Below are 72,089 nucleotides of genomic sequence, written 5' to 3'. Positions count from 1 at the left end.
AAAATTAAAATGTTGCATATGCTCTGAGTGCAAAAAAATTGTAGACAGTGAATGTAAGAAGCCTTCCTGAGAAGCACTAGCCTATGCTGGTGGTCTCCCTGTCTCAAGGCTGGATTTCTGGCTCTCACTCCCTATTTCTCAAAAACATTAATAATCATAATCCATATAAAACTGTCATATTGGTTCAACATGTACGTCACCAAAGCCCTGACTAATTTGTCAAAGATTTAGTGTTCAGTTGAACAAAGTCTCATTTTTGTAAGCAGATGCAGTTTGTTGGATTGTCTTGTCATCACCCACAAATTTCCATTGGAAAGATGCATAATATCAGCAAGTTCTGAAAGTGAAAAAATTGTCGATTTAGTAGTATAGTAAACAATTATTGCTTGTTCTATGTCACTTATTAATTAAATAAAGTGAGCTTGGGAAATAACTTTGTGTGCGTGTATATATGCTGGCATGGACATTCATCCAAGTACAGACAGCCTGGGTCTATAAGACTGCTTCATAGCTGGATCTTTTAGATTTCCAAGGACTGGAGAGTGTTTGAAGGAACTGTATTATATTAACCATGTTCTCAGAGACAATGGATTCTTCTCCCATGACCTGAACTCATTGTATAGTGTGATGTCCCTTCAGGTGTTAACAGCCTTGTTCATCTCTCTTGATCTAATCAACCCAACCAACTTACTACCTCACTTAGCAGCATCCCCTCCCCCTGTCCCTTTTATCATCTATATAAAGTTTTTCCATCATACTTTCTTCCATTCTATCCACAGCATCTGACAAAGCAAGTTGACAGTATCTGATGAGGTGAGCTTCAGCTCACAAAAGCTTGTGCTATAAATATATATCTACTTGGTTAGTCTATAAAATGCAAATCTACCCTGCCTTCAAAGTTGTTGCCAGCAAGTGCTTATAACTGTTTGAACCAGTCAGTCTCTAACATACTACTCTTTCCTACCTTCTGCCTTCATTCAAGGGACATGTTTAGGGAAGATTAAGAGGGAGGGGCAACAGGAAATTGGGTCCCATGAGTACCAAAACTGAGGCTGCATTGTCAATTGATAAGCCAATATGAGATGAGGTAAATCAGTGAGGGACAGACACCAAACACAGAGCCTTGTTGGCTGTGGCAAGGCACAGGCTGATAAGTGGCAGAGGGAAATTAATTCACAAAAGATGATTTGTTTGCACTGCAGTAGCAGTACGTCCCAGCACTGAGCAGCTCTGCCCATATCCTACTAACACCTGCAGACACTTTTCAAACCCAGAAATGTGCTAGTGCAGCTATTCCATGTTCATCCTACTGTGCCCACTCTCAAGCCTATGGTCTCCAGTGGACTTAGGAATGAATGCCTGCTGGGAACAAGCCCATCAGAAAACTTTTAAGTTTGGAGAATCTCATTGTATGTGAGTAGGCATAGTGCGATCCAGTCTTGCAGTTCCAGGACTCACTGATACCATAGTATGTACAAACTGCAAGGATCGTAGCACAGTCAGGCATCAATTACAGCAGAAGGGTCAAGAGGGTTAAATAGGGCAAGGGACCTGAGCCTGAGTATCAGTATACAAGGAAAGTGCTTTTCAAGTTATGGATAGAGTAAAGCCTGACATGAAAGGACCCAGGATATTGTTGATGAACAGGTCCCTTGGAGGTCAGGAAGAGCAACAATGGTGTTTGGAGAGGTGACAGAAAGGAGAGAGAAAAGATGAAACCTGAACCAGAGATAATCACTGACTGCAAAGTTGGTAATAGAATGCTCATTTGTGCCAATGCTCAGGCTCTGGGGGAAGCCATGTTTGTGGGTGAGGAGTGTAAGGGCTGAGGCAATATGGGTGTCCAGGATGGAAACTGAAAGTACTCCTCAGGCTCTCACTGAAGTAAGTGGAAGGGGATAAGTATTAGGACGGTGTGAAATTTTGCCGAGTGTTTCATTTTGAAGCTGTTTCGATGTGTTCCAAGCTCAAAACAGCAAAATCAAAATGAAACAAAAGACTTCAAAACAGCTTCAAACTAAAACAAGGGAACCTGAAACATTTGAAAAGTTTCTAAACGTTTTGAGTTTCAAAGCCAGGCTTACTGGAGTTAGCACTGGCCCCAGCCGGCAGCACCTGCCTCCTGTCATCCAGCAGGCAGATTGGGGGGTCACCAGCAGGGCTGCGGGAGCTATGCCAGACTCCTCCCAGGGGTGCACGTCCCCAATCTGCCTGCCAGATGACAGACCAGCACTGGGCACAGCCTACACCCAGCACTGGGAACATCGGTGCTGCTGCTGGCCTCAGGTGGCAGCACCTGCCTCCTCTCATTTGGCAGGCAGATAGGGGGCCTGAAAACCTGGGAGGACTCTGGCACAGCTCCCGAAGCCCTCCTGGGGGTGCCAACAGGCCCTTGATCTGCCTGATAGATGAAAGGAGGCTGGTTCTGTTGCCTGGGGCCACTGGAAGCCAGGGCCATCCCTAGGGAGGGGTGAATTTGGGCAACCCCCCCAGCCTCTGCACTTTGGGGGGCCCCGCAGAGCCAGGCGGAGTGGCCGTGGCGACTCTGTGCTGCCACCACCACCCCCCCACCCACCACCACCACCAATGGCTGCTGCCAGAGGTAATCCAAGGAGGGTTTGGGGCCTGGGGCAGATCAGTTTGTGTGCGGATCTGCCCTCGCCCCAATCCCATGTGCCTTGGATGTGAAGAAGCCACCGCCACTGCCACCATCAGCAGGAGTGGTGGCAGGGGGAGGGTAGCAAGTGGCTGGACACAAAGCCAGAGCAGAGTCACCATGGCCACTCTGCCAAGGTCCATGGGGGCCCCCCAAAGCGTGGGGCCCAGGGCGGTTGCCCCGATTTGCCCCCCCCCGGATGGCCCTGGCTGCTGCTGGCCCCAAGCAGTAGCACCCACCTCCTCTCATCTGGCAGGCAGATTTCGGGCCCACTGGCACCCCTGGGAGGGCTGTGGGGGCTGAACTGAAGTCCTCCTGGGGAGTTCTCTCAGGGCTGCAGGCCCCTGATCTGCCTGCCAAATGAGAGGAGGTGGGTCCTGTCATTGGCCCCAGGTGGCAGCACCCACCTCCTGTACCCTGCACACAGATTGGGGGCCTGCCCACACCCCAAGGAGGGCTGTGGGGGCTGTGCTGGAGTCCTCCTGGGGGTCAGGCCTCCAATCTGCCTGCTGGATGACAGGTGGCAGATGCTGCCTCCTGGGGCCAGTGGGAGCACTGATCTTCCCAGCACTGGGTCCAGGCTGCACCCAGCACTGGTCTGTTATCTGGCAAGCAGATTGGGGCCTGCACCTCCAGGAGGAGTCCAGCACAGCTCCCGCAGTCCTCCTTGGGGTGCGGGTGAGCCCCCAATCTCCCTGCCTGCCGCATTTTATGATTTCCCATTATAACCTATGAGTGAAATGGTGAAACAGCATTGAAACATCAAAACAGTTTTGACAAAATGAAATGGAACAGTGGTTTCGAAATGAAACAAAATGAAACACTGTCCCAACAAAAAGTCAAAATGGAAATAGAAGCAAAACGGTGCTGTTTTGTACAGCCCTAATAAGTATTACATTCTAATACTGTAGGGGAGATGCTGGGTGAAAGTGTGAGATAAATGCAGACAGGTTAGAATTATAAGTCTGCTGCATTACTGGGAATTTCAGATTTATCAGGAGCGGGCAGTGTTTGAAGGAAGCAATTGAATGGGGGATGCATGAGGTAGGGTTGAGAAATAATGTGGAGAGGGGAGCAATGCCACGTTTTAACAGAAGGGTTGAGTGAATAGGGAAAATGGTTGGACAGAAGTCACAGGCTTGCCTAGGTGGGCCATTTCAGCAGGTGGTAGCTTTCCTCAAGGGTTGCAGTTCTGGATGAACTTGTCTATTGGGGTAACTATAGGCAGATCGAGGACAGGAGTAAGGGGGTGTAGACACCCCATGTGCAATGAGCTGTGGGCTTCCACTGGGTCAGTGCAGGCTCCTACCAGAGCCCTGCTAGTGCAGGGAGATTGCCGAGCCTGGTTGGTGCAGGCTTTTGCTGGAGCCACTGCTTTCACATGGCTCCAAAGCCTGAAGGGTGAGAGCTGCTGCCATTCATACACCCCTTTTCTCCTGCCTTCAAATTTGGCATGAGGCAGGGGATGGGGGTTTGAACAGTGGAGGCTCTCACTCCCTGGGCCTTGAAGCCACATGAAAACAGTGGCCTTAGCAAGAGCCTACGCTGAGCAGCTGAGGAACTCAGATTGCTCCCTGATGCGGCAGACCTCTAGTAGGAGCCCAAATTGACCAGCCAGTTCAGGGAGCTCATTGCACTTGTGGAGCACAGGAAAAGGCAGGCTGCAATGACACCACCACACCCCCAGCCCTGGATTCACCCATGGAGACAGCTTTTGCTCAGAGCAGAAACACTTGTCCTAACGTCTCTACTACATTGTGAGTGGGAAAAGATTTCTGAAGCATTTTAATTGTTTGTGTGTAAAAGATGATTGAGGTGGGCAGAGTGGATGGTAGAAGTAGGTGGTAAGAATGGGCAGGGATGGGTGAAGAGGGGAAAAAGGCATTGCCACATGGGGTAGTGGTACAGGTCTGAGGAGGACCTGGCATGCATGATATGGAAGAGACTGAGTCATTTACAGGGAATAATTCTTACTTCCTTATACAGTAAATTGGGGGGGGGGGGGGTTGCATTAAATCAGCTTTTATCACTGAATCAATCTTACACATTTCTATTCTTGTTCTCCACAAATGACCTTTTTTAGCTTTCCTCAGCTCTTTCCTGATGGGACTTATTAAGAACTGCTGCTGATTCTTGCAGGCATTCACTTTCACTTACCATCTTGGGATTTTTTGGACAACGTTTTGTTGAAATGTCCTTGCAGCTTTTTGCTGCTGTGCTTAATATCAGCTCTGCCTCCAGATTCATATGCCTTCATCAAACAAAGACATCTTATGTGAACATAATTCTTCCCATCCCAGGCTCAGGAATGAGGGATGAATCTCAAAAGGTTTAGAGCTTCAGTTCAGAGGAGCACCCACAAAATCAGATGCATATTGAAGCCTTGTCTGAACTATCTGAATCTCTGGAAGAGTTGGTCTCGGTGCCTCCTAAAAGCAGGCTCTCTCTAGTCCTATCTGAATACTGAACATGAGGATTATAACATAAACAAAATAAGCACATCAAAACCACAGATTAACTAGACCAGGTCAAACTTTTCATCAGGGATAATATATTATCTGTCAATGTCAAGGAATAGTTCCTGCATGAGCATTTTATGGCTGACACACTGGTTGCAATTTCTGTTTTGTATTCATAGTTCTGTATTTATGCCATGCAATTGGAAGCCAACTGTATGTCACCAGGGGCTGTTTCTGTTATCTGGTTGGCTTGAATAACCTCAGCTTTACCAAGAGGAAAAGTTCACAGATTTCTTCCTTGTGCCTACCTCATGAATTAATCATTTGTGTGGATACTTTCACCTAAGTATTTAGAGAGCTCTTTTTTCACAAATATTTCTTGGTTATGGGTAAAAATCCACCCAGACAAATAATAATGGATATAGGTACAGCAGACATTATGGTGTTCACCAATCCCTTGTGTCCATACACTTATTTCCCTTCAAGCTTACATAGCTGAATACCTGCAGGTTTTGGTGCTTAGTCACAGTTGAGATTCAGGAAAACTACATTTGCCCTGCATGGGACTTATGCTTAGTAAGCTACACTCTGGCTATGTAACTGCCTGGGAGAATAAAATTGCCAAGGCATATATGAAATGTCAGAGAAGTCCAGAAACTTTAGCTGCTACAAACCAGTGACTAGCAGGTGTTAGATGCTAGATGAGGAACCTCCTGTGTTTTAGCCCAATAGCCTCATGGTTAGGGCACTTGTCTGAGGAGCAGAAGATCTGCATTCTAGGTCCTTCTCACAAGTTTGAACCATGTCTCCTGTTTTACAGAAAAATGTTCCAGTCACCAGACCACAAGCCAGGTTTTACCCAGAATATTCTCCTGCTGACGCTGGCCTACATCTTCCCTACAAGATAGGAAGACATGTGGGGACAGGAAAAGATTAAGCTGGAGGGAGGGTGGCTTTGTTACCTGGATGCTGCCCTTGAAAGGAGGGGACCCTAAGTTCTAGTCTGCTTTCAACCAGGCAGAAACTATCCTAAAGCTATTTAGCCTTTTTATCCAATAAATATTAAATGCATGGCCTACTGGCTTGAGTACTTTAGTAGGAAGCAGGTGACACATATTCAGACTCCTTTCCCCAGAATCCAGGTCTTCCACTCCCTGAACATGTGCCCTAAGTATTGGACTGAGGGGTAGAAGGACTTCTTCTTCCATTTTACTTATATCAAGTGGATGCACAAGCTGATCCTATTTCTTGACAGAGATTTCTATACAATCTCAAGCTATGCATAAGTGCCAAAAATTGCAGTTACATCGCTACCACATGAGCTTCACAATGCACTGCCCTCAAAGGTATTGTCATCAATACTACTGATATAAAAAAAGCCATGAACATGTTTTATTTATAAGAATGTTGATAAACTTTTGATTAGCAGTACTATATTTGTCCAGTTCTGAGGCTGACCAGGTTTCTTTGCACCTCGTGGAAGTAGTAGTGTGGGTTTGCTTTGAAGTACTATGAAAGCTTTAGCTCAGTTTGCTTTTTGTCTCACAGCTCTCTAGGACTTAGTCTGACTTTGCTGTAGAGCTTTTTTCTGGTGACCCCTTAACCTGCATGGATTAATTGGTTGATGCGGAAAAGACTTACCTCAGTCAGATGAGGAGAGAAGCTGGCAGGACATCGCACCAGAAATGGAGCGCAGTGAAAGTGAAACCATGGTGGACAGGAATGCTGCAGCGAAGAAAGAAAAAAAAACAACTGCTGAGTCAGAAGGATCCAGGACTAGCTTCCACATTGGTGTCAGCACGCTTTATAGCATCATGCCCGGGCTGATTCGCTGCCTGGAACCCTGAAGCTGGGATAAAAAGCCCAGCAGGCAATCAGCAGGGAGGACCAGAAGTGAGGTCCCCAACTGGCCTGGAGGGGCCAGATCCTGAACATAGCCCCAGCTCATGGACATGGTGGCTGCCCCAGGAAGGGGTTTGTTTGAATAGTCAGAGCCAGAGACGGCTCCATAACTTACCGGAAGAGACTCCATGGACATTGGATCTCAGCTGGACCAGATGGGGAAAGGACCAATGAACAACTGACCCATGGCAGGTATAAAACTTGAGTCAGGAGAGGGACGCCGAGGGACAGGACAGTCTGGGATCAACAAGACACATAAATAAGGCAAGGAGTGGTAGGGAATAATTGGGTCAAATAACATCCCAGTCCCACCGTCATAAATCCAAAGGGTCAAGATGCCAAAGTGCATGTAATACCAACTCTGGTGGCTCAGGCAACAACATCTTTGGTTGGAGTTTGGTGGGGTGTAGGGGAAGTGGAGCCCCGAGCAGGAAGCACTACCGAAAGGACTGAAGGAAGATACAAGGAGGGACAGGACAGACCATCTTCCTTCCCATTAAATTAATTTTCCAGCAAAGACTCCCCTGGGATATTGACCAAGGTCCGATTCATTAGCAAGACTGTTTCTTCCTTAAAGCAATGGCAAAACACCACAGACTCCACAGAAAACACCACACGGACTCAATGCACAGGTGTAAGGCGTGGGAAAGTACAGTTGACATAATATTTATTGCTGAACCTAAGCAGGATAAATAGAACAGAAGGGCCAAATATGATACTCAGTGGCCGTAAATTCACCAATACAACAGTGAAATACCAGGCATGTATTTGGCCTGAAAGTCTCTAATGGGTGGGGAATGAATGGAACAAATGTCTGTTATCTCATTATATTGCAAATATAATTTTTCATTTTCCCAGTGATATCTCAGGCAATTTAGGAATTGTTTGTTTCCATTTATTTCCAGAGCTTGCTTTGGAATATTGGCCTTCAGGAGCTTTATATTTCAAAGTCAAACAACAACCAACCATTCAAGCATGGTGATGAATGGTGTGATCAAACAAGAGCCTTCAGAGCAGAAAAGTGCAGCAAATGGGAACAAAGAAGGAGACACACAAGGACACTGCTGCCGATGAAGCAAGAAGCAAAACCATACAAATCAGCCTCCAGTTACATCTGTTTGTAGAGAGGAAGAATGGTGAGTTCCTTTTCCTGTCCAACTTAAAAAAAGGAGAACTGCTGGAGCACAGAGCAGTATGTGAGAGCTTACAAATGAGCTAGAACAGAGGCAGGATTGAGGTAATAGGCACTATAATATTTTCATATCATCTGTACATTGAAAGATGTTATTGAACATAAAGCTAAATTCTATCCACTTCTTATTTGATAGGCAAGGGTTTCTTGGGTGATATGAAGCTGGTTAAATAGGTATCACCCTAGGAAATCCTTGACTCTTGCATAATTCTTGGACAACCACCTCTACAACTTCACTCTAATGCTACCATTCGTATCTAAGGTATCTAAGTATACTTAGGCACTTAAGTAAGATTTTATTCTACCCTGTTCAAGTCCTGAAAATCCAACACTGCATGTACTTTTGTAGCACACCGTCATCACTGCAACTGATGAAGCTATCTATCTATCTACACACACACACACACACACACACACACACACACACACACAGAGACTGTGGTTAGTCCATAAGGTCTGAATCTACCCTGCCTTCTATTTAGACTGAGCCACTAAAGAAGGAGGAGGACCCACTATCTTGTTTCATTAACTGTTTTGCAGAGATTTTAGCAGGGTGGATTACACTTGTATTTAGGCACAAAAGTCTACTTACATACCTATGAAGTGCCATAGGACAGAATTCTGCTTCACTTTGCATCCTAATGAAAACTTTCTAGCTGAGTAAGTGGCATTTTGGCATTTATGCACAGGTTATGATTCTATTTCCCTGTACCATGGAGACATAAATATGTACACATAGACTAAGCATGAACAGTTGGTTACACACAGGCTGGGAAACTATGCAGCTAAATACATGTGCCCATTCTAGCTGTGTAAGTCATAAAATTATGGCCAACCAGAATCCCATGATTTCTATGGGTGTCTATACATGTGCTCTGGGGTGGAGAGGGGGTGGTTTAATTAGAGTGGCTTTCAGTCACTCTAATTAAAGCGCCTGCAGAATCACATGCATTCAGAGTCTCATGCTTCAAAATGGTGGCAGGGCATGCTTTAAGTAAAGCTCATTCTACAAGCTTTAGTTAAAGCAACCCTGTTGCCATTTTAAAATTGGGGTGGGGGGGCACTGAATACATGTGACACAGAGAGTGCTGGAGTGCACTAATTAGCATGCTCCAGCAAACTCTCAGCAGACTCAGTTAATTAAGTATGCTCTGTGTGCTGATTAGCATGCATCAGAGCAGAGCTCTGTCGTGTGTATAGTGCCCTATGATTTCTATGATTAACAGGTGTTAGACAACCAGAAGAGGCTTGAGCCTGTGTTTCTCTGCCTCCCTAGCATAGCAGCCCGCCCACCATACCACAGATAAAACATTAGCTCAGGCTTCTCCAGTGCTTTTTTTTTAAGTTGGCCTTCTACGCAGCCAAGAGAGGAAGATCTGTGGAGTGAAGAGAAAGCAAACCAGATAGAGTATGTTTTGCTCAGTGGGCATGTCTACACATTCATTAATGTGCCATAGTTACTGCACATTAAGTTTAGTACTTGGTTAACCAAGCACTAATTCAATGCACATTAACTCATGCTACCGAGCTGTAGCACCAGCACATGGTTTTTTTTAGTGATACTCACTGTGCAGTAGCCTAATAACACTGTGCAGTAGTATATTAATTTTGTGTGCTGGTCAAAAACCAAGCTAATATGCTACTGCACACTGTTATTAGGCTACCGCATAGTAAGTGCCTTGTGTCGACATACCCAATGAGATGACTATTGTTTTGCAAAGGAACAGGCATGGACCTTTGCTCCTAAAGGAATAGGGGTTTCTACACTGTTCTCTATCCATTTTATCCAGTGACTATTACATTCAAGGAGCAGTGGCTCAGGCTCCGAAGGAGTGCTGGAGAGGAGTCTTCATAATGCTTAAACTAGGTGTGGAGGTTAAAAAAACAAAGTCGGACGGCTGCTCCTTCAAGCCCTCCCTGGCTAAAACCATGGAAGGGTCCTCCTTTCCCTGGACTTGTGCTCAGATATGTGCCTGGTCAGTTCATAGCTGACTGACCTTGTTCACAATTATGTGTCCACAACATAGAGACCAAAACAAAAACACTTTGGTATGTGACTAGAAAGCTGTCATTTCGAAGCATGAAGGGAAACAGAATTCTGCCAGGAGGGTTTTAAAATAGTGCAAGTAAACAGTAGGATGGAAATTGTTCCTAAATTCAGTGCTTCTTTCTTCATGTTAAATCCTACCATCAGGCTTGAGGCTGCTGACATATTTGTAGGAATCCAAACATTTGGTCCACTTAAATCCAAAATTTGACATTCATACTGAAGTGTACATAGATTTTGGGGTCCTGGTCATGATTATGGAATTTCCTGGGGAGTTAAAATACCAATTCTATCCTTGGAGAGAGATGGGAGGAATTTTATGACTGTAAATACATTATAGATCAATACTACTTTCATTTATACAAATGTAAAATGAGTATAATTCTGTTGACTTCAGCAGAGGTACTTCAGATTAATTCCAATATAACTGAGAGCTGAATTTGGTCTTGGACACTGCAGGAATTGTACAGTGTGCATGCCAATACATTTGTAAATCACAACACACACAAAACACTTGTAATCAAGAGTGTTTTTACACGAGGGGTGCTTTTATTAGAGCATCTCTGAGAGAACTCTAAAATGCTGTCAGTGTCTCGTGTATCAGCATCCCTGAACTTCACAGTGATGGCAGATGTGCTTTAACTAAAGTTCATAGAACAAGCTTTAGCTAATGTGCTCCCACTGCCATTTTAAAGCACAGGAATGCTGATACACGAGACGTGAAGGCTGCTGGAGTGCACTAATTAACATGCTCCAGCAGACTCCATGAATCAAGTCTGCTCCAAAGTGGTGTAATTACAGTGCACTGAAGCAACCACCCCACACATATACAGGTACCCCAAAGAACATAGGTCAGATTTTCACTCATTTCACTGACCTTGGCATAAACCAGGTGTAACACCACAGAACTGAATGGAGTTACATCAGTGGAAAACTACTGCAGTGAGAAAAGAATAAGACCCAATCCAAGCAATGACTGCTGGGTTACACCAGTACAGGCTGGGGATTCACTGGCTGGGACTGCTGGATTGACAGGTCTGCAGAAAAGGACTTGGGGGTTACAGTGGACAGTAAGTTGAATATGAGTCAACAGCGTGTCCTTGTTGAGAAGAAGGCTAACATCATACTGGGCTGCATGAGTAAGAGCGTTGCCAGCAGATCAAGGGAAGTGATTCTCCCCCTCCATTCAGAACTGGTGAGGCCACATCTGGAGTACTGTGTCCAGTTATAGGCCCCCCACTACAAAAAGGATTTGGGTAAATTGGAGAGAGTCCCTCAGACGGCACTGAAAATGGTTAGGAGCCAGAAGCACATGACTTCTGAAGAGAGACTGAGGGAACGGGGCTTATTTATTCTGGAGAGAAGTATACTGATGGGGGATTTAATAGCAGCCTTCAAGTACCTGAAGAGTGGTTCTATAGAGGATGGAGCTAGACTGTTCTCGGTGGTGGCAGATGACAGAACAAGGAGCAATGTTCTGTAGTTGCAGCAAGGGAAGCTTAGGTTATATATGAGGAAAAAGTCTCTCAGTAGGAAAGTAGTAAAACAATGGACCCAGGGAGGTTATGAAATCTCAATCCTTGGACATTTTCAAGATCCAGGTAGACAGAGCCTTGGCTGGGATGATCTAGTTGGGAGTGGTCCCACTTTGAGTAGGTGGTTGGACTAGATGACCTCCTGAGGTACCTTCCAACCTCTGACAGGGGCAAGCTTTCACATTGGATGCAAGCAGCAGCCTGCCTCCTGTCTATGGACCAGCCACACACCTCACTTTTCTGCCACACCTTGATGTAATGGTATTGAGGTGTTAATTAGGTGGGAGGCTGCCCATCTTGAACCCTGATATTTAGGGGGTTATCTGCCGCTCCATTCCACCCCTACACTGCAGCCCAAGCCTCGCAGATGGTATCCCAGGCTGCTAAACTCAGCCATTCCCTTCGCCCATTAGCTGTGGTCCCCTTTCTGGGACCTTTGGCTCCCCCTTTAGCCCTGGCCTCATCTCAGGCCAGTCAGGACCCTGAGTTTCTTTTCTCTGTGGGCATCCCTCGTGGTGGGCCCCTGGCCCTTCTGACACCTCTCTGGGCCCTGGCACAAGCAGGGGCTAGCCAGTTACTTCAGGTCAGGTCTAAGCTGCATGCCTGTGTACAGAGTTCAGGGTTCCCCCACTCCCAGTGCAGGTGCTTTGCAAAGCATGCCTGGTCCCATGGGATAACTCACCCTAGCAGGCTAAAGTGCTTTAAGAAGCTTACCTGGCCTTCCCTGCATTATATAACCTACCTGAAGGTGGGGACTAAGGTTAAGGTACCCTGACCTGCCTTACACCTGGGAGGTGCTCACTCCAGGTATTTACATGGGGACTGCTGTGCCACCAATTGGTCAGAGCCCAGGTGGCTCATTTAGGGCCATGGGGGTGCTCCCACTGCTACATGCACCACAGGAGAGGCATGGGGGGCATGTAACCCGCAGATTTGTGCTCAGGGCAGAGGTGGGCTGCCACTGCAGGCTGGGCTCTGCACCCCATTGCCATTGCTTTGGGAATGGCACATGATGCAATGTGCCTCCTGCGCACTGACTGCAGCATGTCACCTGCCTGCCTGGTGGCATCAGGCACATGGTGGTGCACACATCTCCAGAGGCAGTGGGGTGCTCACAATAGCAGGTAGCCACGCCCCACCCCAGTGCTCCTGGATAAGCTGCCCATGGCTCCATCCCATGGCCTGCCACAGCCCCATGGTCCCATTCACCCCAGCCCCTGCCCCACTCCCTCCCTGACCTTGGGGGCCTTGATCTGCCCCCCAACCCTTTCCCTCTCCCCCCACCCCTCCCCCTACAGACTTACCTTCTGGGCATTGTGTGTGTCTATGCATGTGTCTGTCTGTGTCTGTGCCTGTGTGTCTGTGTGTCTGTGTGTGCATCTGTCTGTGTCTGTCTGTCACTCCCAAGCTATAGCTCCCCCCCCCCCCCCGCACCAGCCCAGCTGCTGTCCCTCACTCCTGATCCACAGGACCCAGCATCTTGCCAGGGCATGTGGGGACCCCCCCCCCCACTCCCCAGGCTCCAAACACCACACACACACACAAACAGCACCCTCCCCACCTTCACAAAATCCCCCCACACACAAAACCCCACTCCCACCCTGCAACCATACAAGTACTTGCATAATTTTCACTTTTTCTGTGTATAATTTTGAGTTTTTAGCTGTGCAATGAAAATTGCAACTAATCGCAATTATTTTTTTTTTAATTTTAATTGTTTATATGGCTATCGCATATGAAAAAATTGCTGGTGGTACTTAAGGCTGTATCATTTTAAACTGATGGTATGCAGTCTGTCAGAGTTTGGGAACTGCTATGCTACAGTATCCTGATCTTAATTTGGAAAAAGCAGTTAAAATGTGCCAAGTGGCTGAGATAACAAATGCCAGGCTGCAGCGTCTGGAGGAAAAAGAACAAGCTGAACTAGACAGGATTACAAGACTGCAAAAACCTAAGGCAAAACACAAATGATACAGAAAGGAGGACCTCACTATGAAGCAGGCAAGCAGAGGCCAAAGAGAATTGCTTGAAGAAACAATTGTCAGCTGCAGATGCTGTGGGGGTTACCACAAACCCATGCAATGCCCTGCATTTGGTAAGCATTACAACAAATGCAAAAGATTCAATAACTTTGCAAGAGTTTACAGAAAGGAGCAGGATGCAACACACAAGAAGCAGCAGCTGCATGCTCTATGCAAAGAGGAAAAGGAAGAATACTTCATTGGCACAATGCAAGAAGTTCATTCTTCTGAGGATTGGACAATCACCCTGGACAGCAATAAACTAATGATAACTTCTAAATTAGATACAGGTCAATGCAATACTAGAATACATTATTCAAAAAATTATAACTAAACCTGTGTACTATGAGAATAAGAAAGTGAATCTTAAAACATATAATGGGAACATAATTGAAACCAAGGGTACATGTGCACTGCATGTTAGACACAAAGGTAATAAAGTAAAAATTCAGTTTGTAACAGTCCCAGGAAAGCTAGTGTCAATTATTGGGTTGTGAACATGTAAAACCTTAGGTTTGATTAAGAGAATGGATGCCACTGAGGGACTGGAAAGCAAGAACATAGAAGAAGAGTTTTATGATGTGTTTCAAGTCATAGGAAACTAACTGAGTTCAAGACAGAATTAAGACAGCCAAACACTCTCCCTATACATGCTCCAAGAAATGTTCCCCTTGTATTAAGGGAGAAACTGAAAAATGAATTAGATTAGTTAACAAGGACATAATAGAAAAAGTAGAGCAACCAACTACTTGCATTTATTCATTGGTCATAATAGGAAAAAACAGATGGATCCTTGAGATTATGTCTAATTCCTAAGCAAATGAACAAGTACATCAAAAGGCACCATTTTTCTATTCCCACCAGGAAAGAGCTTTTTGGCAATGTGATAGAAGCTAAATCTTTCTCCACTTTGAATGCCTCTTCTGGGTTTTAGCCAGTTTCCCTAGAAAAGAGTAGCACTAAGTTTATGTACCTTGAATACGCCCTTTGGAAGCTATTGCTTTCATAGGCTTCCTTTTGGACAGTATTCTGCATCTGAAGTATTTCACAGAAAGGTGAAACCAATTTTTGAAGGTCTTGATGGAACTATGGTTTATACTGATGATGTACTAGTCTGGGGAAATACTATTGAAGAACATGACGAGGCTAAGAAAGGCACTGGGAAGAGCTTACAAAGCAGGTTTGAAACTGAACAAACAAAAATGCAAATTCAGGATCAAAGAAATAACATCTGAGAGAACAGCTCTCTGATAAAGGGGTACAAATTGATCCTACAAAAGTTAAAGCCATTACAAACATGCCACCCCTACAGATAAGGAAGGAGTGTAAAGGGAATGATCAATTTTGTAGGGAGATATCTACCCAACTTAGCAAAGAAAACCAAACACCTTAGATCGCTCCTACAAAAGAATCCTCAGAGGATATGGGAACATGAACATGAAGCTGAATTTAAAAACTTGAAGGAAAAATAGTGAAAACTCCAATACTAAAATACTATGACCTTAAAAGACCCATTAAATGTCAACGGCTGCTTCTAAACAAGGCATTGGAGCAGCTTTGCTTCAAAAATCTGGGGATAGCTGGAGACCAGTAGCATATGCATCTAGGGCACTCACTAAGTCAGAATGTCTATATGCACAAATTGAGAAAGAAAGTTTAGCTCTGGTATGTGGCTGTAAGAAATTTCATACATTCATCTACGGGAAGCCTGTGATAGCTGAAACTGATCAAAAAACTTTGGTAACTATAGTAAATAAAGGGTTATCAGACATGCCACACAGATTACAGAGACTTTCATTTCAACTATAAATGTATGATCTAGACATACAGTACATGCCAGGAAACCATTTTGTGCTGGTTGGCCTGGAAAACATACACCTAGCCCCTACTCTCAGTTCAAAGAAGAGCTGTCAGTACTGGATGGCATTTTGTTCAAAGGCTCACAACTTCTTGTTCCAGCAGTGCTAAAGAAAGACATGTTAAATAGAATACATGAGGAGAATCTAGGCACTGAAAAACGCAGGAGAGCAAGGGTTACTCCATATTGGCCCAACATAAATAATGACATTGTACAGCCTTTACAGCATCTTCTATGTGCCTAAAATACATATCAGCACAAAGAAAAGAGTCCATGAGGGTCATAGAGGAGCCCGTAGCTCCATGGTATCAAGTGGGTATTGACTTGTTTATACATTCAGGAAAATATGTTGTAGTGCTGGATTATTATTCTCACTATCCTGAAATTGCATTGCTCAAAAGCACAACAGCAAACCATGCCATAACTCGCATCAAATCGATTTTTGCTAGACATGGGATTCCACAAACTGTGAGCACAGATAACAGACCTCAATTCAACTGTCTTGAGTTTAAAGTTTTCAAACAATTATGGATTGCATCACAACAATTTGGGTGTGTCTACACATGCATATTTAATGCACATTCACCCAGTTTAAGGTGCATTAAGGGTGTGCATCTACATGTGTGTGCCCTTAATGCACCTTAGAATGGAAATTTTCAGCTAGTTGGGCACATACAAGCAAGCCTGCACGTGCCTCTTGTGGCATCTCAAAGGAGTTTGAGATACCACAAGATGCATGCCGGGAACAAAAAATGTTCCCTGCATTGCATATTTGCAGTGCGGGCTCAAAATTTGGTACCTGGAGATCTAGGTACCAAAATAAAACCTAGGTGAAAAAAGTGGGGCAGGGCACAGTTCCCAACCATGCTCTCAGGTAACCAGGGAGTCAGTCCTCCAGAGAGACGCTCTGGTTTCTGGCCAGGGTTTCTCTATGGTGCTCCTGCTGTCCTGGGCACTGTCATGGGTAAATTACGGAGAGGGGAGTGGAGGGGTTTATGGGTGTGGGTGGGTGTTAGGGGTGTCATGGGGGTGGAGGGGTGAGGAGTGTCGGGGGATATGGGGAGTGGCAGGGGGATGTCAGAGGGTATGGAGAGTTGTGGGAGGGGATGTGCAGTCTGTGGGTGGGTTTGTGGAGGGGCTGAAGTGGAGGCTGCCACACACCGCCTCCCCCCCACCTCCTGTGGTGCCATTGGCAGCAGCCAGAACGGCTGTGGCCTGGCTGCAGACATAGCCAGCAGCGATGTGGAGCTGTGTAACCTGGGCTCTGTACATGCTGAACATGTGCTAGCAGGCCAGGCCGGGTCCATTCAAAGCATGTGGTGGGACCAAACCTGGCCCAGCACAGAGCAGCACATTAGCGTGCCCTTGTACAGGAACAGAAGGCGCAGCTCCCAGACACACGGCTCCTGTGTAAAGGCGAGCTAGCTGCACAGCCTGAGTCAGGTCAAGTCTGGTCGGGCCAGCGGGGCATTTTCCATGAGGCTCAGGCAGCAATACATGGCTGCTGCACTGTGTCTACAACAGGCCATGGTGCATCACCACCTAAGCCTCATGGAAAATGGGCCCCACCAGCCCGGCCAGGGCTGTGCAGCTAACATGTCTTTGCACAGGAGCTGCATGTCCTGGAGTTGTGCCTTCTGCTCTTGTGCAAAGTCATGCTAGCATGCCGTGCCAGGCCGGGTCCCACCATGCTCTGTCTACTTGCACTCACCATGTGTCTGGCAGTGCTGCTGCTAGAGGCAGGACCTGGCCCAGCAAGATACCCAGTCCCCACAAGTGGTACAGGGCCATGGGTGACAACCTGAGCAGCCCCAGTGCTGCCTGAAGTGGCACGGCCCCACATGGCGCCGCACCAAGCCAGGCTGATCCTGTGACAGGCAGCACAAGCAGTGCTGGCTTTGAGCCCATCAGGGCCATGCCACGCCACTGGGGGCTCTACCTGCAGTGGACTCTGAGTGCCCCATGGCCACTGCTGCTGCAGGGGTGAGTTGTAGGCCCTACAGGGGAGGGGGCTAGGACCCTGCAGGGAAGGGATGGGGCCATGTTGAAGTGCATGTGGGCCCTGTGGGGTGCATGATGACCCTGTGGGGGTGTATGTGGGTCCTGTGGGGAAGCTTTCGGCCCTGCAGGGGGGGTAGTCTTTGTGCTGTGAGCAGGGGCTTCTCCCTGTGGGGGAGAAGGGGACCCACCCCTCCTGGGTAGCCCTCCTCACACAGCCCCCCACACCCACAGTCCCCCCCAATCCACCCATAACACCCACATCCTCAAGCCACCTCCACAAACCCCTCACCCATATACCCAGCCACAAACCACAAACCTCTGCACCAGGCCCATGCCCTGCTAACCTCACCCCCACAAATCCAACACCAACCCAAAACTCCCCAACCTCTCTCCAAATTGCTTTATACTTGTAAATTTATCAATATAAAATTGCCCAACATTGCCCAAATATATCAATAAAAATTGCCCTCTCTATTTGTAATGGTGTTTCATTTCAATAGCAGAGGAACACTATTTTGGGTATTTTAATGAGAGAATTGGGGTTTCTTATCAGAGAATTTGCAATTCATAAGCAGGGTGTAGTCACGGTCAAGAAATGCAAGTAGCTCATCCCTGGGGACTGCTCGACTGAGAGGTCTTCAGGCTCCATGGAGCCTGCTGGTTCTTGAGCATCCTCCTCCTGGTCCTGGGGCTCAGAGGGCTCCTTAGGTACCATCTGAATCCCTCGGTCCACTAAGACTCTGGACTCTGGTTGGGATTGGGAGAGCTCTGCAGTCCCTTGGGACAAGGGTGGGGGTAAAGATGGGGGTGGGGCTTCTTGACAACATGGTGGGGTAGAGCTGGACTTCCAGGGGGTCTGTACAGGGTCCCCAACAAGAACCACTTGTTGATCAGGGGACCCAACCCTACACCCCAGGTACAGGACCATCAGACAGGCTGGACTTGAGGTTTTTGTGGGAGCGTGAGGGAGGAGACCCATCAGGCACCATGGTGGCTTTGGTGTCTGCCTCAGGGTCCTGGGAAAGGGGACCTCCATGTTCAGGGCCCACCAGGGTGAGCCCCAGGGCCCCTGTCTCCCCCAGGTCATCAGAGGGGGAGGGCTCTGCTGCCATACCTTCTTCTGGGTCAACCTCAGCACCCGTGGTCTCAGAGGGTAGGCCCTGGCCAGTGGAGTGAGGGACTTCCTGCATGGGCTCCTGTTTGGGAGTGTCCAGCAGTCCTGAAGCCTCCTTTACTGGGATAGTCTATTTAATCTTCCCTGGGGGTTGGGTGATGTGATGGTCGGGGGGAGGGGGGGTCCTCTATATCAGAGGGCTCCAGCTGTGCCCGAGCCTTTCTCTTGGCTTTGCACCTGGAGGGGACCTGCACCCACTCAGCCATGGGGAAGTCCTCAGGTGGACAGGCTCCAGTAGAAGGTCAGGGTTGGGGAGGTGGGGTAGTTACAGTGTGGGGGGGGGGAAGCTGGGGTAGGGGCACCCCTCTTGCCAGTGGGACCTTTGGACCCTCTTCCCAGCTGACCCATGGGGCATTCATGATGCAAGTGCCCCAGGGCACAGCACCAGAAGCACCTCAGGTCCCCCAGTGTATAGAAAGTCCTCAATAGGGTCCCCTGAAAAGTAATTACGAGGCTGCCCTCGACCTCCAGCTGCGCTCCCACCACCAGCTGGATTATGACCTGATGATGGCACGAGCGCACATGGCAGAGGCTGGGGTCTTGGCACCCAAGTAAGAGGGCCACCACCAGAGAGATAACTATCCCCAGGATTTGGAGATGGGGGAGCAAGGCCTAATTGGGGATATAAGGTAGGACAGAGCTGAGGACCACTCTAATCCCCAACTCTTCTAGGGGCTCAAGGGGGACATACTCACCCTCCACCACAATCCCCCTCTGAACTGCCTTTGTACAGTGGCCTCCAAAGCAAGGAAAAAGACCCCCTTGCCATGAAAGCAGGAGACTACCACAATCTTGGGGCCCCCCACTACCTGATCCAGGGCCTGCACCTAGTTCTCAAAATGCAGGGTCTCCCATCTGGGCAGTTGGCACTTCACCCCATGCCTATGGGGTGCCAGAAAGGGGGACCTGCTGCCTGAGCTGGAAGGGCCAGTGGTGGAGGGTTCAGGCCCCACAGCTGTGATTTACCCTGTAGCCACCTGTGCATAGTTGTGGTTCCCCTGCTGTGGGGCTGCATTGGTGGGGCCGGGTCTAGGGTCAGGGACAGGCTGAGTGGGTGTGCCAGTTGGCATGGCACACCTGGTCCCCTCAGGTGCTGGTGGTCTAGGCTTGGGGGCATGGCCCTTGCCCTTCCCATCCCCAGCTATGGACCCCTTCCCACTGCCCTTGCCACTGGCCCCTAATGGTGGGGAAGGGGGCTTGGGAACTTCTCCAGGAGGGACCTGGCCATGAAACATGGATTGTCCCCAACAGAAATCCTTTTTAACAGGAAACTCAAAACCAGACTGCTACATCTTGTAGATGATGCTCATCAGAATGAAAAACAAGACATGAAAACATTAAAACAATTCAACAAACTCAAACAGGAATGGTGCTATTACAGGTGTTCCAAAGAATTACCACAACTGCACAACAAAGATATGATGCTTATTTCAGATGGACAAACATGGAAACAAAAAACACTAGTTTCCCATCAAGTAACTCCAGGATCCTATATAGTAGTCATACACGAAGGACAGGTGTTTAGAAGGAACAGATGACACTTGCAGCTCATTAAAGATGAGAAAAGTAGCAGCGTCAGGTGATTCACCAAAGAAAACAGAGCTAATATCAAAGCAACAAGAAACAACAGAGGAGATTGAAAATGACACAGAAGTAGAGACATCTGAACAAGGAAACCAAACAAAAACTGAACCGATAAGGATTGAGAATAAAGAGAAACTGAGAAGATCACTTAGAACATGTGTAGATGAAATAGTATTTCCCATTTACGTTAATGCAACTGCATTTGTGTTTGCACAACCTGGGATTTCCCGCCACTCCAAAGCCCATTTAGCACCTTAAACTAACACTACTCAGAGATGTGTTAATTTGCTGCACTCTCCAGTTATGCCACTCCAACTGTGGATTTGTTTGTGCAAACAGCCAGAGACTCCAAAGACTTCTAATTAATCCCCTTTGCCAAGAGGGGGTGCTGTGTTCCAGCCTTTAGCCAGTAGGTACCACTGGGTGTTCTTTTTTTACCCTCCTCACTCCTCACCCCTCCCTCCTCCCTCACAGCATGCAGTTCAGGTCAGGACAGGTCTGCTCAGAACAATTATTATTTTATAATGGGGGAGACAAATAATCCTTTAATTTTCTCTCCCCTCTTAGTTCTTCTTCCTCCACTGCCTATGCCTGTGTATGTCCTCCCCCTCGCCCATTTACCCTCCTGTCCTCCCACCACCCCCATGTTCCCTCCACCTGCGGCCTCTGCACTCCCTGTTGTATGCTGCCAATGCAGTGGACATAGTGCCCAACGACAGCTTCAGCATCACTGCAATGGTAAGTTTTTTGCAAGTAGTTTGAAACTTTGGAGTGAGTGGTTACATGACTTCCTTCAATATTGCAAACCTTCTGAACTTCATCGCATTCCATTTCAGAACCATGACCAAAAGTCCAGGGGCAGGATGCTGCCTGCCAAACCCAACACCCAGGATATGCGGTGTCTCGAGTGATATTTAAATAATATGTCCCACCGACCTTGTGTGTGTATGTGGGGTGGGGTGTGGGAGTCCGTTTTTTTGACTGTATGCAAACCCCCACCCTTTTCTTCCTCTTCTTCCTTTTTCCCCCTCCTCGCAGAAAACTTTTGTGGGTGGAACTTGCCGAGGCTGGCAACCAGCCCACAGCCCAGTAGTGAATGAAAATAGTGAAGAGGAAAGTACAGTGAAATATCTTCAAGGGTTTTTACATTTTTTTACATTTTGTATATATTGTATATTGTTAAGTTGTATATAGTTATTGATAAGGCTCCAACATTTTCAGTAAAGTGTTTTATTTTTGCTCTCTATATGTGTCATGTTTTCTTTGGGGTGGGTGCGTGGTTGGGTTTGGTTGGTTTTCAGAGACTGTGCCCACCTCATTGTGGGGATGCTGTGATTGGGGGGATGGAGGTTATAGAGTCATGGCATTACTGGAAAGATTTGCAAAAAGTTGCAAAGAGTTGCAAAGTGGACTGTTATTGGAGGTAGGGAGGTTAAATGCTTGTTAACTGCTAGCTAGGGTGTGGTGCAGCCAGCATGTCTTGTAAGAAAAAAGACTAAACAACCCCACCCACCCCCAGCGGCAAGCAAACAATCTTCATAACATCTCCATGCATGGACCTCCCAGGGCCTTTTGCCTTTAGCAAGTCTTTAAAGACTTTAGTAAGTCTTTAATGCATTATAATATATTTCATATGCACGGTCGCCAAGAGCGGTGGGGGGTTGGGGTTAATGCCTGCTGCCACAGCTACAAATAGCTTTTTTTCTGAGTTTTTTCTTTGCAGGCTGTACTGTTATGGGAGCTGTGATGCAAAAATGATTTTTTTTCAATGCTTTCTTTGCAATGCAATGTTTTCCTTTCAAAACCCTGCATGCAGCACCTTCTGGAGCTGGGTTTGCAGGACCCCCCCCACCCCCTGTCAACTGCAACCTGCTCCCCCCACTGGAGAGAGATCATCATATTTTGTTCAGGATAGCTTTGTCCTCCCTTGCCATATCTCTCCTCTCAGCCTTCTCAAAGGACATGGAGAAGGTGAAGGAAATGAGGAGCAGCACTCCCAAGGCAGCCCAGGGAGTGCTGCTCCTCAGCACCTCTAGGCCTCTGCAAAATCAAGTGTATTGAAAGAAAGCATCATTGTGGGAGAACTTCTTTTCATCCAAATTCAAGAAATGTGTAATACCTCCTTCTCCTACACTAGGTATTGGTATGTCCTCATCTGATGGGTCTCAGCTAGGCAGGGAGCTGCTAATTAGCCAAGGCCAGGGTTTCAAAAAGCACTCTGCTCCCTATAGAGGCCAGAAGTGTTATGCAGCAGAGGGCTATCTCCAGACTTATTACTGAGGTGCCTGGAGGGGAGGTCAACCAAGCTGAAATACGGGCCCTGACCATCTTTGTGTTCAGCCTGCGAAGCTACTTCACTCCTGCCCCTGGCCAGCTGCAAACCACTCCCCTGCTCCCAGGTCCATGCCTTGAAATCAAGCAGGAGCAAGTACAAATCAGTATTTTTTATTCCTCATCTTTTTCACAATAAATTGAATTGCAATAAATTCAACTGAGAAACAGTATAGGCTTTTTTTTTTACTCAACAATGGTGTTGGTAGTCAACTAGTAAATACACTTTTTTACAATACAGTCATTGCCAGCAAACACAATACAATAGGGTAAAACAACAATTCACAATATGCTCCCAAGGGCCCTTGAGTAATCCGTTGATATGATATAGATTGATGGACGGCTGCATGGTGGAAGGGTGAGAGGGAGGGAGGCAAGCACGATCACCCACATCTGAAAGAGCCCCTCCCCACCATGGGTGAGAAGGTTAACTATTATAGTTAGTTATAACTCTGAGTGGGCTAGGTGGGTGGGGGACCAAGCTGAACAGCAACCCACATTTTCAAAAACATTTTGAAAACATTTATAAAACAATTCACAACACACCTCCAAAAGCTGTATGTGGCACTACACAAGCAGATTGACAGTGTACCTGGGCAGGGAACAGGAGGGTTCCCCCATTGTGGGGAGAGAGGGAACCCCCATTAGAAACTGCACAAAGATCAATGAGCTTGGGAATGCTGGGAAATATAGTCCAAAAAAAAAAAAAAAACCAGGAAAAAAAAAGCCAGAAGAGCTCACCACCATCACCAACATCAACAGCAATTGCGAATCAACTGGCCAGCAACATATACCCACCTGCTACTCTAAACCCTGAATATTTTATGGTATCATAGCAGTTATTATAGCAGCTATAGCAAATAAAATAAAAAACACATATATTTGTAACATGGTGGGATGGGAAGGGAAAGTAATGGGAGGGGAGGATTCAAGCGGCTTGTCTTCGGGGTTGGGATGGGGTCTTTGGGATTGCGTACTGATGGAGAGAGACCAGACTGACCAAGCATAGACAGGTGCAAGTGACAAGGATTTTGGGGTGACCATGCCCGTGCCCAGGGGAAACTCCCAGTGAGAGTCAGGACTGCCCAGTGAGAGTCCAGGGGCAGGCACTGGGATCCTGGGTGGTTTACATGCACCTCTTGCTGTAGTACATTGGGAAAGACATTACAGGGGGTAAATTGGTATTTGACTCCCCCCCCCCCCCCCTGAAATCTGCGGGGAATGACACACGAAGTATAACTCGCTCAAAAGTGCCGTTCATGCGAACATGAAGGCTGTGTCTTGCAAACAAAAACACCCCACCAAAAAAAAAGCTGTTAAAATTTTCAGGTGTGGCAGAAGGCCACCTCTGCTTCTCCCCAAAAACTCAGCTCTGTGACAATTTGGTTAGGATGGGCCCAGCAGGGGAGACGCACCTTACCCTATCTCTTTAGGTAACCTGAGCTGGATACATTCCTGAGTGCAGGGTGAAACCGGCTCCCTCTGCCTATGTGACTGGCATCACATACCTGGGTGAGGGGCTTGGGCTCCCTGGTAGGCTAAACACTGCGAGTCTGCCCAGCAACCAGTGATTCATTTCAAATTGGTTGGCTGAGAGCCAACAGGTGCTGGCCTCCGTTGGACCAGGTAAATGCGGTCACAAGTCCTATATAAGGACTGCCCAGGAGGAAGGGGCAGCAGCCATGAGGAAAAATCAGAGAGAGAATGGAGCTGGACCATCTGAAACTTGCTCCCTCTCTCAAAACTTATGATCAATGAACTGCCTGCCTCCAGAGGGAATCTCCACCTGCCTCTAGATGATACTCACGAGTAAGCTACCTGAGATCTAACTAGATCTATAACTTGCAGTAACTCAGATGCATGATCAAAGGCTACTCCAGTCACCATGTTTGCTCTATGGGATTTCTCTGATATTGCTCTACCTTGTACCCTATACTAAACCTACTCCTTGTAACCAATAAAGTTCTCCTTTGTACCTAGCGTGAGACACTTATTGGGAGTGGGTCTAGATCATGCCTTGGGGTCCCCTTGGTTCGGATGACAAAGGGAGACCACTACTTGTGCTTCCAACTGAGGGAAGCACCCCAAGTTCTTGAAGTGAGTTAACTACCCACGAGGGCTACTAGGCCTGTGTTTTCCACGGGACAGTGTGCCAGACTCAAGCCCATCCCTGAGTGGTGACAGCTCTACCCCCAGGCTAGCAGGTGTGCTCCAGGAAGGGGATTGGCCAGATGCAAGGTGCCCCCAGGGAGGCACTCAGAGCCTGGAAGGTGGTCGGGTGCGGTGAGGAGGGTGGCTCAATGCAGGAGCACCCCCTACTGGCCCTCCACATCAGGCGGTCTATATTAATGCCTGTGTCATCTACACACACCCCTAGAGCTAAAAAGCCAACAAAGACTAATACAGACTTGTTAAAATGTGTCTTAACTATGGGTTGAACTAAACTGCCAATATTAGTATTATATGGGGATATGTTACATGGAGAGGGGGAAAATGTGTGGATACCTTTAAGAGTGTTATGTATAAGTTGTTACATTGGCTGGGGGATTGCAGGGGGGAACAGCAGAACTGTAGGCAGGGAACTACTCTCTGAATAAACACACGTTATTATTCTATAAGCTTAACTCCTTGGTCTTTTGAGAACAACACACTGTGTGCTCTGCTTATGTGCATACTGAATACATTTCTGATTTGCTTAACTGGATAATGTGAAGATGACTCCAAGTGTTTTGCCTTTTGTTTACATTGTAGCAAACCTTGGTTTTCTGAATAGCCCATACATAACCCATACATCCATATGAACTCTAGTTCCCCTGATTACTTTGTAATATAACTGTAGTCCCTTTAACTGCATAGCTTATTAAACTGACTCAGTTTCAAGGCTTCTACAGCTGAACTCACTCTATAGGTTTTCTCAATTTCAGGAAACATAAAATGCTCAAAGAAACAAAGTTAAAAGCATTATTGTGTGTATATATATGTTTTTATGTAATAAGGTGGAAAAAACTTAGGCATTCCTCTGTAACAGGGAGCCAGGGACTCCTATTACTTTAGGAAGGAAACTACAGCAGAAAGGGCCCCAAGCAGCTGAACAGGGATTAGCTGCAAGAGGGAAGATAGCAAGGCAGCAACTGTAGCCTAGGTGCAGTAAACTATCCATCAAGCTGAGAGAGCAAGTCTGTGACTGATCAGGAGAGCACCTGACCAGAGGAGGAGCAACTCAGGAGCTATAAGCCTGAGTTCCTGATGCAGAAGGGTAGTGCAGTCTTGAACTCTGCATGAAGAAGAGTTCCTGCCTGTGTAGGTAGGCAGGCGGGGGGGGAAGAGCAGCAGGTCAGAGCAGGTACCCCAGGGGTTCAGAGACAGCTGGAGACTGGGGAAGAGGATTCTGCAATGACTTGACTATTTCAAACATTGGGATGGCATTGCTTACTTTAACTTAACTGGAGGAGAGTTGTAGTTACAGGGTAAGTATGAAGCCCAGGGAGTGGTGCCTGGCAGGGTACTGATCCTCAGACAGCTCGGCCTGAGGTCAAGGACTGAGAAGGCTGCAGCCTGGTTCAGGCCAATATTGGGAGAGCCAAAGCTAATGATAGTGGTGTGGACTAGCCACCTCCTGAGGGCAAGAGACTAATGTAGTGGGAGACAGTGCACCTGGGGTCAAGCACCCAGTTGGCTCAGGGCTAGGATAGAGACAAAGTAACTGTATTGGGGCCAGGGGTCCAAAGAGAAAATGGCTAAGGTCACAATAGGAAGGCTGAAGCCAGAAAGGCAGTGCAGTGTGTGGCAGGCTGGAGGGGCTCCTCACGTGGCTCCAAGATCGCCTACCAGAGGCTGTGGCCAGCAGGAGAAGTACCTGAGAGGTTCCCGGCTCTGCTTCCAGCTCCTCCAGCAAGAGGCCAGGAAGCTTCATGTGAGGCAGGGGCTCCTGGAAGGTCAAGACCTCTGGCAGTTCAGAGTAGCACTACTACTGGTGGCTGTGTGGTAGTGTTTCTGCCTACCATGTGGGAGCGCCCAGTTTAAGTCCCAGCTGGAATGACTTGTGGTGAGTGAAGTAACAGGGAAAAATTCTTTTTGTAGTGGAAAGGGCCCATTGTGTTTTCTCCCCCTCCAGGTACCTAGGCCCTATATTCCTTGTCATTTGACATTTTGTATTTTGTGCCTTTTATATTTCACCAACCAGTATTGTTTGTTCTGCTGTTTGTGTTTTATATTTTGGTTAGCCCTGTCTTTTGTCAACTGGATGAATATGTCTATGATTGTAAGTGTCTAACCTTTGTTGAATCCTGTCCCCTCGGGGTGTTGTAGTGTCCCCTATACCCCCTGGTTCATGCCTGTTATGTTCCCAATACTGTTCTCTCATTAAAAGGTATATGGTTAAGTCCCCAGTGGTGGTCTGGCTCTGCTCTATAGGGAGAGGTGAGTCCCTATACCTCCAACAGCGCTTGTGCACCTGCTTTGATCCCTTCAATTGAAGAGGGGGTACCTCTTGGAGTACCGCCCAGGTTACATTTGGTTAACAGAGTTGCCATTAGGCCTAGTGGGCAAATTTTAAAGTAACATCTGCGGCATAGGCATAGCTATAGGGATGGACAAAGGCCACAAATAGAGCCAAGGGGCCACAACTGAGTATCCCAAAGGCAAGGTGGAACTGGGCTGGGTGCACTCAGGAAGGCAGTTTCCAAGAGCAACTGCATCAAGGTGTGGCAGGAAAGCAAGAAGGGAGGGTACCCCAAAGAGCTGGAATGGGGTGCAGGAGCTGAGCAGTCATCAGGTCATGGCTCTCCTTAGAGGCCAGAACCTGCCATACTGGTTATTGAACATTGTTTACAATAAGTTCTCCCAAGTGCATATTCTCAGTAGGTCCGTAATCTTTTTTTTTTTTAATCCCGAAACAATGCACTTAAACTGAGTACAAGTTACTCTTGCTTTATGTTGGTTCTGTTTGTGAGAATTTCCTCTTATACAATGACCCTTTTTATACCAAAAACTTGTTATATCTGAGGTAAATTCAATCTTATGTGATTGGTGTGGTGGAAGCCTGCAGTCAGCTGCTTTGTGTGGTGCATTGTGGGAGTGACATGCACCAAAATATAGTCTCCTATGTGGATCTGGGCTCCTAGCTCGTTGTCTGTGACGCACGTTTTTGTAGATGTCATCCCCATTATGATAGTGCCCTTTGCTTACGTGTACTGTGTGCTGTTGGTGAGTACCAAAATTCTTACAGAAGTGGTAGAAATGGGTCTGGGGGTCTACAGTCAATTTGGAACGTATCCCTATTTATTACATTGAAAAGTGGGTTCCCTTTTATGTGAATTTGAATTATGTATAACTTTCAAGGAATGCATTTACAGCATAAAGCAAGGAAAACCTGTTTACTAGGGCCATGCGAAATCTTACCAGCTGTTTCGTTTCAATGCTGTTTCAACTCTTTTGGGATATTACTGCATATGGACGTGGACTTTGTCATATTGACATTCACTGGCTTCCCTCTTCCAAGGCCAATGACAGTCAATTCAATTGGGACGGTCTTCCTCTCAATTATCTCTCCTGCCATGACTTTGATGACCTAATTAATGGGGGGAGGGGTGATGACTCCCCAACCCAGTGTTGGCCTTCACTTGTCTCGTGCCTGACCAGGTATACTCAACAAAACAAAACTTCTTGGCATAGGAAGTAAAATTACAGGCAACTTGCTGTCCATCTAGTGGTGCTTTTTCCAGCTGCAGGGGACTCAGATGCAGCCTCTCACTTCCCAGGTTCCTTAATCCCTGAATGCTTGATCAGCAAAGCTGCTGTCAAATGTTTCCTTTTTTTTTTTTTTTTTTTTTCTTCATTAATTGATGCCACGCCAGCTTAATTGGCCATGTATGGCAGCCAATTAATATGGGAGCATTGGTTTCCCCTGGGTATGAGAGTTCCTCCGAGCTCTCAAGACCATTGCCCTGTTCCTGGGGACTTCAGTTCTGGGCAGCAGACAGGCACTCACTATCTGCATGCCCCATCTCTCTCTCTCTCTCTTACCATTCCCCTGTTGTCCCATCTCCCAGGACCAGAAATAATCCTGGGCTGCTTAATGAGCCCAATCTGCTTCACCTGGTGAGCTGATAAAGCAGTGCCGAGGGAAGTCAGGAGCTCCTGTTGGAGTGTAGCCACACTGCTGTGGTTAGGAAAACTCCCCTGGCCAGGGGCCTGCTCTAAGTATGTAACCTTGACCTGCTCTCAAACTCAAAACAATGAAATTGAAATAAAACAAAGAGCTTTGAAACATTTCAAATGTTTCTAAATGTTTTGAGTTTTGAAGCTGAAGCTGGGCTTGCCTGCAGGGAAACAGAAAGTAAGGAGAGGGAGCAGGAAAAGTCAGGAAGGACTGCTCTGACATTGACTGTGTAGCTGGCCAGTACCTGTGATCCTTCCCTGAGGTCCCTTCCACTCCTAGTGCTCTGGGAGAAGGATGGAAAAACAGCATAAAAGGCAGCATTGTTTGAACTGCCCTGCTTTCCACCTTGAGTTCAGTTACTGAGTGTAACAGGGGACCCTAGCCCTGTTACCAGAAGTCATGTCCACCCCTTTAAGGCCAGAACTTTCTGGGCACAGAGTGCTGTGAAAGAATGGGTTAAATGTTGAGCCTGGCCAGCTAGTCAGCTGACTGGAAGGGGCAGGACTATAAAAACCCTGGGCAGAGAGGCAGTTTGGGAGGACAGTAGTGCCTCCGAAAGCTCCACAGAGAAGCTGGGTGAGCAGTCCAAAGGCAGAAACTGTGGAAGCCATGGGAAGACAGCAGCTGCACCACAGCAAGGACTGTAGCCAACGGAAGGGAGCTGAGGCATGAACTCTGTGAACGTAAGCTGACCCGCTGCATTCCTTGATCATATTGGTTGGTGACAGTTTTTTGTTTTTTTTGATTATTGAATAGACTGGCGGTTTGGGTGAGGCTATTAAGGGAAGGAGGAGGCCTCATTTTGGGGATGCACTATGGAGTGGGGACCCCGGCACCAGCAAAGGCATGGCTTTTGGAGGGCACAGACCCCGGCGCCTGAAGGCGCAATTTTAAAAAGGCCAGGGAGGTCTGGTGCACCTGGGGTGCAAATTTTATTTATTTATTTATTTTTGACTGAGAGGGTGCAAGTTCAGGGTCATCCCCTAGTTTTGAACTTGCAGCCCCCTGGCTGTGGGGCTGGTGCCCAGGCCTCTGGGCCAGGGGTGGGCAGGCTCCAGATTAGAGTAGAAAAGGAGGCCGCAAGCCTTAAGACACCAGAAAAGGCTAGAGCCTTGGAGACAAACCCTGGTTAGTGGGTTTAGATGGGGAGACCTAGCTAGAGAGAAACAGGGGTCAGGCCCGCATAGGTGAAAGGCCCCAACATACACAATACAATAGGCAGTCTCCCACTCACAAGAACATCATCATAATAATTTCCATCAAGACATGGCAGACGAGTATAGGGTGGGACATAAGAACCCCAAAGAAGGCTCCAAGGGCACCCCATGTAAGATGGCTCTGGGGAGAGCAACCTGTTACACTGAGCTATCTTCCAGAACCTCAGAAAAGTTAAACAACAAAAACTACTACTACCATTGATATGATTTCCTACTTGATAGCATAAAAAGTGGGATTCAGCAATACCTTTTCCTTTCTTTCTAGACCCTTTCATTTTATTATTATACTCACTGATTTATTCTTTTCAATTTCATAATTATATTGGATATTATACTATTGAATTTATATAGGAATGCACAGACATTTTAAGTTGCTGATATTGGGATCAGTGCCCCCCCCCCCCCAACAGAGCTGAGTGGGATACCATCTCTCAGATCTTGGTGGTCCTCAAGCCCTTCCTCAAGGCCACAGAGAGCCTTTCACCCATCTGTGAAAAGTGGTTTGTCAATTCCCTTTGAGCATCAGGCCTGAGAGACTGGAGAAAGGTGGTGTTCTGTTGTTACCTTTGATAGATTTTCCATGTGCACTCATTCTGGTGCACAGTTGTTCCTTGGTGTCTCCATGTATTTTTCATCAGGGCGCTTGGTGCCCTGATGGAGATATGTATTGTATTATGAAGATATCTCCATGCTGGAGATATTTTTGGCAGGCTTTGTATGTCTTACCATGGCATGGCCTAGATCCATTCAGTGTGTTCTGGGCTGTAGGAAGTTGGCTTCTGGTGATGAGGGTAGTGAGGTTCAGTGCTTGTTTAAATTTACAAACCACTTCTGACAGACAAGCCTATGAACTGCACTTCATCAACCACCTAGGTACAAAAACTCATGGACTCAATATAGACATTGAAATTCTGACACAATACAACCTGCTGGACATCTGACTGCCCAGGTACCTCTCCACTATTATCTGAACTCCTACATCCCCCCCCCCATTTCCCCCACTCCAGCCTCTCTCTCACCCCTGATGCCTCCATTTCCATTTTCACTGACTGGCTTTCTTTCTTGAATTGCATACCAGCCTCTGGCTTCTTTATTCCTTCCATACAGGAACAGTGCACACACCAACTGCAGGTGCTTTCTCAGCCTGATGAAGGGTTTTTCAACCTGAAAGGTTGCTAATTTTTTTTTTTTTTAACAATTTAGTTGGTCTGCTAAAAAAATATACCAGATTAGATTGATCCAAGGGACGCTGTCTGCCAGTACCACATCCTTAGTCCAACACCCCTGGCACCTGACCGGAAGGACACAGAGCCCTGGGCACATCTAAGCCCCAGGGCTGGGGCTGGCAGGGAGAGTTCTCTGGCAGCTGTGGGAGAAGAAGCTCCTGCAGGAGAGGGGGGGGGGGAAAAGGCTCTGTGACAGTTTGGCTGCCTGAGATGCTAGTGATACTGTGCTGCTTACTTACTTACTTGTTATTTAAAGCAGAGGACCAGGCTAAGACTATAGGGGAGGAGGAGGCCTCATTGAGGCACACTACCATGTTGGGTAGAGGACCCAGCATCAGTGAGGGTGTGCCTTAACACACATGCCAGAGAAGAAGCTCCTGCAGGAAAGGAAAGAAAGACTCTGTGACAGTTAGGCTGCCTGAGATGCTTCTGATGCTACTGTGCTGTTTACTAAGTTATTATGATTGATTTTCATTTAAAGTGGTGGACCAGACTGAGGCTGTAGGGGAGGAGGAGCCCTCATTGGGGTACACCACCATGTCATGGAGAGGCCCCAGTGCCAGTGAGGGCATGCCTTAAAACACACCAAATCACACGTGTCATGAGCTTTGCTTGTCAGCAGCTTGATATGAAGTTTCCCAGAAACCTCTGTACCTATCTCCTTGAAACCTTGCAGGATTCATGGCCTCAGCAGGGGCTACCATGCTTGCACCCACTGTGCCTTAACACACACATGCAACACAAGTGTTGCTTTCAAGAATTTGAGGTGCAGTTTCCCAGAAACCCCTACACCTATCTCCTTAAAACATACTGAAATTTATGGTCTCAGAAGGGGATACCATCCCTGCAAGTTTCATCTGAATCGGGCAAGAAATAACAAAGTTATAAGCAGTTTTGTGCTTCCCCATTAGCTTATGGGCAGAACATCGAACAGCATTGAAACAGCAGAACAGTTTTGACAAAACGAAATGGAAGTCAAAATGAAATGCTGTCCCATTGAAACGGTGGAATGGAAGTCTAAACAAAATGATGCTGTTTTGCACAGCCCTACTGTATAGTGTTTTTCAAGATGTCATCATAATCAATGTACTGGAATCAATGGGCTGACATGATGCTGAATCATGCTGAAAACCTGGACAGATTCAGATGTCATGTAATACTTCTTGCTACTAGCACCGAGAACTAAGCATAAGGTAATGTTGTCATATGCTTAAAAACAATGTACCCATGTAAAGTTGATACTTAATATTCAGAATTCATATTTTCTGGGCAACCTCCTTAATTTTTATGCTGTTAATTTCTCAAGTTTCATTTTTAAAAGACATAAAAATCCTCAGGCGCATAACTAACAGGCATTTATATGCTAAAGCCACTGGATTCACACCAAAGTCATTGTTAAAGTATACACTAATTAACTGGTGGACCTCTATGCACTAGCTGATCATGTTTACAAAGTGAGCATCAGCCTTCTCTCTAATCTGTTTATCTAGGCACTTGTGCTGCATGCTTCCGTGCGTTATCCTAACATTCTAGGAATACAACTCCATACTCATGGCCCCTTTTGGCTGGGTCATTTAAGAAATCATGAAGTGATAGTAAGTGTCTCCCATACTCTGGGCAACCCTCCAGTATTTGCTGTCTTCCTAATGGTCCTTCTCCATTTTATTTTTTTTCACAGTTTAAACCAGTGTAATATCTTGGATCATCATAAGGGCCTGATTCTCCACCTCTGGAGCAGCTGAGCCCCTTCATTTCATTGTCTTCAGTTGAGTTGGCAGAGCTGCCAAGTGTTCTGCATCTTGTGTGGCATTCATGAATTTCCTTTTGATTTTTATGTATAATAACCCTCCTGGGTAGCAGTTGTGATCTCATGCATAGCTGATGAAAGAGCCTGATAGCTAGAGGGGAAGAGGAGGGGTGGCTGCTTCTCTCTGCATCAGTGTGCTCTCTCTGTGTGGTAGCTGCTTCTGATTCATCTTCCCAGTCCTACTAAGGCCACCAAGACATGTTCTGTCTGCAGTGAGGAAAGACACAACTCTAAAGTAGTCAGAATTCCTAGCCCTCCAGACTGCTTCCTACCTCAACTAATCACCCAAGACCCTGCATTTCAGTGTTCTTGATTTCCATTTTGCTGTCTCTCCAGGGCCAAGTTTCTATCTAACCCCTACTTACTATTTAGGTCTTTCCAAAACCAACTGCACTGCACCACAGCAGGCTGGCAGGGGGCTTCAGTTGGAGAGGGGATTTATCTATGACATGTTGTGCCTGAGCAGTAGGGAGATTTGCCCATGTTGCAGCCAAGCAACAGGGAGAAACAGTGGTGGTGGTGATGGCAGTGGCAGCCGGGTCCTAGCACTATCCCATCTTGGACTCAAACTGATTCCAGCCTGCCACCACTGGTCTAGCTGGAGAACATCACTAATAACCCTTGTAACTTGCATGCGCATACACATGCGCAATGCCTAGGGGCTATACATGAACATAAGAACATTAGACAGGAAGGGTCCTCCTGGCCCATTGAATCTATTCTCCTGCATTTGCAGGCAGTTGTTAACCAATGTAGCCCCCTATATTGCCACTTCAAACCCTCACGCATAACTAGAAGGCACAATACTGAAAACAGCAACAATATGCTTTCATATACCACAGATAAAAATCAGGGAGAGGAGGGCACTGCCAATGCCCTGCTACTGTAACAGCAGGTTAGTAGCTGGCTAATTTATGCTCAGAAGATCCTAGAAAAGTTACCACATGACCCCCCCCCCCCGGGATTATCTAGGGTTTTGAAAAGACAGTGGCAGATAGTTTGGCACATTAACACATTTTTCTCCAGTAAAAGAGAAATTAGATGCTTTACTAATACATTAGGGGCCTAACACTGTACAATTCATTTTAAGATCAAAGTAAAAATAAATGTAACTTTTGGAATGAGCACTAATTTGCTAGATTATAGTCTTAAAATTGCAACAGGCTAGGCAACAAATAGCGAGAATAGTCAAAAGATATTGCGTCATTAGTCCTGCAGTCATTATAGGTAAATGCACATCTTTTTTTCAGATTCATACAGCCAAAACTATCCCACTAAGTGTCTTGACACTTCACTGCTTAAAGTCTTCACTGTCGGTCATTTCTACATCTGAGGTAATATTGCCACCCCTGGATAAGGCTTTAGCTAGGTCTAAAAACAGTCTACAGGTTTGTGAAATAAAATAAAGGGCATTACTAGGATTGGATAACAGACAGCAAAATTACAGAGGAAAGGGTAACTTGAATGACTCTTCCAGTACTGCCTGAATAGAAATGCTGCTGCCCTTCCCAGAAAGCTGGTCTTAAAGTTTGGGTGGAGCAGGAATCAAAGAAATGTTCAACTGTACCACTCTGCATGCACATCTGCCTTCCACACTAAAAAAGCAACCTTTATGCTCCAATCTAGGGACCACAAGCCCATCTTCTCAATCACGCAAACTGTTTGATGAGCTAGAATGCCTTGTCCTGTCATAACATACCTTCCATAATTTTATCCAGTCCATTCTTAGAGAGAAGTGGGTTCCTTGCCACTACCACTTTGCTTGGAGGAACTCTTCAAAGTTTCAGCCTACAAATATTGCTCTAATTTTCAGTCTAATTTATCTGCAACCAGTTTTAGCCATTTTACATTGAAATAGTCACTTACCTCCTCCAGTGGTTTTCTGAAGGAAGTATTAAGCTCAAAATTGCACCAATCTTGGCAGTGATGAGATGAGTCTGTTCATCCCTAAATGTAGGGGCTTTGTAACACCTTATACTCTGAGCTGTACAACTGCTGATGAGCGTTAGTGCTAGCTTGAGTTTGGAGCAGTCATGCGTTCAGGCCAACAGGAATCTGGTAAGAATCTCCCCTACCCCTTCTGGGCTTCCCTCCTGGGGCTCACCTGATTCTCCCACCCAACCCCTTTGAAGTTCCTCCCATCATCCTGGGACATTACTTACTTGTGGATGTCTGTACTGTCTGTCCCAGGGAGCAAGCAGGGAGAGGTTCATTCTTCCCCCCTGAATCTGGAGCATCACAGCAGGGGCAGGAGGAGGGGCCGCCAAATGCAGGGGGAGCTACACAGTACCCAGGTGGCTGCAGCTGCATCAGGCGCAGCCCCGCTGGGAAGCTGTGCATGCTGGCCAGGGCTGGGGCTGGGACCAGAGCTGGGGCCAGTGGGCAAAGGTGGGAGTGCAGCATGGGCTGCCCTGGGTGGGAGCAGGCAGGGCTTGGCCCCAGATGGAGCAGCATGGAGGTAGTCACAGGCCAGTTCCAATCAATTAGTGGCCACCTGTCCGTGACCAGATCCAATCGGTTGGCAGGACAGATCTGGCCTGCAGGCTGTATTTTTCCCATCCTGAGTGAAGAGCTCCATCAGATGCCCAAAATTACCATGTAAGAGGTCTACTGCTGAAAGTAACTAAACTGCCCTATCTAAATACCTGACACCTGCTCCCCTATGTACACCTGAGTCACTTTTGGTGACTTCAAAAGTAAAGTAAGTTTTTACTGCACTTTGGTTCATTTTGCTCTTCAGAACCTGCATTGCTCAGAGAGAGGGAACTAGCTAGTAATCATGGGATGATGGAACTGATCAGGTGTCACAGAGCTATCCTGCCATGACTGGGATTAGAGTGAAGTCTTTCTTTGTGATATTTTTAAAATGTTATAATGTATTCCAAAGCACAGGACAGTGGCTGTTGGCTAAATGATGTGTCCTTAAAAATTAAAAGAATTAATATTTTAAAAAATCCAAATTGAAGTCATTGGGATCTATACCCAAGGTACTCTTCTGCATCTTTTGGCACTTACAGAAATGTCATCTATAGGTACTTTTGAAAATGGGATATGGGCTCCTACATCATTTAGGTGCTTTTTAAAAGTTGAATTTCTGCCTATAGTAAAACATGATGATGTACCAGATTTGACATTCTAGCCTTAAATCATCTTCATTGGCCTGATCTTAGGCTACAAACAGATGTCACATTTGTCCCATGAAAAACCATGGAACAAATATTTTTAAACCATCTCAGGACAAAGTCCAATCTTTCAAACATCTATGTCCATTGTCCCAGGATAAATCCTAAAAAAGTTCACAGGACAAGAACAGGTTAACAGTCCTGGGACATCCCAACATGCATCTGAATGGTTAGTGTGGGATTGCATCATTGAATCAATAACAGAGAAGTGGCAATGTATTCAGTCACTCACTAAACTCGCAACACTTACAGGCTTGATGGTGCTACATTTGCTAGCACCACAACTGAAAGAGACCTGGGGGTCATGATAGACCAAATAATGAATACAAGCTACCAATGTAATGCCATAGCTGGCAAAGAAAATAAGATGCTGGCATGCATCTACTGATGCAGCTCAAGCAAAACTAAGAATGTCATCCTCCTGCTCTACTCAACTTTGGTGAGATCACAGCTGGAGTACTGCATCCAGTTCTGGGTGCTGCACTTCAGGAAGGATGTGGAGAAGCTAGAGAGAGTCCAAAGGAGGGCTACATGTATGATTAGAGGTCTGGAGAGTAGGCCATATGAAGAGAGGCTGAGATATGGGACTGTTCATCCTGGAGAAGAGAAGATTTAGAGGGGACTTGGTGGCTGCTTATTCTATATATATATATATAAGGGCTTAGTCCAGCTGTCTGTCTGTCTGTCTGTTATGCTTTTGTAGGGGTGGCTTCAGCCAGTAATGCATCAAGAATGACAAGCAGGATAGGGCTCCAGTGGAGCAGGCCAAACAAACACAGAGCAGGGAAGGGGTGGTGCAGAAGCAGATGCAGAGCAGGAGGGAAGGTGGCACAAGGACAGATGTGGAACAGTGGGGGGGGGGGGAGTGCAGGGGCCAGACACGAAGCAGTGGGGAGGGAATGGAGCCAGGTGCAGAGCAAGAGGGGTGGCACGTGGCCAGACTCGGAGAGGTGGCAGCATGGGGCAGTGGGTGCTGCCAGCAGCCACCACATGCAAGCTTCCTCCCCACCTCCCACTCCTGGGAGGCAGCAGCAGTGGTGCGGTGTAGTGGGTGGTGTGTGGCGGTGCTCCGTCCCCACCCCACCCCATCATTCTTGACAGTATATTTGCTAGTAAGTATATAATGGGTGCACATCAGGGCCTGGGGGAGCATTTGTTCATCAAGGCCCCCCAGGGGAAGACAGGGAATAATGATCACAAATTGCTAGAGGATTGCTTTAGATTGGACATAAGGAAAAATTTCCTTACATTTTGACTATCCAGGGTCTGAAACACTTTCACCAAGGTGGTACATGTACCTACTCTGGAAATCTTCAAAAAAAATCTGAACATTCACCTTGCTGGGATCATCTGACCCCAGCATCTTTTCTGCCCAAGCGCAGGAGAGCTGGACCTGATGATCTGGTGAGGTCCCATCCAGCCCCTAACATCTATTAATCTATGAAATAGCAATTAGAAGGGTAATGTAGGTACACATGAATCCCTGGATATTTCTGTTCCAGGACACACGCAAGGACAACATGTCCAGGGATAAATGCAACATCTGATCCTAGCCTTAGTATTGACAACAGGAATTTTGATGGGAAATATTTTTTATGTCCTCCAAAAATGTTTAAAATTTCAAATATTTTCCTATCCTGAAACAAATGGCAATATTTGAAAATCTCTGTGAGCTGAACATCTGAAAACATTCAATGTACAAAAATTGTGTTTAGAGCCTTTTTATATTATTTTGCTATAACTGAATTTGACATTTCAAAACAAATCATTTTGAATACTTTAAAAGGGATTTTTCAAATTTATAAAATGTTGAATGCTCACATAATTTTAAAATTAATCTTTTTAAAAGCTGAAAAAAAATTTTAAAATACACTTTCCTATGGAAAAATCCTCTTTCAATAAATCTATATTTTCTAAAGAAAAAATGTTTCATTAGAGTGCTCCCAACCAGCTCTATCTTGTAGGTCATATTCCATTTCCACTGACCTTTGTCTGGTTGGGATTTTGTAAATCATGAAAACTGGTTTCCCATAATATGCGGTTTCTACAGAGAGACTACATGAGTATCTCCCAACACCAAGAAAATCTCCTGTATTGGCTCATCACAAAAGGACTTATGGTGCTGTTATAACTTATCTTTAAACTATTCTATATCTGTGGAATATTAGACAGTGTTAAAGATAGAACAGTTTCAGAGCAGTTACAAGATAAGGCTTAATACTCTCATAGGGCTGTGCGAAATTTTGCCAGCAGTTTAGTTTCGACACCGTTTCAACTCATTTTGAGCTTGAAGCAGTGAAATCGAAATGAAAAGGAGAGCTTCGAGACAGCCTCAAAATAAAATGAGGCAATTCAAAACACTTTGAAATTTTCTAAATGTTTTGAGATTTGAAGCTCAAGCTGGGTTTGCCTGCAGGGAAACAGAAACTAAAGTAAGGAGAGTGATGGGGAAGCGGGGGGAGAAGAGTGCTGTCATTATTGATTGTGTAGCTGGCCAGTGACTGTCATCCTTTCCTGAGGTCCCTTTCAGTCCCAGTGCTCTGGGGGAGGGATGGAAAAATTGCATAAAAAGCAGCATTGTTAGAACTTCCTTACTTTCTGCCTTGGTGTCAGCTGAGTGAGGGCATACTTTAACACACACAGTATCACCCATCCATGTCATGAGTTTTACCTGTCAGCAGCTAGAGGTGCAGGGCCCCAGAACCCAGACTCCCCCTGCATCCATCTCCTTGACAGATGGCAGGATTTGTGGCTGCAGCAGGGCCTAGAAGGCCTGCAGCTTTCACCCCCCCCCCCCCACTTCCTCTGTCCCAAGACAGACACAGTCCCACAAGCACCCATGTAATGAGTTTTGCCTGTCAGCAGCCAGAGGTGCAGGGATCCAGAACCCCTGCACCTATCTCCTTGACAGCTGGCAGGCTTTGTGGCTGCAGCAGGGGCCACCATCCCTCCAGCTTTCACCCTGCTGTGTCTTAACACACACAGTGTCACCCACATCACGAGTTTTGCTTGTCAGCAGCTTGAGGTGCAGTTTCCCCCAAACCCTTGCACCTATCTCATTGAAACATGGCAGGCTTTGTAGTTCCAGCAGGGGCTAGCACACCTGTGGTTTTGACACCACTGTGGCTTAACACACACACGTGACATGAGTTTTGCTTTCAAGACTTTGAGGTGCAGTTTCTCTGAAACCCCTGCATCTATCTCCTTGAAACTTGGCAGACTTCATGGCTTCAGAAGGAGCTACCGTTCCTGCAAGTTTCATCCAAATCAGGATGGAAATGACAAGGTTGTAGGCTTTGTCATTGTCAACTATAGCTCAAAGCTATAGTTTTTGAGCTTTCCCATTATAGCCTATGGGCGAAATGGCGAAACAGTGTCAAAACAGTGAAACTGTTTCAACTAAATGAAATGAAACTGTGGCTTTGAATCAAAGCAAAATTTGAAATGAAACACTGTTCTGTTGAAACATCGAAATGCAAGTCAAAATGGAATGGTGCCGTTTCGCATAGCCCTACTGTCTCATACCTGCACAACTTTGCCACTACAGGGCTTGGTGAGCAGGGGTGTGGCCAGGGGCCAAGACCCTATCCTTCCTCTTAGAATGGAACCAGATGGGGGTTAACTGTGACAAGAGCATGAAGCCTAGGGAAACATACCTCCCTGGGCTTCACACTGTCACTGTCCCATGGCTCCAGTCCCAGCACAGAGCTATTAGGGCTTAACTGCAGTGACAACATGGACCCCAGGGAAGCATGCCTCCCTGGGCTCCATGCTCTCTCCATGCTTGGCGCCAGGAAGCCCTTTCCCCCTTCCCTGCCCAGGAATCATTTAACTTAACTATGATTTAATAAAAAGAGCATCACTGGAATAATTTTAAATAGGAAAATTCTCCTTTTACACACTTCTCTGAGTCAAACATGGCTGAATATAGTTTATTCACAGGTGTAAAAATAAAAGACCTTTGACCAGGCACTAGAATGAAAAATATTCATCTCTAGATGTGAACTGCATCTACTACATCATCAAGAAATATGTATATATCAAAAAAGAGAGCCTGTAGCTACAAAATACACTAAAACTAGCATGCCTGCACCATAACTATCTGTGTAGTAGCAGATAAAGTGTAGGCACAATTACAGACAGAATTTTGGAGACACAATTAGTGAGGCTGGTGTTACTTCCACAGAAATAAGACATGACATCACAACATGTTTGTTTGTTTTTAATACTTTGCTTTGGACAAGCAGTGAAAAATCCATGAGCCCAATCCAGTCCTGAAGTACTCAGGTCCTGCAAGATCCCCTGGACATTTTCACCAGGGATTTAAAAATGGCACAACTTATAGGAGACTGGGAATGGATAGAGAGTGTAGCTTGTACCTATATGGCATTCAATGGGGAGAAAAGCCTGGGGCTTAAGTACAAGAAAAAAAGATAAGAGTAAGTGATAGGGTACTATTATTAAATATCCATTTGCAAATATTTATGCACATGTATTCATGTTGCAGATATTTTAAAGCCTGTACATTTGTTGACTATTAAATTTAATATGACAGTAACAGATTTAATCAATATTTAAACAACTTTCTCATTTATTTTATGCAAACAATTCTCGAACTACAGATTATCTGTGAATTAACTGTTCACTTTGACTATTCTTTGCAACTTGGTAATCATGGCCTCTGAGTGGCCACATTGCCTGCATGATATTTTTTTTTTTTATTATTATTATTATTATTATTATATCTACTCCTACAGCAAAATATTAAGGATTCAGTCAAGGTTGGAACCCCATTGTACAGCATGAGGTTCAAATATAGCTCCCAGTGGGTACATCTACATGTGGCTATTAATACGATGCAGTGAACTCTCTGGTGCTTATCACATTAGAGTTTATTGCTCCCGGGCACCATGTTACATATGTGCCTGGGCTCATAGCACATTGAACCAAGTCGGAGCAGCCCCAGTTAGCAGGAAGCTCCGGAGCATGAGCCTGCCAGCCAGGGCTTGCTCTGACCCAGCTCAGTGTACTGCAGAGGGGATGGCTGGGGTAAGAGGGTGCTTCATTGTGAGGCTAGCCAGCAGGCAGCCCCCACACTGAAGAACCCTCATGCCCCAGCCAGCTGTGTCAGCATCTACACATGGATTTCTGTAAGAAAAAAAAACTCCGCAGCAGGATACTACTTGTGGCTGCTTGCAGATGTTAAAAAAAACAAAAAACAAGCTGTACAGGAAGAAGCAGTGCGTTACTTCAACTGGCTCCATAGCATTTGTATAGATCAGGCGCTTCAGTGGGGCTTTTTGGTGCTTTTAGCTAAAGCTGATCCAATCATCTATTAGATACAAGCACCAAAAAATCCCCACTAAAGCACCCAATTTATACAGAAGTTGGGTGAGCCGGGTCCATCTAACATGCTACCTCTTCTGGGCGTATGCTGGGCTCAGCGTGGGAACATGCAGAATTTAAAGTAAAGCTTGGTTTTGGGGGGGAGGGGGATGTTTAACATCTGCAAGCAGCTTTTATTTACAAGTACTACCCTGCTGCAAAGTTGATTCGTTTACTCCAGCCTAAAAACACTGTGTGTACAGATACCAAAACATTCACTGTGGAGCTAATTAGTCCATGGCTCATGTAGATGTGTCCAGTGATAGCAACATAGGACTTAAGAGTGGAAGGGACCTTTTGAGATAAGTCCAGTCCCCTTCTAATGAAGGCAACCATGCCACATAGTTATCTTTAATAAGTTTATCAGGCTTGAGATGAAAACCAGATATATTTTCTCCCATTACTCCTATTGCAAAACTGTTCCAGATCCTCACTTCTCTGACAGAAAGAAACCACCAGATTTTAGCGTTAGTTTATTTGTGGCTTTTGGTCCCCATTTGTTTTTGTGTCAGTGCTGTTATTTAGCTTAAAAAGCTTCTCTCTCTCTCTCTCTCTCTCTCTCTCTCTCTCTCTGTAAAGAAATGCAAACGTCTAGAATTCTTGGTTCAGAGATGATACCTTTTATTAGACCAACTAAGAAATTACAAAAAAATTCATCTTCTTCTGCAAGCTTTCAGGCACACACTCTCTCTCTCTCTCTCTCTCTGGCATTTAACCTCTGATGTATTTTTTAACAGCAATCCTATCCCCTTTTATCTTTGTACAACATCATTAAAACATCCCTATCTTCCAACAATGCAAGGGGCTCCATGTAGAGAGATCCCTGTAACAGCACAGAACCCCAGTGAAGGATGTGGGAATCTGCATAATCACAGGGCCATAGATGAAAGAGGGTGCCTTAAGAGCCAGATGTTATTCTACTTATTAAGTACCTGAGTGGCACTTAGGAAACTTTTAGGTGTCTAAGTCTTTAATTGTCATCCTAGTCCAGTCTGCTGGAATTGTCAAAAACTGTTAAGTTGGAAAACTTTTATGAGCATTCACCTTACCTTTAAGTGCCTAAGTCACAAAAACCAGCAAGAATTGACCTGTGTATTGCCCAATAATCAAGTGGTTAAGGCAGTTGCCCAGGAAGTGGGAGACTTGGATTTTAGGCCCAACTTAACCTGTTGGGGGTTGGAGCCACAATTCTTACCTGTCAAAAAAGTGCTATCAAGTGATGGACTATGCAGGGCTCAATGCATCCTCTGTACCTCCTATTAAAGTTAGGTCATTGGGCAGAAAGTAATGCAAGTGTCATGGGGTCAGGAGGAGGGCAAGCAGGGGGAATAATGGTGTTCCAGCCCAGGTAGGGGCTCTGAGAGTAAGGGATCCTGGGTTCTGACCCTGCTTCCAGTGCTGTTCCAATGGCTAGTTTGTGTACTCTGGATCCGGAGATGGAACCAAAAGTGCACCACTGAGGCAAACTTGCAGGCATACCCCTGTGCCTTAAGTTTGCTAAATTATTCCAAGTTCCTCCCTGCTTAGTGCCTGGGTGACCCAGACCAGCCTTTGGAGGTTCTTAATTCTCCCCATTCACTAAATGGCTCCTAGGTACCTAATTAGTTGCCTAAAGTGCCTAACAAAGAAGCAGATTGCTGAAGCATTGTAGTTACCACACTCCAGCCAGCCTCCACATCTCATGTCTCGGTGTCCCTGCCCTTCAAAATGGATGAGCTTTAGGATAAAGCGCCGCTGCTGCCACTTTTAAGTGTGGGAACATTGATACATGAGATGCTCTGGGTGCTATCTCCAAAAGCCACTCTAATTAAAGCACCCCCCTGAGCATAAGTAAAAATGCCCATTGATTCTATGAACAACACTATATGTGCACCTCCCTCAGTGTGGACACAGCCAGTTCAGCATTATCACCTCATGATGATTTCATTCCACCTTTCATATCACAAGAACTCAAGAGCTCTTTGGACCTGTAAGTGATGAATCACACCCAAAAGCTTTTATAAACGCTCTCAGCACCTACTGTGTATGCTCAGCACATGAGCTGTTATGCAAATGTTTAATCTTATTTAATATGATAAAAGGAAGGCACAGTCTCCAGTGCAGATTTGATTTTCCTTTTACCTTGCCTTTTCCTTTTCAGGAAGACTGCGAGCTCTTTCACAAGCTCAGAAAGATGTTTACTAATTGAATATAATGTCTGTGCAGATTTCCTATTGCAAAATTTGGAAAGAAATGTAGTCATACTCTCCTGTTTATTTGTCTAGTAAAATAGATCCTCTGACTACCAGCTCTTTCAGCCCTTTGCAAGAAAGAGGAGGATTTAGAAATGCCCATCTGGTTTGTGTTTAATGTAATGTAATGTGCAGAAAGGTTGCACATTTTCAGAGACCTTGTTCATAAGTAGTAGATTGTACAACAGTTTATTATACAAATGGAGCTTTTTATTGCTGAGCTTTGTTGAGCTGCCAGTTGGGATAAAGAACACAACGTGCTTTGTGGTCCCTATCAAGGAAAATTAGAAAGCATTAAATTCCATTCAAGCTATCAAGCACTGGAGAGCTGGTAATCAAATCCAGAAAGTGCAGGCCGGTGTGAGGTCAGGGGTTTCTTGTTCGTGGTGTGCAGAATCAATAATTTTTAAGAAATCCCTGTAAGTGAAACATAATAACAAAATAGTGAGTTCTTTGACCTCAAAACTCAGCACAGAACAACACTGTAGGACAGAGAGGGACCTGGTTTCAATGGACTTTGAGGGGCAAGCTGAGACCCCCAAATGTCTTCACTGACCTGGTGAGCATATGTTTCAGTTTAAATCTATATTGGGGTGGTTATTAAATTACTATCTTGTCTCAAGTCCATTCCAGCCTTTGCTTCAGATAGCCAGGTAAAAGGTGTATCAACAGGAAGATTTTCCAAGTCAGCTTTGAATCCAAATCAAATAAATATTATAAATATTGTATTGAATCCAGATGAAGGCTAATCCTCAGTGAAATATCAGCCTGCAGCACTGAACCTTAGAGCCTGGCCTTAATGCCACTGAAATCAGGATGTAAGAACTAAAAGAATTCCAAGAATCCAATGATATAAACTATATTTTTAGAGCTGTGAGTGACTTGTGAGAGTGAAACGTTGCAGTGACTAAAGATAGCCCAAGTAAGTTTTTCCATGATTTATCACAAGAACGCTCACAGTAAGTTAAAGTCATCGAATGTTGTGATAGCAGCACATGCATGTTGGCATATTATCAAGTCGAGTCATTCATAACATATTTATCACAGAACAAAATTTCCATAACAGAACTCTGAACTGAGCCTCATTTGTACAGGCACCGTGTACACCTCCTGCCTGCTAACCCATTAAGAGGTTCATTTATTTTCTAGTACATTTTCTCTTAATCACATCCAGACAGGAGTTCAAACCACCTGACTGAAAGTTTCAAATGCTTTTGAATAGATTATTAAAGCAACTGTGGCAGCGAAGAAAGAATCCAAATCAACCTTGACCTAACCCTGATCTTGTTGTTCTGTTTTCAGATATGTCAATGAGGATTTTAATGCTCAGGGGAATTAGTTGGGTTCTTCATTACACTCTTCACCTTCTCCTGCAGATGGAGTTACCCTGTGAACCCCAAAACTGTTCAGACCCCTCTCTCTACAGATGCCTAGTGAAGACAGGATTTATTTTGAGGACTGAGATACATTTCTTTGCATTTCATGCCCAGTGTTGCCACATACAGCCTATGAGGAGAATAAACTGGATTTAAGCCTCCTCTTGCTTCCTTATGATGGAAAAAATGTCCTAAAATGTGTTTTGTTGTGTTTCTTTTTCTCAAAATGTCCTTCTAAGTTTCTCATATATTTGAATGGGCAGTTGTCTTCCACCACTACAAATAGCTGTCTGATAATTAATACTGAATAAAGAGGCCTTCAGAAAGTGTTTTGGAATGTGTGAGCAGCACATACAACTAGTGAGCAATCCCCAGTATATAATAAACTCAGCTCACAAGAAAAACTGCTTTTTTTCCCTCATAGACTGAAGACTCCTTCTGGGCTGAGAGTCAAGTTCAGTTCTTCTCTTCTCACATATCACCACTAGCCATACAGGTTCTGTACAACAAAGTCTTAGGAACACGAGGCCTGACATGCAGAGCAAGCAGGGGGCATTTAGCCTATTTCTCTGTTGCCAGCAGCAGACAAGAACAGGGGCTTTAGGTCAGGAGTTTATGTGCTTTCCAGAATTTTGTTTCCTTTCTTTTTTAAGCCCTTTTAATACAACTGATATAAAGGTCCAATCCTTTTCTGAAACTTGCCATGGTCTTAGCATCAATGTTGTGGCAACAAGTTCCACAAAACAACTGTATATTGTTCCAAGTGTTTATTTTTAGTGTTTTAAGTGTGTCGTTATTCAGTTGTTTCAATGTGATAGAAATATAGGAAGGGACCTCCTGGATCACTGAGTCCAGTTCTCTGCTATTGTAGACAACCACATCATATCTCACTTTCCTCTTGTACAGAAAGAGGGTAACTAACTAGAAATGTCTCAGCAATATCTGCTTCCTACTCTGTGCTCCCTGCCTGGTGTGCTGTTCTGCTTTCTACTCCCTGTCCAATCTGCCACTGTGCTGCCTGTGCCCTTCTCAGTCTACCATGCCACACATGGAGGCTGCCCATGCCACTTGTGGGCAGGTTGGCCACCCCTGATTGAATCCATTTGTTATATTGTATGATGCACTCTCTGGCTCATTCCCTCTGTGAAGTAAACAATTATAATCTTTTTGGTGCACCTTTATGTAGAAGAGTTCACAGGCCTTTAGTTATTTTCATTATTCCTCTCTAAGCTTCTTTGTTTCTGTTATCCTTTATGAGATGGAGTGAACTGAACCTTAACTCATTGTTCAAGATGTGGATAAACTATTAGTTTATATAATGACATTATAATATTATAATATTTTCAGTAATTTTGTCCCATATGGCCTTATGTATTATACTATTTTTGCTTCACAATGACCAAAGGTGGCCTTTGAACTGTCTGCAGTGAGCCTCAGAATTTTTCTGCTAGTTGATGCAGTTAATTTAGAACCCAGTAAGTTGCATATGTAATTGAAATTGTTTCTTTCATTTGCTCACAATAAATTTCACTTGGCCTTGGGTAGCTGATCCATTTCACTTGGTTAGATCATGTTCAGATGAAAGCCAGAAGCAAAATGGTGTACAAAATAACATTAAGATGTAAGGGTTCTACAAGCCCTGGGATATACAGGGTCTTCATAAAGTCCTTGTGCATTTTTAAACTTTAATAACTTAGGTTGTAGGTATGATAGTAACAATCTGTAAACGGCATTTAAAAGTAAATTTATTAAAGTCTTTAGGACAACTAGAGTACACAATGCTAGACTTCATAAGTAATAATGAATTTATTATAAATTAAGATGGAGCTCCGTGCCACTACGCTCTGAGTGTGTGACAGTTCCTAATAGGCCTGTGCGAATAGGCAGCTATTCGATTCAGCTTTGGATCCAGCCAGTTTGGATGCCAGTGATCCAATTCAGATCTCCAGATTGGTTTTCTGCTTTGATATGGCCGAAGCAGCTCTGAAGCTTTGGAGCCGCTTTGGAAGTCTGGCCATGGGGTAAAATGGGGAATCAAGGAAATATTTATAACTTTGTTGTTTTTTGCCTGATTTGGATGAAACTTACAGGGCTGGTAGCTTATGATGAGGGCATGAGGTCTGCCATGTTTCAAGAAGATAGGTATAGGGGTTTGGAAGAAGCTTCTCCCCAAATTCTTGAAAGCAAAACTCATGTCACGTGTGTGTTAAGCTACAGTGGGGTTAAAACTGCAGGGATGGTAGCCCCTGCAGAGGCCAGAAAGCCTGCCAAGTTTCAAGGAGTTAGGTCCAGGGGTTTGGGGGGAAACTGTACCTCAAGCTGCAGACAAGCAAAACTCATGACATAAATTATCCTGTGTGTGTTAAGCCACAGCAGGGTGAAAAATGCAGGGATGCCTAAAGAAGCCAGCGCTTCGATTAGGACATGCTGCTTCAGTGTCTGAAGCATCTGAATCTTCTCCAAATCTGAAGCCTCACACAGCCCTAGTTCCTAACTCTTGCTAACCCTAACCACCCCACCACACACACACACACCACCACCATCTCTCAGGAGTATGTGTGGTGTGAGGGAGCTTGTCCCACCATCCCCTCTGTCTTCTGCCACCAGCACCCCAGTAACCAATCAGAGAGATCCAACAGCATTACTGACAGACAGATGGACTAAGTCCTTTATTATATTAGAACTGTGTTTACTTCAAAATAAGATGACCCTAAACATATGACCCCCCCCCAAAAAAAATAATTAGATATTATATATGGGAAATGTATAAATTAGTTATAATTGTCCAAGTTTAGAATTTAAGTATTGGAGGGTTGTCTTGAGTTCCCTACCACTCCCACTGCTAAAACAGGGAAAGCAGAGGCTAAGGTGGGGAGTCAGGTGGTCCCCTTGCCCTCTGCTCTGCCTACTTCTCCCCCTGTAGACTTCTGTCCCTCCCCTCAGTCCCTGCAGTCTCTGCCTCTTCCCCTCTAAATCCCCACAAGTCTCTGCCTCTTCTCTCTCCTGCTCCCCAGCATCTGCACCCCCCCCCCCGGTCAGATGCTTCTAGGTGCACTACCTGTGTGGCCTGGGCTGAATCAGGTTGCGAGCCTGAGCCTTATGGAAAACATGTCCCACCAACCCAATCTAGCCTGGGCCACACAGCTAGCATGCCTGTGCACAAGAGCCGCACCTCCTGCAGCTGCATGACCCATTCCAGTGCAAAACCGAAGTAGTGAACCACACTGGGCCAGGTCCCACTATGCACCGCCTCCCCGCAGGCACAGCGAAGCAGACAGCACTGCTGCTGGAGACACAACCTGGCGCAGTGCACAGGGGCAGCTCACTGAGCTGAGCCGGGTCCTGCCAGCACTGGAACCACTCATGCTGCCAGGCTGGGTTGGTCCCATGGTGGCAGGACCTGGCTTGACTCGGTGCTCTGTCCCTGTATGCTGTGCTGGGTCCTACTGCAATGGGACTGGACCGGCCTAGCTGCATGAGCAGCCACAATACCAGCAGGACATGGCTCAGCTCAGCACATGGTCCCGGAGAGCTGGTAGCAGTGGGCTCAGAGGGCCCCACTCCCACTGCTGCTGCAGGAGGTAAGTTATGGGCCCTGTGGGGAGGGGATGGCCCTGCAGGGTGCCTGGGACCCTGTGGGGGATAGGGGCTGTGGCCCTCCAGGGGGGAGCTGGGGCCCTGCAGGGGTCGCAGTCCATGTGCTTTGGGGTGGGGGGGGTGCTGCACCCTGTGGGGGCAGTGTGGTTGGTCCTGTCAGCATATGCTGACAATGTACTCCTCATGGTCCAGGAGTCGGGTGACCTGGTGCAGGTGGAGGCCTGCCAGGCATTGTACTCGGAGGTCTCCTCTGCCTGGGTCAATGGGTCAAGAGCTTTGGCCTGGTGGTCGGTGGCAGGCGGGCTCACTCCTACCCATGCTCAATGGGATCTTCTGGAGTGTGGGCTTGCTGCTCTACTTGGGGGTCTACCTGTCCCCCACAGACCCCTCCCCACCAGAGAACTGACACCAGCTGGAGGCAAGGATGGTGGAATAGCTTTGGGCATGGGCAAGGCTCCTGAGATGTCTCTGCCTGTGTGGGAGAGTGCTGGTGCTGAACCAGCTGGTCCTGTCCATGCTCTGACACCACTTACACACCCTGCCTGTGCCCCCTGAGGTCCTGGCTGGACTCCAGAGACAAGTGCTGGGTTTTCTGGCCAGGACAGCACTGGGTCGCTGCAGAGGTCCTGAGCTCCCCTTGCAGGAGGGCAGCCAGGGCCTAGTTTGCCTGTGTGGCCAGGTCCTGGCTTTCCTCCTTCAGGCCCTGCAGTGACTGCTAGGTGTCAGTAGCCAAGTGGCATGAGGCCACATGGGGTGTATTTTCCTCCACCACCTCTGGGGGTTCCAATATGACTGGCACCATCTCTGAGCCAAGGGGAAAGCTGACCATTGCTCCCACCAAGCCAGCCAAAACTCCCAGAAGGCCTCCCTGAAGCCCACATCCTCCAGAAGACTGGCACTGAAATGATGGTAGGCCAACCCCAGACACCCAGGCCCCAGCATGTCCTGGGCCCAGACAAGATGGTGATTGCTGAAAGGGGTTGGCCAGATGCCAGAGAAGTGGGCCTGGGCAAGGTGCGGCAAAGAGATATAAACTTGGTCCAGCTGGGAGTGGCAGGCCTGCTCCTCCCCCGCTCTCACATAGGTGAAGGTGGGGGGATTGGTAGGGTGACAGGCACACCGGACGTCCACCAGGGAGTAGCCCATCAGGATCTCCCTGACGACACCCATGGTGACCTGGTTCTGCTCCTTGCCCGACTGGTCTCATGCATCTAGGGTGACATTAAAGACCCCGTCAAGGACCAGACACTCACAAGAGTTGAGGGTAATGATGTATGTGGCCACCTGGTGGAAGAAATCCTCCAACTCTGGGTCCCTCCCAGGGGCATACACATTTAGAAGGTTCAGGACCAGCCCCTGCACCTGGACCCAGACGGAGAACAGGGTTGCCACCCCACAAGAGGTGGCCAAGAGGTGACTAAAAGAGACCCTGCCTCCCCACTCCAGGTGCCAATTAGGATCATTAGCTGGAGTCATCAGGATTTCCTGCAAGAATACCATGGGTACCCCCGTCCTGAACCTCCGGAGACCCTTCCTGCAGCTGTGGACATTGAGGGCTGTGATATTAAATGACCTCATGGCTGGGGGGTGGAGTAGATGTTTCATCAGGGGCCTCGCACATCTCAATGCCCAGTGTGGGGACCGCCAGCATGTGTAGCACCCTCCCATACATATAGAGGGTGTCTATGAAACTGTGGGCCCACCTATAGATCTGGGTGTTACAGATTTGGGGCCCCTTGTCTTCCCCCACCAGCGCCCTCACAGTGGCAAGGACGCTGTCAAAATCTCCCCAGTGGTCCAAGGCCAGCTGTACCTTGCTGGTGGACTGGTGGGTGTAGTCATGGTCAAGAAACGCAAGTAGCTTATCCCTGGGGACCTCTGGGACTAAGAGGTCTGCAGGATCCATGGAGCCTGCTGGTTCTCAGGCATCCTCCTCTTGGTCCTGGGGCTCAGTGGGGTCCCTAGGCATCATCTGAACCCCCCAGTCTGCTAAGACTTTGGACTCTGGTTGGGATTGGGAGAGCTCTGCAGCCCCTTGGGATGGGGTGGGGGTAAGGGTGGGGGTGAGGCTCCTTCATAAGATGGTGGGGTAGAGCTGGAGCCCCAGGGGTATCTGTGCAGGATCCCCAACAAAATTGACCTGTTGATTAGGGCACCCCACCGTGACCCCCTCTGGTACAGGACTATGAGGCAGGCTGGAGGTGAGGTTTTTCCGGGAGGGGGAGGAAAGAGACCCATCAGGCACCATGGTGGCTTCAGTGTCTGCATCAGGGTCCTGGGAAAGGGGACCTCCTCCTTCAGGACTCACCGTGGTGAGCCCCAGGGCCTCTGTATCCCCCAGATCATTAGAGGGAGGAAGCTTCACTGCTGGGCCTTCCTTTGGGTAGACCAAGGCCTGAGCCTCGGTGCCCGTGTTTTCATGGGGTAGGCCCTGGTCAGCAGAATGAGGGGCTTCCTCCATGGGCTCCTGTTTAGGACTATCTAGCAGCCCCAGAACCTCTTCCACAGGGATCACCGATTTGATCTTTCCCAGGGGTGGGGCATTAGGCACAGCTAGGGAGGCCCCCGGATGATGGGCTGCTCCTTCCCCCCATGTGGTGGTCTTGGAAGGAGAAGAGGAGTCCTCCATGTCACAGGGCTCCAGCTGCACCCGGGCCTTTCTCTTGCCTTTGTGCCAGGGGGAGAACTGCACCCACTCAGCCATGGGGTGGTCCTCAGATGTACAAGCTCCAGTAAGAGAAGGTGAGTGTTGGGGGCATCCATGACAGGGGCATGACTAGGGGCAAGGGAGCCCTGCTCCCCATTTCCCTCTGGTTTCTGCTGCCCTCTCCAGGACTCCACCAAACTTGGTTGGGGTCCCTTAAGCTCATGGGGGGGCCTCATAGTTGTGGCTGGCATGCCAGGGGGGCCTGAGGGGGATGGGTGCTGGTGGTAAGGGCACCCCTATTGCCAGTGGGACCTGTGGATGCCCTCCCCACCTGGCTCATGGGGCACTCATGATGCAAGTGCCCCAGGACATGGCACAATGTATAGAAAATCCTCACCAGGGCCCCCTGATAAGGAATTACCAGGCACCCCTCAGCCTCCAGCTGCACTCCTGCTGCCAGCTGGATCATAACCTGGTGACAGAAAGAGCACACGTGGCAGAGGCCAGGGTCTTGGCACCCCAGTGAGAGAGCCACCACCGGTGAGACAACTTTCCCCAGGGTTTGGAGCTGGGGGAGCAGGGCCCAATTGGAGATAGGAATTGGACAGGAAAGGAAAAAGACCACCTTGCCATGAAAGCCAGAGGCCACCACAATCTTGGGGGCCCCCACTACCTGAGCCAGGACCTGCACCCAGGTCTCAAAGTGCAGGTTCTCCTGCTTGGGCAGTTGGTACATCACCCCATGCCTGTGGGTGAGTGCCAGAAAGGGGCAGTGGTAGAGAGTCCAGCACCCCTGGCTTTGGGTCTCCCAGGCAGCTGCATGTGCATAGCTGAGGTTCCCCCTCTGGTGGGCCACAGTGTTGGGGCTGGGGCTATGGCCAGGGATGGACTGAGTGGGTGTGCTGGCTGGTGTAGTGCACCTGGTCCCCTCAGCTGCTGGTAGCCTAGGCTTGGGGGCAGGGCCCTTGCCCTTCCCAACCCCAGCAGTGTAGGAGGCTGAAGACGAGCCCTTCCCACTGCCCTTGCCCTTGGTCCCTGATGACAGGAGAGGGGGCTTGGGAGCCCCTTGGGAGGCAGCTGGCCAGGAGAGACCCCCTAGTCATGTTGGCTCCCTACTGGAATCCTACCTGCCCCTGCAGAGGTTGCAGGCTTCTCTATGCCAGAAGGAGGTTGGTCAGGCTGTGGTCAGGTTGTGGGGGAGAAGTGGGGTAGGGAGGAAGGGGGTGGAAGCTCACTGAACTACAGCCCCACAGGAAAAAAAACAGAAGGGCTATGCTTTGATAATGTGGGGGAAGGGGAACACGTGCACACCCTGAGCTGGCTTACTCAGCCACAAAACAAACACCAGGGCAGGGGGAGTGAACCACAGGACTTACCACACAAGGGCAAGAACACACAGGGAAAGCTGCTGAGGCAGATGTAAAAGATGACTGGAGCAGTGGAGGGGCTTTGTTTGTTGAAGATCTGTCTAGAAGCCCCTCAGGCCTCCAGCCAAGTGCTCAGAAGCAAGGCAGAAAGACGAAGTAGGATCAGATGCAGTTAGGTAGCTGTGGGGGAGGGCAGCAGTCAGTCAATTAGGAAGTAATCCAGTGCAGGTGTGGTGTCAGGTAGTGCAGGAGGGAATCCCCCTCTCCTGAGAGGGAGCAACAGCAACAGCAACACTGATGGTAGGAGCTGTCCAGTTTAGCTACTCAGGGTGTGCTTCTGGTGAAAGTGGAGGTGAAGGTGAGGGTTGGCCTGCCAAGGCAGCTGGAGCTGGCAAGGCACCTTTAGGCTCTGGCAGAGATGGTGAGGGAGGAGGGGACCACAGGCAGTGCAGGCTCGCTCCCCAGGCTGTCCCCCAACCATGGCTTGGCAGCGGGCTGGGCAGCAGGCCAGAACAGAGGTGCAGAAGCTGGGTGTGGTGCAGTGCAGTGGGTCCCTCCCTAAGGAGGAGCAGCAGCATGCAGCAGTTGTGCCAAGGGGAACTGAAGTGAGTTTATGAGCAGATGCTGATGTCACTTCATTCATGTTTCACCTTTGTAATTATGTTGCCTCTGATGGAAATATTTATGGTCTACACTGGCATATCATTGACAACAGAGCTGCTTTTTCTTTGTTATATTCCTGTTTTGTTTACAGTGAATGTACAAATTCCTGCTTCCCTTAAAACATGACATATTTTCCTCATTAATATTCCAAGTATCCTGTTCAGCAAACATTATGCTCTAAAATATCATTCTCTCTCTCTCTCTCTGAGTCACACTGCAAGGGCATCTGTGGCTAACCTTGGCTTTCTGTTTCCTTCTCTCACTCTTTCTGATCACATGAGAAGATTGCCCAAGTACTTTCATAAAGCTAAGTCCCAAAATTTTCACTGGATGAAAACTTGTGACTAATGCCAGAAAAGAAGGAGTTCCCAGTGAAGACAATTCCACAGGGACCAGGAGAGCTCCTGTTCTTGGCCCCTCTCACCCAAGCAAGGTTTGAACTTGCTTCTTACAAGCAAGGCCGTGTCCAGAGCCTCCTAGAGGAGCCCTTCTTGAGTCTGGCCTGTTCATAGATTCATCGATTATAGAGTCAGAAGGGACTGCAATGGATCATCATGTCTGACCCCCTGCCCCTGGCAGGAAAGAGGACTGAAGTCAGATGACCCCAGCCAGGTGACTATCAAGCCTCCTCTTGAAGACCTCCAAGTTAGGTGATAGCACCACCTCTCTTGGAAGCCCATTCTAGATTCTGGCCACCCTTACTGTGAAAAAGTTCTTGCTAATGTCTAACCTAAATCTACTCTCTACTAGTTTGCACCCATTATTCCTAGTTACTCCCTGGGGCACTCTTGTAAACAGCGTATCGCCAATTCCCTGCTGTCCTTCCCTGATAAATTTATAGGTGGCTACAAGTTCACCCCTCAGCCGTCTTTTGTATAGGCTGAAGAGATCCAGATCTCTCAACCTCTCCTCATAGGGTCTTTCACGGAGACCACTAATCATGAGAGTGGCCCTCCTCTGAACCCTCTCCAGATTCTCCATATCCCGTTTAAAGTGTGGTGCCCAAAACTGAACACAGTACTCCAATTGCAGCCTGACCAATGCCGCATAGAGGGGGAGCATCACCTCCCTCGATCTGTTGGTTATGCATCTGCTAACACATGACAAGGTGCGATTGGCTTTGTCGATGGCCTCGTTACACTGCCGGCTCATGTTCATCTTGGAGTCAACTATGACTCCAAGATCTCTCTCAGCCTCTGAGCTGATGAGGAGGACATCCCCCAACCTATAGGTGTACTGGGGATTCCTCCTTCATAGGTGGAGTACCTTACATTTATCTTTGTTGAATTGTATCCTATTTCGTTCCACCCATTGATCCAACCTGTCCAGGTCAGCCTGTATCTGCTCCCTGCCCTCTGGTGTATTAACTTTGCCCCATAATTTGGTATCATCTGCGAACTTGGAGAGGATGCTCACCACACCCTCATCCAAATCGCTGATGAAGATATTAAATAACACCGGCCCAAGGACTGAACCCTGAGGAACCCCACTGCCCACCTCGTTCCAAGCTGAGAATGACCCGTTAACCACCACTCTCTGTGTGTGGTCCTTAAGCCAGTTGGCCACCCACCTGACTGTGTAGGCATCCACTGCACAGCCCATTAGCTTCCCTAAGAGAATAGGATGTGAAACTGTGTCGAAGGCCTTCCTAAAATCCAGGTAGATGACATCGGCCTCAGCTCTTGTGTCAAGGCAGTGTGTGACCTGGTCATAAAAGGCTATAAGGTTTGTCAGGCAGGATCTACCTGTGACGAACCCATGCTGGTTTCGTGCTGTACCTTGGGTGTAATATTAATTAATATTAACATGGATATTTTAATATTAATGTTGAATCATTATTAATTAATGTTGAATTAATATTAATATGGATTGAATATTGATTACTATTAATGGGCATTTTTACATGTGCAAGTGCTGCATCGCTTGCAGTTGTATAAGAAGCAAAACGCATGTCAGCACTGAGAAAATGGCAGCAGTGTGCTTTTGAACTAAAACACATAGAAAGCCCTTCCTCATGTGTGGGAAGATATACATAAGAAATTGAAGGGGTGAAGATTTGTGCGCATATTGTAAGCAATGGGAGAATGTCAGCACCCTGTTCGAAGGGGTGGTTGTTCAAGTGAAATAAAAAAAACCAACAAGTGGATTTGCACATGAAATAAAGTTTAGTTGATGACATAGAAATAGGAAAATAAAAAATAAGGTAAGAATAAAAATAAAGAGGAATGAAAAGAATAAAATAAAAATAAAAGTAAAATAAGAATATTTTAAAAATATTGATGAATAGAATTAAAAAAATAAAAATAATGTTGAAAAATGTGTGTACAAAATTAATTAAATTAATGAAAGTAATGAAATGACACTTAAGTAAATTATCTAAATTAATGAAACCGCAACACTTTTGGTCATCTGTACATATGAGTGTGCTGTGTGCTATAGGTGCCCCCTGCTGTAATTTAGTACAAAGAGATCAGTGGGGTAGATTGTTATGCGGCACCCCCTGCAGTAATTTACTCTGAATAGAGCACTGGGAATTTTATGACAGTTCAGAGCAATCACATGTACACAATGACAGAAAAATAAAATCCACCATTTTAATTCAGGAGACATAGAATGCAACCCTGAAGTACTAAACCCCCGTCATGTGTACAAGCGCCCCCAGTGATCCATATGTAGGGGGCTCCAGTTTTGTGCTGTCTGCATTTCTTCAGTTTGCTTATGAGAAGGTCATGTCAAAAGCCTCAGGGAAGTCCAGATACCCTATATCCACTGCATTCCCTTCATTTACCCAGACAGTGAGGAGGAGATCTAATTTGTTTGAAATGATTTTTTCTTGACAAATTCATGCTGGCTGCTCAGGATCAGCCCTTGCCTCATTCAGAAGCTTGCAAATTGACTTTCTCATGATATGCTCCAGTAATTTCTCAAATATTGAGGTCAGGCTTAACTGGTCTATAAACTGATCCTCCACTTTGCCTTTTTTTTTAAAGGGGCAGTGGTCAGTTGTCCCTTTTCCAGTTCTCTAGTATCTTGCCTGTTATCTATGACTTGGAAAGTATTATTGCCAAGGGCTCCAAAATCCCTTCTGAGGGTGTGCCCCCCACAAATGTGCACGTGTTTCCCTAGGGACAAATAGCAGTGGCACACACTTATGCTGCTGCTACTTGTGTCCATGGAATGCTCCTGTATGCATGCTACGTGATGCTGCAGATCGCCCTGGGCAAGGTAGGGGAAGCTGGGGCCAGCTCCTGGTACCTGAGGTCCTGGGGGCCTCCTGAGACTCCAGCAGTGGCGATCCAGGCATGGGGGGCCTGGCCAGCAGCCAGAGCATGACTTTGGCTGGCCAGGCTCTGGGTTTGGGTGGCGCATGCTGTAACCACACCTGCTACTCTGCTTTTTCACCACATTTTTTTTTTTACTTACCAGGATTTCCTGGTATCTAATTTTGGCTCCACAGTGAAAATACGTAGTGCAGCAAGAAGGCTCTCTGTCTCCCTAATTATCTCAACCCTCACCTTCCTTATCCAAATAATCCTTTGCAGGTTTTTTTTTCCTTTTTGTGAGACTGAGGCAGAGTAGCTGTTGAGCAGCTCCACCTTCTTTGTATCTTCTGATAAGAGATCATCCTGGCTATTTTACAATGGACTCATGGGTTCTTTGGTATTTCTTTTTGGACAAAATATTTATATAACCTTTTCTTGTTGTTTTTAACTTCTCCCACTAGGTGAAACTCATTTTTTACTTCTGCCTCCTTGATTTTGTCCCTGAACATTTGTGCTATTTGCTGGTATGTTTCCTTGGTGGCTTGGCCATCCTTCCATTGCTAGCATGCTTTTGTTTTGCTTTTGAAGCATCCTAGAAGCTCCTTTTGAAACACATTGGCCTTTTGCTATTCTTGTGCTATCATTGTGTCAGAATAGCTTCTTCTGGGACTTACAGCTTTTATCTTCACCCAAATACACTTGGCTCCATATCCTTCTTTATCCTGAAATAGGGAACAAGTGTATAGTTTTGACATATAAGATACTACCCCCACTGTTTCTCCAACCCGTGCCCTTCCAAATCAAAACATACCCTTTAGTGTCAATGATCCAGTTGTAGGAGTGGTCCTACTAGGTCTTCATGATACCAGTCAGATAAAAGTTTTCTTTGCAGACTGCGGCTTCTAGCTTATCTTGTTTTTTCTCCATATTCCTTGTATTTGTATACATACAGTAAAAGAAGTTTGACGTACTAATTTCTTTCTTGCATCCCTTATTGTTGTCCTGTGCCTTTCCGGCCCTTCCAAATTTGAGCTTCTTCCTCCCGTAAATGACCAAATAACCACAAATTAGTAAGCATTTGCTGGTGAACTGAGGCAAATGTAGGGGTGGTGCCCAACTTTTACTCACCAGCCAGAATATAGGTGTGGCTTGAAAGTCTTAGATTCTAGGCCCCTCCCATGGGGAATTTGAACACTGACCTCTCCCATCACAGAACAGCCTCTTAATCACAAATTAACAGGTCAGTCAGGATTGAATACACTTGCATTCCTGGTGAAGTCTGGCTCCTGTGCAGCCAAACTAGAAAACATCCTGAGGTCATAAAGAAAACAAACCAGAGGGAGCCTGACTCTGCAGCTGAGAGAGGTAGATGGTGGCCTAGCATCAAGGGAGTGAGCCCTTGCTTCCACTGCAGTCATTGGAAAAAATTGCAAAATGGCATTGGGAACAGAAAGCAGGCTTCTTTATAGGGTGCTCCACTTGTTTGGGGTGGCATAAATAGATAGACTGCACTATTTGGAAAGTCTTCAAATGACAGTCCTCAGTACAGTGTTTCTCCAGGCTGGAAAGGCCTCATGGAAGACATAGGTAGACAGGGTTCTTTGGGTAAATCTGATATCTTTTATTAGACCAACAGTATTAAGCATTGTGAAATGGCTGGTGTGCGGGCAGCGCCCCGATCCCACCCTCGTCGCCATGCGCGGCGGTGATTCCGATCCCATTCTGGCCGCCATGAGCAAGCTGGGGACGAACCAGGGTCGTACCGGACCCGTCTCCGGTGCACGCGGGCTGTGGCCGGCAGCCTGGACACGCGGGGTGGGAGAGAACCGCGAAGTGGTTTTGCGCACGTGAGTTAGAATTAGTCACGGAGGCGTAATGGTTGATTGAAAAGATTGTTTACTTACACCCAAAGATGGTATCGGTGTAGGCTGGACAAGTTTCCAGGCACAGCTCCTGCTTGAACCCTTGTTAGAGGACTCTGACAAAACGATTGCTCCCACGGAGTTTGCTAGGCTCTGCGGGTCCGGTTAAGTTGGGTTTGAAAGTTTCCCCAGAGTTATTCAGGCTCCGCGAGTCCAATAAGTTTTCCCCGGAGTTTGCTAGGCTCCGCGGGGTCCGAAATTACAGGAAAGGGATACGTCTAGGATTGCGCTTGGCGCCGGGGAGAGGCGAGAAGCGAAAGCTCCGTAGGCTCGGTTCTATTGCCTCTCTCTGCCTGCTTAGGGGAGGCGCACCGGGTCTGCGGGGGTCCGCAGCGCTTGGAGATCTTCACACAGAATCTCTCTCTCTCTTCCTCCCTCCTCCGGCTTGGGCGGAAACTACCCAAGCCTTTTGTATGGCTAGCAAGCCAATCGCTAGCCGCCACGTGTGCCTAAATTAGGAATCGGCCAATAACATGGCGCGGATCCTAATACAAATGGCGGGAACTTCTTTGCAACGTGTATCACTACGGTGCAAGAAAGAGATGCACACTGCAAAGAAGCTACAATTTGGCGGGAAATCCCCCATTGCACCAGAGCTCTCTCTCGCAGCAGAGAGCTCTACTGTGCAAAGAAAGTGACAAATTTGGCGGGAAATAATTTAGTGGTGCCGAAGCACACACGCAAACGAAAAATCACAACTTTGGGTTGTGACAGCTGGGAGAGGGAGAGGGACATGCCTGGCTGCCCCCTTGGTTCAGCTGATTAAGGGAGGCAACTTTTTGTGCTTCAGGCTAAAGAAAGCACCCCGAGTTTTCGCAGTGAGTCAAGCACCCTCAAGGTCTATAAGGCCTGTGTACCCCAGGGGGCACAGGCCCCAGAAACGGTACAGATCCTTGGGTAGTGGCAGTGGTGACCCCAAGCTTGCAGGTGTGCTCCAGGAAGTGAGGCACCCCTGGGGAGGCACTCAGAGCTTGGTAGCTGGTGGTTGGGCACAGTGAGGTGGGTGGCTCAGTGCAAGAGCACCCCCTACTGGACCACCACAGCCTCCACCATGAAAATGCAATAGTGCCATGACTTCTCGTAAACGTAAGTGTAAAACAGGGTGGCCAACCTGTAGCACACATGCCACATGCAACACAGGTAGCCTCTATGTGTGGCATGTGGTAAAATGGGGAGACGACTGGCAGTGCAGAAGCAAATGATGCAGAAGGCAGAGCAGAAGATTGGGCAGGGAGCACATGGCAGAAAGCATAGCAGTAGATTGGGTGAGGGAAGGAGATTGGAGTGGCACTTAGGAAGGGTGAAGACTAAGGGTAGCATGACGGCCAAAAAGGTTATGCTGGTATATAAGATGCATTTGATATTAAAGTGTCATTGGGAGCAGAGGCCAGCAGAACTTATAATTCATAGATTCATAAATGTTTGGGTCAGAAGGGACCTTAGCAGATCATCGAGTCCGACACCCTTCCCTGGGCAGGAAAGAGCACTGGGGTCAGATGACCCCAGCCAGGTGCATGTCTAGCCTCTTAAAAACCCCCAAAGTAGGGGAAAGTACCACCTGCCTTGGAAGCCCATTCCAGATTCTGGCAAACTTGCCATAAATAAGTTCTTGATGTCTAACCTAAATCTGCTCTCCGTCAGTTTGTGACCTATGTTCCTGGTTACTCCAAGGGGTGCCCTGGTAAACAGAGCATCTCCTATTCCTTGTGGCTTCCCCCTCGCACTCCCCAATGAATATGTAGGTGGCCACAAGATCACCTCTCAACCTTCTCTTGAGGAGACTGAAGAGATCCATGGCCCTCAATCTCTCCTTGTAGTGCTTTGCCTGGAGGCCCCTGACCATATAAGTGGCCCTCCTCTGAACTCTCTTGAGGTTGTTCACATCCCTCCTGAAATGTGGCGCCCAAAACTGGACGCAGTACTCCAACTGCGGCCTGACCAATGCCACATAGTGGGGAAGTATCACCTCCCTGGACCTGTTTGTCATGCACCTGCTAATGCATGATAAAGTGTGGTTACCTTTACTGATCGCTTTGTCACACTGATGACTCATGTTCATCTTGGTGTCAACAATGACTCCAAGATCCCTTTGTGCTGCTGTACTGCTGAGAAGGTCCTCTCCCAGCCTGTAGGCATGCTGGTGATTCCTTCACCCTAGGTGCAGCACTGTGCACTTGTCTTAGTTGAACTGCATCCTATTCTGTTCTGCCCACTTTTCCAACCTGTCCAGGTCCACCTGAATTCATTCCCTACCCTCTAGTGTGTTAACTTTACCACATAATTTGGTATCATCTGCAAATTTGGGCAGAGTGCTTTTTACATCTTCATCCAAGTCACTGATGAAGACATTGAACAAAACTGGTCCAAGAACTGATGTCCCAGCCGCCTGAGGAGGGTTTGGGATTAAGAGTATGGTCAGGGGTAGACAGGTAAGAAAGGTTTATTGACTTAATAAAAACACAACTATGCTTAGTAATAAGACAAACAATGACAGACAAAAGTACTTCGCATCAGCAACTTATTGGCAGTCCCCTCTGATGCCTGATACACAGCAAGCTTCTCTTTCCACAAAGTTCAGCGAAGTCAGGCATCCCTGAACAGCACTGTCCAAAGGCTACCGTGAAGGACCTTGGAATGCAGTCCTCGGGCTCCTCGAGATCCACAGGCCCACTGATCCAGACAACAACTAACTAATCCTTTTCACAGAGCTGTATCTTCCTTCCGAATGGTTTCCAGATATTCCAGCTCATTTATAGCTTTTGAATGGTTCTGATAACATACAACCACTCAGATTCCTTTTACTTCAACTGTCCTTAGACTGACCAATAGCAGTACAAGCCTTGCATTCCTTTGATAAGGTAATTTTAACTACGTCATAGGGCCTTACTACTTTAAGGCTTTGCTAAATTTACTAGGCCTTACTTTATACAAGGCCTCACTACATCTTAAACTTTAATTAGGGTTTTAGCAACAACATATAGCTTAATATCTAAACAAATACAGAAAAAACACTTGGTCTAATCTTCATAGGGCCTTCAGCAAGCACCTTTATCACACAGCCATAATTTTAGCTGTCACAGACCGAGCCTTGTGGGACTTCACTACCCACATCTTTCCAGGTTGATACCAACTAGCACCAACCACCACCGCTCTCTGGGTTTACCCCCCAAGCCAATTTGCCACCCCCCTGACCATGTAATCATCTACATCACAGCTGCTCAGTTTATCTGTGAAAATAGTATGAGATACTGTATCAAAGGTCTTCTTAAAATCCAAGTAAATGACATCTACCTCAGTTCCTGCATCTAAGCATTTTGCAACCTGGTCATAAAAAAGAAACAAGGTTAGTCAGGCAGGATCTACTTTCTATGAATCCATGCTGGTTGCCCTTTAGCATTGCTTTTCCCCCTGGACTCCCACAAATGTGATCCTTAATACTTTTTTTAAAGGTTTTCCTGAGGATAGAGGTGAGACTAACCGGTCTATAGTTACCTAGATCTTTCTTGAAAATGGGGACCACATTGGCCCTTTTCCAGTCCTCTGGGACCTGACCTGTGCACCAAGATTGCTCAAACAGCCATGCCAGTGGCTCAGCTATGACACTGGCCAATTCTTTCAGCACCCGTGGAAGAAAATTGTCTAGGCCTGCTGACTTAAACACATCCAGCCCCTCCAAGTGTCTTTTCACTAAGTCAGTGGTAACAGTTGGTGGGCTGGTTTCCCCTTTTGTGCCTGTCTATGATCCAATTGGGAGACTTGCCCTGATCTGAGTTCAGGAATACAGAGGCAAAAAACTCATTGAAGAGCTCAGCCTTGTCCCTGCTATCTGTCACTAATTGCCCTAGTTTGTCCTGTAGGGGTCCTATGCTACCCTGCACCTTCTTTTTGCTCTCTATATACCTGAAGAAATCTTTTTGTTGTCTTTAATTTTTTGTTGCCAGACTAAGTTCCATTTCTGATTTGCTTTCTGATTGCCTCCCTGCAAGTGTGGGCCAAGTAGGTATACTCCACCTTGGTAGCTACCCCCTGCTTCCACAGCCTATATGCCTCTTTTTTACCCCTAGGCTTTCCTGTATTTCCCTGTTCATCCAACAGGGTTTCTTGGCCCCTTTGCCCCCTTTCCTGTGCAATGGGATTGTCTCCTTCTGCACCTGTAGGAATGCTCCCTTTAGGAATGACCACCCTTCCTGGACTCCAATCTCACCAATTCTCCTGTACTTTAGTGCCTCACTAACCAAGCTCCTGAACACACTGAAGTTATTCTGTCTGAAGTCTAGCACTTCTTCCCTGCTGGTTATCTTTCCTGCCCTATGCTGGATAGTGAATTCCATCAAGTGATGGTCACTGTCCCCTAGGTTACCTTGTGTCAGTAGATCCCCCACCAAGTCATCCCCTGTAATCAAGACCAAGTCCAGTAAGGCATTTCCCCTAGTGGAACCGTATACCTCCTGCGTTAGGTGAAGGTCCTGTATGCAGGTTAAGAACCTATGTGAATGGTTAGACCTAGCTGACTGCTCCTCTCAGTACATGTCAGGGTAGTTTAGGTCATCCATGAAAACCACGTCCCTTGACCGTATGGCCTCTGAGAGCTGTCTGGAGAATTCCAGGTCCAACTCATCCTCCTGATGTGGCAGCCTATAGTAGACCCCCACTACCAAGTCCCTTTCCCCCTGCCCCCCTTGCATTCTGACCCACAATACCTCAATTTGCCCCTCTTTTGGTCCCATCTTGATTATGGAAGATGTATATTGCTCTTTCACATAGAGAGCAACACCCCCCCCTACTCTATCATGTCTGTACATCCTATAGCTCTCAATGCTTACTGCCCAATCATGGGTAGGGTCCCACCAAGTTTCAGTTAGCGCAACTAAATTGAAGTTCTTGTTTGCAAGCAGGAGTGTGAGTTCCTCCTCCTTATTTCCCATGCTCCTAGCATTAGTATAAACACATTTAAGCCCCCCCGATGGGTGTCCTTGGTGCCACCCTGTCCTGATGCCCTTTGGGCCCCTTAATACTTACGTGGGTTGTTCCAGTGCATGGCTCATGGTTCATTGATCCTAGGTTCTCTCTGTTGTCTGCATCCCCATTCCATGATGAACCTAGTTTAAAGCCCTGCGTAGGAGATCAGCCAACCTGCAAGAGAATAGACTCTTACCTTCTGAAGAGAGATGAAGACCATCATGTCCCAGGATGCCCCTTTCATGGAAGTGTGGATGTCGGTTGAAGAAGCCAAAACCTGCTTGACGACGCCAACTCCAGAGCCGCAGGTTGACTTCTTTGATGCAGGTGTTGTTATGTTGACCACGACCTGTCCCTGTAGGGTAGGATCACAGAATCATATTCTATTTTTATTTTTGAAGTTGTCCTGAGCCTTGTTGAGAAGGGTGGCGTATAAGCAAAATAAAAAAAAATAATAGAACAGAACATTTTAGGATGTAAGGGATATCAGGAAGTCATCTAGCTCAGTGGTTCTCAACCTTTTTTTGTACCCATTGTGGGTACAACCTTTTCTCTACCTTTTACAACCCATTTGTAAACATCAATGGCCAGTCCAACCCAGTACCCCTCACTCCCAACCACCTGCCCCCTGCCCACAAGCCCCATCCCCCCCATTTTGAGTGGGAGGCGATGGGTGTATGGGGCAGGGGGGGCCTCAAGCAGCCCTTTGCAGGCTGGAACTCCACCAGCCTGCAAGGGAAAATCCACAGTTTCCCATGTTTTTCTCCTTTAAAGGAGAATCCATTTTTAAAGTTTGTTGATCCTTTTTAGCTAAGGTTAGAATTTTGCAGTAGGATTAATAAAGGGTAACACATCTGCAGGTTATCTAAAGATCCACATCTGGAGGCATCTAAGTCAGATCCATTAAAATGAATGGAAGATTTGTGTGATTCTGCAGGGCAAAGCAGAACTCATCTCCATAGGGCACAGGAGAAAATACAGAACTATGACCCAGATTCTATCCCGCATATTAGGCATGATCTTTTCAACCTTCACTGGTCCAGAGAGGTGATACTCCCCCTCTATGCGACTTTGGTCAGGCCACAGTTGGAGTACTGCATCCAGTACTGGGCACCGCACTTCAAAAGGGATGTGGCTAGCCTGGAGAGGGTTCAGAGGAAGGCCACCCGCTTGGTGAGAGGTCAGCAGGACAGGCCCTATGAGGAGAGACTGAAGGACCTGAACCTGTTCAGCCTCAGCAAGAGGAGACTGAGGGGGGATCTGGTGGCTGCCTACAAGCTCATCAAGGGGGATCAACAGCAAATAGGCAGAGCTCTTTCCTCCCCAGCACCACCTGGGGTGACAAGGAACAATGGTAATAAGCTGATGGAGAATGTTTAGGTTGGAGATCAGAAGGCAATATTTTACAGTTAGGGTGGCCAAAATCTGGAACCAACTTCCCAGGGAAGTGGTCTTCGCCCCTACCTTGGGCATATTCAAGAGGAGGTTGGACAATCACCTGTCTGGGGTCTTGTGAACCCAGCATTCATTCCTGCCTATGGCAGGGGGTCAGGCTAGATGTTCTGTTCAGGTCCCTCCTAACCCTAGCTACTATGGAACTATGAAACTATGAAACCCTGAGTGAATCCCTAAAAATTTGTTAATATAAAAAGTACTCTAATCAACATGCCACAGGTTAGGCATTACCCAGTTGCCCCTCTACCATCCCCTGGGCAACCAAGAGGGGAATACATGTGGGTCAGGACCAAGAACAAAAGCTATAGTATGTGGTTCCAGTGAGATGGCTGCTGTTTTAAAAGAGACCAGAACCTGGGTTCATGCCTGCAGCCTTTCTTCCAATGAGGCAGAAACTTCCTCACTATTCTGATCTCCATCCATGTTATCCAATGACTCTTAAATGAAAATCAAAAGGCAGGATAAATATGTATCTGTAACAGTGTAGCAGCCTACCAGCTTGAGGAACCTGGGGGCAGTCTGCAGGCTTGCCATGGCTACAGCTCAGCTGTAAGCAGTAGAGGTGATTGCAGGGTGCCTAGGCCAACTGGCAGGAAGATAAAAGCTCTCAGGAAGGGGAGCTAGGGAAAAGACTTCTGGGGGAAAGAATTAGAGGGGTGTGAGTTAGGTTCCTGGGGAGTGGAGCTAGAGGTAAACAGAAAGCTGAGAGCCTGACCTTAAAGGGAGAGAGCTGGTGGGTCAGCTCATGGTGGACCCGGGGACCATGCCTGGAGTACTGTTATCTTGAGAGTTGGACTGTGATTATGAAGATGACCAAGGGGTATGGAGAGACTGTGAGTACCTTAGACACTGTGTATGGTATATGTTGATTAACTCCTGCCATGAGGGAGCTTTCCATGGAGGAGTAAGGACAATAAACAGAGGCTGTGAGAGTACTGTTTCAGGAACTAATTAACCCTGAACCTGCTACACATCTGTACAGAGTAACTATCTCATATATAGACAGAGAGCACAAGCTTTCATGGCCTGAAGCTTGCTGAATCGGATGCTATAAAAGGATGTGGAGAAAGCAGAGTGTAAGAAAGAAACTAGAATACAACAGACAACATGTGGAGAAAGATGTAGGGTAAGGGGGGTAGTGCTAGGAGAAAAACATTAAATCCACAGAAACAATGGGGTCATAAAAGTTAATGTAGGTAATGAAATAAGAATCACATGTCCTTCTTTAAACCACACTTAACCCAGTCTAGTTTGTAGAATTTTTGTTCTACAATTTCCTGTTCAAACTGGCTCATAAAAAAAATTCCTACCTGAGAACAGCAACTCTGAAGTAAGTGATCAAGTGTACAAGGAAGATGAAGTATACTGCCACAGGTTTTCGTCTTTCTGCAGATGATGTCAGGTTGGTGTTCATTCTTTCTTACGTGTAGAGATTGTCCTGTCTGCCTAATGCAGGAAGCAGAAGGGCACTGTAAGTGGATGATGGCACATACGATGTTAGTAGAGTTGCAGGTGAATGAACCCTAGATGTTGTTGTACTCCTTGTTATTAATCCAGCAATGATGTGGTCTGTATTGATGTGGGGGCACAGCAGGCATTAGCTCCCTTGCAAGGCCTGGTACCTCAGTGAGGATGGGAGTTCATTCATCTGTTTGAGAGATACTACTTGAGGCTGGGGGGCTGTCTGTTTGTCAACTGTGGGTACCTTGAAATGGTCATCCTCTTCCAGAATGTAAGGACATTGGCAGAGAGGACTACATAATGCCTAACCGACAGCACAGTAGTTAAAGCACTATAGTTGAAGCTGGAGATTCAAATCTTCTCTTGAGGGACAAGGGCGTAAAATCCAGGCTTCCTGGCTAAATGCCTTAACCACTCAACTGACTACAAACCTGCTTGGCCAGTATGTACCCTACTGTGCATACTCATATGTGCACTGTAAAGGAATAATAAAATCAGAACTTACATGAATGTGCCAAAATGCTACTTATGCAGCTCTAAAATTTGGTTTAGTTGCACAACAGGTGATAGAATTCTGCCCCTGTATCACTACACAAGTAAAATAGAATGTCTCCCAGATTCTGGTCATGTATACCAGGACTTCTCAGAGCTACCTATCTAGAAGGCAAAATACAATTTGGCTCTGAGTCTCCTTACATTGTCTTCTCTGCACCTTCTTGTGTAAGATTTAGCAGTCAGTATTTTGACTTTTATCCAGTTTCTTTCCCTTGTAACCAGGTCTGTGGTTACGTATACAAAGTATGTATGTGGTTATAAGCTTTCCTTTCTCTCCTGTTGGATCTAAATGAATAAGAGCACCAGTGTCTCTGCATACAGTTTGCATTGACACTTCCTGCTATTTGCATATGTGACTCTTTCCATGTTGGTTTTGTGACTGCATATTTTGTCATTTCATTGCACTTTGTTCTGAGGATTCCAAGATGGGCTTTACTACTACTTGCTGTGACCATTGTTGTATAGACAGACCACCATGAATAATATAAAGCAAAGAGTCCATTCATGTCCACTTCCTCTTCCAAATCAAACCTGCTGAAATGTATTTGGAAACATGTTGCTGCTTATTGGGATCTGATTTGCAATATAAGAAGAAATAGTTTTAAGATCAAAATTTAAAAAGCATCCTACACACGTTTCTATGACCTTTTGGTAGCACTTATTTTGTGCGATGAAAAGTCAGCCTCTGAAACACATTGCCATAAGATCTCATTGAAGCTAAGAATTTAGCAGTATTCAAGGAAGACTTGTATTCTCTTTATCCATAAAAATATTACATGGAAACCACATTATAAAACTTGTACATCCATGTTTATACTCGAGTCTGGAAACTTTCCAGCTTCAGCAAACCTCTAACTGGGGTAAAAGGAATTCCCCTATTGGCTTATTATTCCATAGTTTCCCATCTTGGGAATCTTTCACTTTTGCCTGAAGCATCTACAACTCACCTCAGCTAGACGGGGTCCAAGACGCTGTCCTGATCTCATATGGCAACTCCTATGTTCAACGTAAGAAGATGTTTGTTTTGCTTTGTTTTCTGATAGTGAGTGATTCTAGGAAAGGCATGCCAAGATCCGATTGTTGGGAATATAAGCTGGACAAATAAGCATCTATGTTTTATTTCTAGTCCTTAATATTGGAGGTGATTTAACTAGTAGAACATACAGATTCTCCAGGATGTGGAATAAAACAATTACAAAATCTTTCAATTAGGCATGTATTCTTAAAATATCTGCTTTAGCTTAATTTTTTTTTAAGTATTTAATGCAGCTGGTTACATCAGTAATTCTTAACTGATAGGTTATGAAAAATCTTGTTTCCTTGTTCCCATTGTGTTCCAGTACTTCATGGTCAAGTTTTCTCTGTCAGTCTCTTGAAACAAACATTGAGGTATGTATGGTGTGTGGTACTCACCACATCACTTCCTTTTCATGCCAAGGTTACAAAAACAGTGGAGCTGTTTCCACTACCCTAATGGACCTCAAATGGCCTGTAAATGTACACAACTTATGTATAAAAATATGCACAAAAAAGTATGTATGCATTAGATTTATATTTATATTCCCAACAAGGGCAGCTTACAGAAGACAGCAGAACAACTTAAAAAACAAGAGTATCAAAACAGGAAAAAACAGAACAGCTTCATTCTGTAAATGTCAATAGTGTAAGATCATAGGAAGGTAGGGCTGACTGGAAAGGTCCTTTCTAGGTCATCTAATCCAGTCCCCTGCTCAAGGTAGGATCACCAACAGGAATCCTGATTTTCTCCGATTTTAAAAAAATAAATAAAAAAAAATCCCTAATTATCAGTTAAAGTAACCCCAAATCCACATATTTCCATGATTTAAATGAAACACTACTAATAGGTAGTGCTGGTTCATTTTAATAACGGAAAAATGGATTTGGGGTTACTTATATATTTTTTTTTAACCAAAAATTGGGGATTATTTTTAAAGCAGAGAAAACCAGGATCCCTGATCATCACTGACTAAACCAACCCAGCCTAGTGTCTGTCCAACTTGCTCTTGAAAATATCCAAAGTGGAGATTCCACAGCATCTCTAGGTAGCCTGCCCCAATGCCTGCCCACCCCCCTACTCAAAGTTCCACCTAGTCTCCAACCTATTTCCTCTGCTGAATCTTGAGGCCATTGCTTCTACTCTTGTCCCCTATAGCCACGGAGAAAAGCCCAACTCTAGCCTCCCTATAATCACTCTCTTTATAATTCACAAACAAGGGGAGGCTGAACCCTAACTGTGATGGGGGGGGGGCATGTCACACAGACTGCTGACTACCATCACCTGTCTTGTCTTGTATTAGTGTGTCTATGATATTAGTGTTCCTTTATCACTTGGGTTCACAGCCTTGAGGTGCCTCTGGCTGCTTTACTGTACCTGGATCTTTAGGCGGTGGCAGAGGCTAGGAGTGCCTTTCACAAACTCCATCTGGTGCAAGGGCTATTACCCTTTCTTTCAAATGCAGAACTGGACACCGTTATGCATGCCTTCATAACTTCAAGTCTAGACTACTGCAATATATATTAGTTCTATTAAAATATTAATAGGTATTATATTAGCGTATCTATTATACCTTATGATTTTAACTGTATCATTACTAATATGTTTTTATTCTTACATTTTATATATAGAACATTACTTTCCTACTATCTCAAATAAGAGGTTGCCAGCTTCAAAAAGTTGAGACATTGGACTAGATGATAACAATGGTGTGTTCTAGCATTAAAATCCCAGGAATCTGCAAACATACTGGAACAAAAGATGTTTCTAGTTAATGTACCATCTGTGTTAAATTTCTTCATTCACAAAGAGGAAACAGATATTTTCACTCTGGATGACATTTTAGATTAAGAGGCTGACAAATAAAAAAAAATAACAGAAATAAAGTTTCCATGAGAGAGAGAGTATGCGTGTGTGCACATACATGCATGTACCTGAGTATAAACATGTGCATATGTCTGTGTAACTCTTCAGACAATTTGCACTGAGCTTTCTTAACTCTGCATATGGGGACAGGGCACAATTGATTAATCCATTGCACAAAAATGAAATGAAAGTACAGGCTCTGAGCTCCATATTTGACAGTGCAGAATAACTTTTTCTAACTAACTGCATGGAACTTGTCAATGACAGAGGGCACAAGGACTAGTGTTTGCAGTTAGAGCTACATCCTGACAAGGGAGTCCTCAGTGAAGAGGAGCTGGTCTATATACTCTCCAAGTGGATGCATTTGGCAGGCTAATTAACCCAAAGGTAACTGCAGATCAGCTCTGGACAGCTGGTCCTGTAATAGCAGCTGGGCAGCCTCAGCCTCACCTATGGGAGCAGCTGCAACCCAGCTGAGATGGATCAGGTGATTGTAAAAGGCTATGGAAGAAAGGAGCTGTGAGAAGTATGGTGATTTTGCTACAGGTCCCAGAATGGAGAAGGGAAAAGAAATGAGAGGGGAAAGGCCTCTGGTCATTGCCAAAGACCCTTAGTCAAAAGAAAATACTAGGTTCATATATGGAGCTCATGTTGAACTGTTTCATTGTGTACAAAGTGTAACTTGTGCCTGAAGGGTATTATCCCTTCCTGGGCTGTACAGTAACTCCATCCATTCCAGGCATGTGTAATCTGAGCCAATGTTTAGTCAGAGCCTGGATGGAGAAAGTTCTGGGGTCTTTTATACGTGCTCTGGAAGGTGTGGGGGAAATGCTTTAATTAGCAAGCCACACTAATTAATAGTGCCTGAGCATCAAGTTCATTAGTGCCCCTGAGCTGAAAATGGCAGCAACATGCTTTGAACTCAAACTCACTGAATGGGCTTTAGTTAAAAGCACCCTGCCACCATGTTTCAGCACAGAGACACTTATGCATGTGACACTAGAGTCTGCTGGAACACTTTAATTTCCAGGCTCCAACAGACTCAGTTAATCAAGTCTGCTCTAATATGCTGGATTTCCAGTGTATTGGAGCAGGCTCCCCGCACATGTATAGGAGCCCCTAGTTCTCGGGGCCAGGCCCTGGGCATAAGGATTTAACACAGTAAAGGCACTTTGCTCTATTGCTTAAACAGAATTTTGTACCATCTCCATGATGAGGAACACTCTAACCTGGATACAGGCTACCTGGCCAGGGCTAGATACTCCCCTCTTCCTGAGCCTCCCACCATAATAATTGGGCCTCTCTCTGGTCCTTTCTTACTAACACTGGAGAAACTCTGGTTGCATAGTGAGTAGATATTCCCAAGGGTACTAGTAGTGCCATTATTGCAGTCCTTGTGATATTTTTTTTTTTTTCCTTATTTGTAGTTGGTGCTCATCCTGGGCTTGAAATGGTAGTGCTTAGCCATTTTTCATCGAAGTCCAATGCTGCATCATCTTCTGGCAACAGCTGATGCAATCACATTTCATGCAGATGTTTAATACAACAGCAGCTTCCCAATAGTTAGTGTGAGTGATATCGGAACAACTCCAGAGGATATGAAAGCCCTGGCTCGGAGGCTCTGTCCCATTGCTGCTCTATCCTGTGCCTATGCAAACCAAGTCATCTAATTTAAATGATGAAGAGAGGAATTCAGAACTGAGTCTTCATTCATGAGAAATATAGGATTGCCTCAAGTCTGAATTTCTGGGTTAGACGCAGAGGATTAATCATGGGCTGGGAGGAAAGGGTTGTTCTTTCCCAAGCTGTCTTAGAAGTGAAATCGCTCCACAGGCACTAGTACAGCCCTAAGGCTGAAGCTGCCCCAATTCAACGGTACTAATGCCTCTCAAGGGTGTGGAGAAGAGCTGGTGAATGCATCCGTTCTTTTCCCTATTCTACCCTACTCCATTGCTCAGGGACCTGCAGAGGCTCT

At 46.3% G+C, this 72,089-nt stretch overlaps 1 long non-coding RNA gene across 2 annotated transcripts; it reads left to right on the top strand.

Annotated features, from left to right (window-relative positions):
- The first annotated feature begins 25,923 nt into the window (after nucleotides 1–25,923).
- Nucleotides 25,924–45,505, top strand: LOC109281775 (uncharacterized). Of its 2 annotated transcripts, none has more exons than XR_009463914.1 (2): nucleotides 25,924–26,805; nucleotides 45,271–45,505. It is a non-coding gene; the product is annotated as an uncharacterized LOC109281775 (long non-coding RNA). The 2 variants fall into 2 exon arrangements; XR_002088532.2 differs by lacking the exon at nucleotides 25,924–26,805 and adding an exon at nucleotides 28,996–29,603.
- Nucleotides 45,506–72,089: the final 26,584 nt, after the last annotated feature.

Source organism: Alligator mississippiensis, chromosome 8 (genome assembly GCF_030867095.1).
Source record: "Alligator mississippiensis isolate rAllMis1 chromosome 8, rAllMis1, whole genome shotgun sequence".
NCBI lineage: Eukaryota > Metazoa > Chordata > Crocodylia > Alligatoridae > Alligator > Alligator mississippiensis.
The sequence above is the reverse complement of the archived record's forward strand: the minus strand, read 5'-3'. Positions and strand labels throughout refer to the sequence as shown.